Source organism: Tinamus guttatus, unplaced genomic scaffold (assembly GCF_059628265.1).
Source record: "Tinamus guttatus ecotype Peru unplaced genomic scaffold, ASM5962826v1 Tinamus_guttatus_pri_ptg000850l, whole genome shotgun sequence".
NCBI classification, from domain to species: domain Eukaryota; kingdom Metazoa; phylum Chordata; class Aves; order Tinamiformes; family Tinamidae; genus Tinamus; species Tinamus guttatus.
In genome coordinates, this window is record NW_028289384.1 from 6185 (window position 1) to 76065 (window position 69881).

The 69881-nt window shown below is 53.3% G+C and overlaps 4 protein-coding genes across 4 annotated transcripts; 1 reads left to right on the forward strand and 3 right to left on the reverse strand.

The window, feature by feature from the left end:
- Window positions 1–1530: 1530 nt before the first annotated feature.
- Window positions 1531–2451, reverse strand: LOC148591363 (olfactory receptor 14A16-like). Its single transcript, XM_088537697.1, has one exon. It carries the CDS (start codon window positions 2449–2451, stop codon window positions 1531–1533), a length of 921 nt encoding a protein of 306 aa, XP_088393823.1.
- A 17494-nt stretch (window positions 2452–19945) lies between these two features.
- LOC148591364 (olfactory receptor 14J1-like) lies at window positions 19946–20875 on the forward strand. Its single transcript, XM_088537699.1, has one exon. It carries the CDS (start codon window positions 19946–19948, stop codon window positions 20873–20875), a length of 930 nt encoding a protein of 309 aa, XP_088393825.1.
- Window positions 20876–28507: 7632 nt separating this feature from the next.
- On the reverse strand, window positions 28508–29467 carry LOC148591365 (olfactory receptor 14C36-like). Its single transcript, XM_088537700.1, has one exon. The coding sequence runs from the start codon at window positions 29465–29467 to the stop codon at window positions 28508–28510; it is 960 nt and encodes a 319-aa protein (XP_088393826.1).
- A 36902-nt stretch (window positions 29468–66369) lies between these two features.
- LOC148591366 (olfactory receptor 14A16-like) lies at window positions 66370–67302 on the reverse strand. The gene has a single exon (XM_088537702.1). It carries the CDS (start codon window positions 67300–67302, stop codon window positions 66370–66372), a length of 933 nt encoding a protein of 310 aa, XP_088393828.1.
- Window positions 67303–69881: the final 2579 nt, after the last annotated feature.

Sequence of the window (69881 nt, forward strand, 5' to 3'; positions counted from 1 at the left end):
CCCAGTGTTGCAAGGCTGCATTTAATGGAGTACGATATGTTAAGGTCCTGTGTGCTGCCGGAAGCTTTTTTAGACATAACAGATTGTCCTGGGCTTATCATGGCTCTCAGAAGCCTGAGGGCTTCTAAGTTCTGTGTGTGTGTGTGCGCGCACGTGTATTCTTCTCCATTTTGTGCTTTTTATGTTGCTGCTCTTTTAATCCCAGTAGCCAATACTGGTAGGGACATGTGTCCTCAGGGAGAGAAGTGTTACATGCTGACAGCATGCTGCAAAAGCAGAAATTTTAAAGAAATCTCCCTCCCAAGTGAATAAATAAAGCTATTGTCTACATGCCAAATCAGGGAGGTCATCTTCAACACAGCAATGAAACTGAGAACTGTTTTATGGGTTTGAATCCAATGAATTTGAACCCATTGTCATGTGTGAGCTTAGTTTTCGTGCTTAGAATCTTCTGTTATTCAGGGTGATAAAGTGTTTGGAGCTTGCTTGCTGCTCAAGAGTAGGGGCAGCAGGATCTTCTTGGGCTTCCAATGCACAGTGAGTTTCCAGTGCTTCTGCATCTGTGGCTAAGGAGTAAGAAACCATGGAGTTGCAGAGAAGTTGCTGTGGAAAGGGACCCCTGAAGTTTTCCTGTGCAATCTCCTACCCAAAGCAGGGATGGTTGGAGCCCTCCAGTGTTGTCTGACCGTTTCTGGACTTTGCCTGACCCCACTTCCAATGCACAAACCTGCTCTGCTCCTCTTGTCTGGGCACTGGAGAATGGCATCTTCTCTCAGTAGATCCCTGCACTGCTGGCCCTGCCTGCATCCTGGGCATTATAAGCTCACAACCATGTGGCTGATCTTGCTTCTTCTTGCCTGTAAGACTCTGCATGCAGCCTTCCTGGGCAGACTCCCTGAATCTGAAGCTCTCCTCACGCCTTTAAACTGTCTGTCAGGAAAATTTCTGCTCTGTGCGTATGGACACCTTTCTTACCTACAGCCCTCTCTGAGACTTGCTCAGTCCCAGCTTCCCTTGCCAAGACTTTCCAGACTATAGGGAGGGCCATGTCTGAGCTGGAGATGGGAAGTCATCTCCGCAGAATGGTGACAAGACCAGCTCAGGACCCAGCTCAACCATGTCCACAGCATCAGCCAGGGCAAGTGCAAGGGCAAGGGCAGAAGGTCCCTGACAAGGGGCAGGAGACCCTGCACTGAGGCCAATCACGCTATCTCCTTTGCTCTTGTGCCCAGCAGATACCCTCCCTGTCTGCCTGCAATCCCTCTGCCCACCCTGCTGCCCAGGGCAGCATGAGACCCCTGGGCCTGCAGTTCCTCCAGTAACTGCTGCTTGTCAGGGTGGGAAAGAGATTCAGTTGGAATTGAACATATCTAAGCCAGATTAAAATGAGAGATTCCTGAGAACAAGTGGCATGAACCAGAACATGTATTTTCCTTTATAGGAATGTAACAGAATGAAAGTAAGAAATAAATAAATGAACAACACATATCCTTGATGCCAGATACCCTGGGACAGATATTATTGTTGACATTACATGCATTGGATGAGTTTCCTCAGTGTCTTCTTGAGCTCCTTGTTCCTCATGCTGTAGATGAGAGGATTCAGTGCTGGAGGCAACACTGAATACAGAACAGCCACCACCAGATCCAGAAATGGGGAGGAGATGGAGGGGGGCTTCAGGTAGGCAAATGCACCTGTGCTGAGAAACAGGGAGACCACGGCCAGGTGCGGGATGCACATGGAAAAGGCTTTGTGCCGGCCCTGCTCAGAGGGGATCCTCAGCACAGCTCTGAAGATCTGCATGTAGGATACCACAATGAAAACGAAACACCCAAAGCATAAACAGGTACTAACAACAAGAAATCCAACTTCCCTGAGGTAGGAGTGTGAGCAGGAGAGCTTGAGGATCTGAGGGATCTCACAGAAGAACTGCTCCACCACATTGCCTTGGCAGAGTGGCAGGGAAAATGTGTTCCCAGTGTGCAGGAGAGCGTTGAGGAAACCACTGGCCCAGGCAGCTGCTGCCATTCTGACACAAGCTCTGCTGTCCAGGAGGGTCCTGTAGTGCAGGGGTCTGCAGATGGCAACGTAGCGGTCATAGGCCATGACTGTGAGGAGGGAAAACTCTGCTGAAACTAAAAAAAGGACAAAAAAGACCTGCCCAGCACATCCCAAGTAGGAAATGGCCCTGGTGTTCCACAGGGAATTGGCCATGGCTTTGGGGACAGTGGTGGAGATGGAGCCCAGGTCGAGGAGGGAGAGGTTGAGGAGGAAGAAGTACATGGGGGTGTGGAGGCGGTGGTCGCAGGCTACGGCTGTGATGATGAGGCCGTTGGCCAGGAGGGCAGCCAGGTAGATGGCCAGGAAGAGCGAGAAGTGCAAGAGCTGCAGCTCCCGCCTATCTGAGAACGGCAGGAGGAGGAACTCGTTGATGGAGCTGCTGTTGGACATCTGTACTATCGGGCTCAGGAAAACTGTGTAGGGAAGAAAAGACAATAATAGCTTCTCTGAAATAAACCTTCCATTTTTCACAGAAATGCTTATTGACCCCTGTCCCAACTCTCAGTAATTCCTTCTTCTCACTATCACCTTCAGTCAGCTCCTCAGTCTCTGCTCCAGCTGAATGTTCTGGGAGGAGCCGGAGCCTGAGTTACTTATTTTGAAAATTTTTAGATTCTGTCACCACATCTTGTCAGGTTCTTTGCATTTCTTTATTGACATGCAAATAAAGACAGATGCCTCTATTTCTGAATATGTGAACATTAAGCAGACTGGAGAAGGAAATGGGCTCTCTGCTGCTTAGGGAACAGCAAGGAGTGCTGTTGAGCCCATCTGCATTGTTCCTGCACACAACCCTGTGCTGATCTCTGCTGAGATCATAGAAGGCTGGTTTCAAAGCACTCGTTTAACTCTGCTCTCCCTCTAAGTTCGAGGTGGATATGTGATGCAGAGAACAGGACACTGCTACTGACATGGCAAAGACTCTGTGCACTGAATCCTCTTCTGGAGGGCACCTCACAACCCCAGGAGGACAACAGAGACAGTCACGTGTCCTGACAGTCACAGGGTCTCCTAAAGGGAGAGTCAACCCCTTTGCAGGCCTTCCAATGACGCTGCCCAGCACCCTGGGCACATAGTCCCTCTTCAGACACCTCCATGGCAGGACCTCAGGGTGAGTATCTGAATTTGTAGCTGAAGCCCCAGCTGACTGCCAGGACAAGAGCAGAAAGGAGAGGCAGGGAAACGAGGAGAAACACTGTGACTGCTGCCAAGGGAGGACAGAGAGACAGAGCAGTACCGTCCCCAGGTTGCACCTCCCAGACAGTGTGGACTCCCAGGACAGTGTTTCTCAGCCCCTGTGCCTTGCAATGGGAAATGGGCACATGGCAGGAGAGAGGCAGCTCTGCTGTTCTGGAAATCTGACTGCAGAGGAGGTCAGAAATGCCCTGGAGCCCTTCCCCTTGAGAGCAGAGTGAGACTAAGCACAATGAGAATGAGGAGAGCTGCAAAGGGGATATTGCTGCTGCCCACAGGTGAAAAGGCAGTTGAAGGAATATTCTGGGGTCCTCGCAGACCTATTGATCCCTCAGAGCAGCACTGCAGAACTCTCCTTCAGGCATCTAAACCTAAAATGTCCCATTCATTTGCTGCCTTGTCAAGGATACAAAACAAAATCCTAGCCTCTGGATATTCCCTTCCCTTTCATAGCAGCTTCCCAAGAGTGTCCTCTTGAAGAGCCCCTTCCAGATATGTTGTGTGGGTGAGGCTGAGCTGTGAGCAGCCCTGACCCCACACAGCAGCCTCTCAGCAGGAGAATGAACCTGCCCGGGGGGGATCTCTCCTCCCACCCAGAGCTTCTCCCTGCAGCGCCCTGGCAGGCTGAGTGCTGATCCTCACAGAATCACTGCCCCGGGCACACAGCATCCTGGGGCGCATGGACACTGCTCTGAAGAACAGTACTCTGAAGAACCTGTGTGCCCACATTGCCTTCACTGTCCTGCACCAGCTCCAGAAGAAGCAGCCATGATGCCCTGACCTTGTGATGCTGGGACAGGGAATTTCTGTTCTGAAGCATCTCCTCGTATGCAAAGTGGAAGCAGGGAGAACAATCCTCAAAAAAGAAAGTCATCAGCTGGAGGGGTGCTGCAGACCCCTCCAGAAACCTCAGTAGCATTACCCTGCAGCCGGCAACTTACCGTGTCACAGATTGCTCCCACCATGAGCTCTGCTCTGTCCTCCCGCTCCACGCTGCCTTTCACCTCTCTGTCCTCTCTCCTCCCCTGTCCGCAGCAGCAGGCAGCGCCCGCAGCCCTGCTGCTCTTGGCACAGGAGCTGCTCCTGCACTCGGCTGTCTCTGGGCAGTGCTGCCAGGTTGCCACGAGCTGCGGCCCAGCTGAATCCATGAATTACTCTGTCCCTTGGGATTCCTCCCTCTGGGATATGTTGCATCAAGTAGAGTAACCTGTTTTCCTTCTCTAAAGAGTACAGGGATACAGATTCCAATGTTGCAATTTATTTCATCAGATAATGATTATCTACCAAAGTTAGAAATGTCCCACAGGAAGTCCTGATTCACATCTCTTAACTAGGCAGGACACCCAGACAGGGATAAGAAGGGAGCTTGTTGATACATGGTGCATATATGATTCAGATGACTTATTCAGATGGCTTATTCGGGTTCCACATGTCTGTTCAGAAATGCCAGGTTTGGAGAAGGATTCAGCTAACTCAGGAACTCCACAAATACATGGCAGGTGGGATTCCCCTTACCAGGCTATGCATGCACATGGTCTGCTTGCAAGCTCCTGGCCTAAAGATCCTAATGGAATCACTGGAGATGATAGAGCTTCAGTGGGAGGCCAGGTCAGCCATTTCCTTGGTCATCTCTAATGACCCTGGATGCCTTCTATCCTACTAGACCAGCACTCACAATAAAGCTGAGGGACAGGCAGATCCCTACAGATCAAAAAGCTAATCTATTCCAGTGGAGAGCATTTATAGAATCACAGAATGGTTGAGGTTGGAAGGAGCTTTACAGATGATCTAGTTCAAACCCTTTAATCAAGCAGTGTCACCTACAGCACGATGCACAGGATCCTGTCCAGGCAGGTCTGGAATATCTGCAGAGAAGGAGACTCCACAACCTTTCTGGGCAACCCATGCCAGTGCTCTGTCACCTTCACAGTCAAGATGTTTTTCCTCAAATTTAGGCAGAACTGCCTGTGCTTCAGATAGCATCTGTTGTCGGTTGTGCTGTCACTGGTCACCACTGAAAAGAATCTGGGCCATCCTCTTCTCCTCTTGGCATCCTTTCTTCAGGTATTTGCACACCCTGATAAGATCCCCTCTCAGCCTTCTGTTCTCCAGGCTAAAACAGCCACAGCTCTCTCCCCTTCTTCTCATAGGAGGGATGCTGCAGCTCCCTGATCAACTTTGTGGACCTATACTGGGTTCTCTCCAGTAGCTTTATGTCCCTCTTGTACCGCGGAGCCCAGCACTGGACACAGCACTCAAGGGGTGGCCTCCCCAGGACATAGTAGAGAGGCAGGGTGACCTCCCTTGTCCTCCTGGAAACAGTCTTCCTACTACACCCCAAGACACCATTGGCCTTCTTGGTGGCAAGGGGACATTTCTGGCTCATAAGCAAGCTTCAAGGGGGCTTGAGTGAGAGAAGGCACCTTTCTCTGGTTGCAAGGGACGTTTGGAGATCATCTAGTCAGATGATGGTCAAGTCAGCGTTTACAAGCACCTGGGAGGCCAGCAGCAGGCACATGGCACTGCTCCTGCTTGGGAGGGGGGGTCACATTGTCTGTGCTCCTGACTGGACAGCACCAGGCATTAGCAGGTCCATCCATGTCTGTGAGGGTGACAGTGAGCTCTGCTCTTTGCTGAGTCCCGGGCAGACCAGCAAGAGGCGCCTGGCTGGGCAGTTCCTTGGGAGGTCCCTGCTGGCAGAGCAGCTGCGAGGCCAGCGCTGGCCCATGGCTGGGGACGGGCTCTGAGGCCGCTCCTGTCCCAGCAGCAGCGCGGCCGGCAGCGGGGTCTGGTGCAGACACGGGGGAGGTCCCTTGTGTGCGCGGAGCTGCCGGGGCAGCAGCAGGCGCTGCCTGTGAGGCCAGGGGTGTCTCAGCAGCGGGCAGGGACACGGGGGCCATTGCGGGGACGCTGCCGGGAGGCCCCTGCTCTCTGCAGGGCTGGCTCTGTGCTGACGCGTGGGCGTCGGCTGGTGACGTCACTGCTGCCGCAGCCCCTGATAGGCCAGGCCGTGCAGCTGGTTGTGACGTCAGCAGCCCCTTCCTGGCCGGGGCGGCTCTGCCGAGGAACCTGGTGTCCCTGCAGCCCGCGGCGGCAGCAGCCCACGCTGGGCTGTGCGCGAGCGAGGTCCCCCTGCCCGAGGAGCTGCTGGGCCAGCAGGAGGCTCACGGCGGGTGCTGGCGCTGAGGTCGCTGCAGCCAGAGCAGTGAGGGGCCAGCAGCAGCGGCGGGGACGAGAGGGTTTGCTGAGGGTGCCCCGTGGAGGGGCTGACACCTGCAGAGCTCTGCAGCCCTGGAGAAAGGCAGCTCCTTAATCAAGAGGAGGGAGATGGAGCACTTAGCACCAGGAATTTGTGCTGCTGTGAGCATGATCTTCTCTGGCGAACGTGGACAAGGAGCAGAGAATTGCAGCGAGCTACTATTGGACCAGGGAGTCCAGCAAGACCTTTTGGGCTGCTAAATGAACCCAGTGCCTAAGTGAGCGTGGTGTAACAAGAGGAGTGGCATTAGTAATTGATGATTGCCAGGCTGTTTGTGCTGCAGTAATTCCCATCCCTGTCTGCTGCGTGAGTTAATGTAAACTCGTCTGAATTGCACTCTGAAGATGTGGTAAGGGAAATGATGGGCACTGTCCCCAGCAGCAAGTTCACAGAATCACAGAGTGGTTAACATTGGAAGGGACCTCTAGAGCTCATCTAGTCCAACCCCCTGCTCAAGCAAGGACACCTAGAGCATATGGCACAGGGTGGCATCCATGTGAGTTTTGAAGATCTCCAGAGAAGGAGACTCCACAACCTCTCTGGGCAGCCTGTTCCAGGGCTCTGGCACCCTCACAGTAAAGTTCTTCCTCACATGGAGATGGAACTTCCTGTGTTTCAACTTGCCACCATTACCCCTTGTCCTGTCAGTGGCCACCACCAAGAAGAGTTTGGCCCCATCCTCCCTACATTCACCCCTAAGGTACTTATTTCTACATGATCAGGTCTCCTCTCGGTCTTCTCTTCTCCAGACTAAACAGGCCCAGCTCGCTTAGTCTTTCCTCATATGATAGATGCTGCAGCCCCTTAATCATCTTGGTTGCTTTATGCTGCACCCGCTCTAGAACCTCCACATCCCTCTTGCACTGCAGAGCCCAGAACTGCACACAATACCCCAGGTGAGGCCTCACCAGAGCTGAGGAGAGGGAGCAACATCTGCTGGCAACACTCCTCCTGATGCAGGCCAGGATGCCATTGGCCTTCTTGGCCATGAGGGCACATCGCTGACTCATGGTTAACTCCTTGTCAACCAGGATTCCCAAATCCCTCTCTGTGGAGCTGCTTTCCAGCAGGTCAACCTCTAATCTATACTGGTGGCTGGGGTTATTCCTCCCCAGGTGCAGGACCCTGCACTTGTCCTTGTAACGTGATGCTGGGCAATATTTCTAAATGCCTCTGCCTTTGCCTCTGCCTTTTTTCTCCTCTACATTGCCCTATTAGCCTGGAGCTAAGTAACGAGATCCCAGTCTACCCAAGGGGTATCTGCTGGTTTGAGTGCCCTGAGGTATCTGATAGTTTTAGTGAGTATCGGAATGACCCATCCTTATGCTTGGCAGGTCTGTCCTTAAAGACCTGCTGGCTTTCCTGAGCTCTGATGTCCTTGAGAGCTCCCTCCCCTGGGATCCCCCACCAGTCCCCTGAACAGGTCGGGAAGTCGACTCTTCTGAAGCCCAGTCTCTATTCTGCTACTGTCCTTCTGCACGCCCCTCAGCGTTGGGCACTCCAGATTCTCATGGTCACAGTAGGCAAGGCAGACACTGGCTATCCCATCCCTGATGGGTTTGTCCTTGTTTGAAATGTCCAGATACCAGAAAGCATCATCCTTATCAGCCCTTCTGGCAGCTGTGCAAAAAAGTTCTCCTTGATGTCCTCCAGAAGCCTCCCAGACTGATTGCACCCTGCAGTTTGCATTTGCAGGTCGTGATAGGGGGATTAAAGTCTGCCCAACAAGAACCAGGGCCAGTGATCCACAGAGCTTTTTTATTCTGCCAAGAAATAGGAGAGCTCCCTCCTGAGATGCTCACCCACAAGCTCCCACTTCAAACCTTGTCTCTTCCAAGGAAGAGCTCCACACATCCAATCTGCTCCTTCACACAAAAGGCATCCTCCCTCATCTTCCATTGATCACCATTCCAATGATATTTCTGGCCTGTGACAGCTTGCACATCTTCACGTGCTCCTGACTCTACTTCAGGCTGCCTACGCTTACATATATTTGGGCTATAGAGCTTCAGCTGTGGCACAGAGAACAGAATGGTCACAGAGAAACCTGTTACGAAGAGGCAAAGACACTGGGTGTGCACTGGCCCAGTTCAGAGCAGAGCCATGCCGTCATATATAGCAGGAACAATGCAGTGGTGGAAGCAGCTTCCTACTAAGAAAGTGAATCCAGCAGTGTCTGAGGCCAGGAGGACACAGAGCTGGGCCACTGAGAAACAGCAGGAAAGGGGGTTCTGCCTGAGGTGACTCTGTGGCTATACTGGACCTATGACAGACTTCTTGCACAAATCTCCAGGAAGGACAAGATGCCTCTGAAGATGTCCATGGACCTTGACAGCCTGTGATCCAGACACGCTGAGGTCCACGTTAGCCCTGTCCCTGTTCATATAATATGATGGAGTGAGCAGAAGTTGAGGGGAGGGGAGCAAGAAGGGCTTGAGGGTGCAAAGAATCTCAAGATACCTTGGTGTGATGTGCCTCTCATTTATGCAGCACACATGGATGTAGACAGGATGGACTTTCCCTACAGACAGTGCTGGATTTCATTTGTTTGCGCTCAGGGCAGAACCCTAGGATTCTCTGGAGCACTTGCCCAGCAAGCACTCCCTGTTGGCATGGATAGATTCCCTGTAGGTCCAACCTGCTAGAAACATATGGTTGACCTGGACAAGCCAGGCATCTGACAAGGCTCTTCCAGCACTTTTCAACGCCATCAAATCAAGTGTCTGCACTGAATTACAAGAGCTGCTGGTTAATACTGGATTCTTCCTATGCCTCAGCTGGAGTGAGTAGGGCTCTAGGTTTATTTGGCACCAGGAGGTCGTTTCAGATAGCCAAGACAATTCCCCACATGATCCTCACCTCATCCTCTAGGATGATGCAGGTCCCCCAGTTCCTGCATCAGAGCAAACAGACACTGACACCACATCTGTGTGTGGCACATCTGCCTTGGACCACATCTGTCTCTTCAGCCATCACCAGATATCTGTTTGGAAGCAAATGACTCTTCCATCTAAAATGATTACAGTGGGATACATGCACACCTCTGTGTTGTGCTCACTTTGTTTTTGGCAAGGGGAATCCCACCGATGGCATCTGTGGAATTTACAGGAATAATCTGAATATCACTTCAGACTCAGGGCTGGGAGTCTGAATTCTATAATGCCCAGATTGATTAATCCTAATCAAAAGTTGGCTTTTGTCCCATCTAGGCCCTCCTCTCTGATTGTGAGATGAAAATCATTCTTCCAGAGTGGGACATTCACAACTTTCATAGCTCCTCATTCTCTGATGAAATAAATTGCAATGTTGGAACCTCTCTCCACTCACGAGAAAAAGGAAAACATATGATTATTTTAGTTTGTTTGAGGGAACATTCCCCAGGAGGAGGGGGCACAAGGGACAGAGAAATTGGTGAGTTCAGCTGGGCCTCTGCTCCTGAGCGGGGCCAGGCTCCTGGGACGGAGGCAGCTCGTGGCAGCCTGGCAGCACTGCCCAGAGACAGCCGAGTGCAGGAGCAGCTCCTGTGCCAAGAGCAGCAGGGCTGCGGGCACTGCCTGCTGCTGCGGACAGGGGAGGAGAGAAGGCAGCGACAGGGGAACGGCAGTGTGGAGCGGGAGCAGAGCTCATTGTGGGGGAATCTTCACAGCCCTTGAAACAGTGAGTCTCTGTCTGTAGGGCAATGCTGCTGAGGTTCCTGGAGCGGGTGTCTGCATCCCAGCCAAACCATGGCTCATAGGATTTTTAATGGTCTCTTTCCTTGAGTAAGCAGGACATAGCAGGAGGAGGAGATGCTTCAGGGCAGGGATTCCCTGACACATGGTCAGAGGATCAGGGTATGCTTCTCTTGGCTATGCCCCTTGAACACAGGGCTGTAGGGCTGTGAAGGCAGGGAGTGCACCAAGGTCTGCCTGGGGCTGTGATTCAGAGCAGTGTCCCTGTACCTCATGGTGCTGTTTGCCCAGGGCAGTGACTCTGCCACCTGTGAGGGTCAGCACACAGCCTCTCCAGGGAGCTCCCTGTGCTGCTGTGGGGAGAAGCTTTGGGTGGGAAGAGAGATCCCTGGCAGGGCAGGTTCTTTCTGCCTTTGAGAGGTGCTGCAGGGGTCAGGTTCTGCTCACAGCTCCAGCACATGCGCAGGACATGTCTGAGGGGTCCTTTCAAGAGGAAAAGCAAGAGAAGAGCTGCTTGAAGGAGAAGGAGCTTTCCTTCAGGTCTCTGCACTTTCACCTTCCTCATTTTGACAGGGAGAATGAAGGAACAAGTTTTCTGTTTTGGCAATGAGCTGGGAGTTGTAAACCTTCACTCTGAGAGCTTAGTAGGTCTGTGATAAACATCAGTGAGCTGCTTCATCCCCACTTTAGCCTAAAGGCAGCATCAGCATCTTCCTTGCAACATCCCAGGACTTTATGTGACCTGCTCCATTCCAACCTGCAAACACAGAGCTGGCCCTGGACCTTGCCAGAGGTTTCTGTAGGGCAGAACTGAGCACCCAGAGGGTGACATGGGATCTTTGAGCAGTGACAGGGACAAGACACTGGGACAGAGAAAGAGCTGCCAGCAGGGACAGCTCCAGGCAGCAGAGATGGGCAGGGAAGGAGAAGGAACTGCAGGGCATGGGACGTTGGCTGAACTCTGCAGCCAGAGCTGTGGCAGAGGAGAGGGGCATCTCTTTGGTGCCTCTCCACCAAAGGGCTGAGAGGGGCAGTGCTGCAATGTCCCCCCTCTGCAAGGTGCCATACCCTGCAGGTAAAGCGAAGGTTTTCCAGAATGCCTCTCTGTCCCTCTCCTTGCCTCCCTTGGCAACAGGGTCATGGTGTTGCTCCTTAATCCTTCTCCTGTCCATGCTGCTCCTGTTCTTGCTCTCTGCTTCCTGTGGTTGGGAGGATTCAGCTGCAGTTCAGGCACCAAAGCTACAAGTAGTGGAAAAGAGGGATTTTCAAGGGAGTGAGGTCTCCACAGCCCCATTCTGTCCTCTGGAGCTCCGGGAAATGCAGTACAGGGAAATGAGTTGACTGTCCCTTAAGGAAAGTCCATCTAAAATCCTGACAATCATTTAGCTGTTACCCTGTGGTGTCCTGCAGGCTGCCACCTGCCCTCCAGAAAGCCTCTGCTGACTCATGACCTATCTGTGGTATCTCAGTGACCCATGGGGAACCTATGGAAATAGTGATAGTATGGAAGTGATGGTGGGAGGCAGTAAATGGGCAGCAGAAAAGGGTTGTATGTGTTGTTTGCTAGAAGGGGAGTGTGGAGACCTCCCTCAGGTGCATGTAGAAAGGGTGAGAAGGTCAGACATGGGCACTCTTAAACCCCACTCTGCTCTCAGCTGGGGCTGCTCTCTTTTTAGAGTAACATCATCCTCTCGCTAGAAGAGACAGGAGCCTCAGAGATCTGGGAATGAGACAAATAGATAGATAAAAAACTTCATTAATTTGTTTATTTTCCTTTTAAGAGTGTCGTCCTGACTTGTCCATGTCTTTTCTTCCTCAGATATAGCCCCTATGCTGCAAAGCAACAAATGTCCAACAGCAGCTCATTCAACGAGTTCCTCCTCCTGCCATTCTCAGACACGCGGGAGCTGCAGCTCTTGCACTTCTCGCTCTTCCTGGGCATCTACCTGGCTGCCCTCCTGGCCAACGGCCTCATCATCACAGCTGTAGTCTGTGACCACCGCCTCCACACCCCCATGTACTTCTTCCTCCTCAACCTCTCCCTGCTCGACCTGGGCTCCATCTCCACCACTGTTCCCAAAGCCATGGCCAATTCCCTGTGGAACACCAGGGCCATTTCCTATTTGGAATGTGCTGCCCAGATATTTTTCTTCCTCTTCTTGTTTGGAGGAGAGTTTTCTCTCCTCACAGTCATGGCCTATGACCGCTACGTTGCCATCTGCAGACCCCTGCACTACGGGACCCTCCTGGACAGCAGAGCTTGTGTCAGAATGGCAGCAGCTGCCTGGGCCAGTGGCTTTCTCTATGCTCTCCTGCACACTGGGAACACATTTTCCCTACCCCTCTGCCAAGGCAACATGGTGGAGCAGTTCTTCTGTGAGATCCCCCAGATCCTCAAGCTCTCCTGCTCAGTTTCCTACCTCAGGGAAGTTGGGCTCATTGGGGTTAGTGCCTGTTTAGTCTTTGCATGTTTCACTTTCATTGTGGTGTCCTACGTGGAGATCTTCAGAGCTGTGCTGAGGATCCCCTCTGAGCAGGGCCGGCACAAAGCCTTTTCCATGTGCCTCCCACACCTGGCAGTGGTGTCCTTGTTTGTCATTACATTATTGTTTGCCTACCTGAAGCCCCCCTTCATCTCCTCTCCACTTCTAGATATGGTTGTGTCCATTCTGTACTCCGCGGTGACTCCAGCCCTGAATCCCCTCATCTACAGCATGAGGAACAAGGAGCTCAAGGAGGCACTGAGGAAACTCATCCAGTGGGTACAAGGTCAATGACAACAACTGTTTCATTCACTCACCAGGATATCAGGCATAAAAGCTGTATTTTATGCATTTCCTTTTTAAATTCTCTCTTTTACATCCATCTTAAACTAATAAATACTAAAATAAAGATACCTAGTTTTTGTCACATCTGCACAGGAATCTCTCATTTAGCAATTAAACATAGACCATGATAAAGCAGGAAGCCAGGCTTCCCCCTTCACTAGCAGAGAGGGGGGATTCTCTGAGCCGCTTCTTTGAGCTCCCTTGGATGTGCCCAGTGCAGGGAGGAGAGTTTCCCTCTGCAGCGTCTTTTCCAGCACTGACACCAAGGGACCTCTGGGGTACAGAGTCCTGGCAGGACAAGGGCAGGAGGGGTGAGACCAGGGGTCCAGTGTTGCTTAGGAGATCTCAGCTCTCGTGCCTATTGTTAGAGTGTGATCTCAAATCTCTCTAATATGACAGAAATGGCAACCAAATGTCACCACAGGTTTCCATGGTTCCATGCAAAGCTCCAACACACAAAACTGAACATGAGTGAATTGACGGAAAGTCAATTGGGTGAGAGGCAATTGCCTGGTGACACCAGGTGACATCTGACGAGATAAGGTTGTCCCAGGCACGGGCTAGTGTCTATTGCTCTGATAGAGCAAATGTGATACTCACATCTTTCTAGAATGCCTGGTCAGGGCCCGGTGGGCATCTTCCTTGGCCATCTGAAATAGCACTAGATGCTCACTAGTGTTAGAGCCACACTCACTAGGAAGCTGAGACACGTGGAGATGTTAACAATGTAAACTGTGACTGTAATTCATTTCGGACACTTGATTCAGTGACACTGAAGTAGGCCTGCAAGGCCATGATACATGCCTGGGATTTCTAGCACATCTGCATGGGCAGGAGCTATGAGGAAACTCTGCCTTTCTTTAATAGTTGCTAGGAAAAGACCCCAGGTTCTCTCAGGTTTTCCTACTTGTGCCCAGACATTTGAACAGAGTCTATTGGGGGCCTGGAGCCAGCTGTGTCCCCAGGGAGTAGTATTGGGTCCAATCCTATTCAACTTCTCCATCAGTAAACTGGAAGAAGGAACAGAGTGCACTCTCAGCAAATTTTGTGATGATACAAATGCGGGAGGCTTGGCTGATACACCAGAGGGCTGTGCAGCCATGTTCCTGTGTTAGGGAAAGAGGACTGGATTCAGCTGCCACTTGTGGGTGCCCAGGCCCCTGGAGAGGGTGAGTGCTCAGGAGGGATCTGCTGAGGACAGTCCCACTCATTACAGAGCTGGGACAGATGCCCATCCTCCTGGAAGGGGCTATGGAGCCACCATGGAGCACAGAAGACATCCAGGGGCAGAACATGCCTGGAGTGGGGGTGAGTGCTGTGCTGGGAGAGGGGCTGCCCAGAGGGGCTGCAGAAATGATTAATGTATTCAAGACACAGAAAATACGAGGGAGATCACAGTCAAATGGAGAGAGCAGTGGACACTAAACGGCAAGGGCAGATAAATATTTTTTCACAGCAGATTCAGCAAGTTCCTGAAGATTTCTATTCTTTCATCGCTGGAAAACATTCAAAACAGTCCTTCATCTTTGCAGGGAGAGCTCAAGTGTCCGAGCACCAGTACCCAGTGGGACTTGGAGATGTCCCAGTGTCTCTGAGTGACCTGCGTGGGCTTGAGAGCTCTCGCAGGGACCTGCGGGAGAGCAGAGCCCCTCAGAGCTGCAGAGGGAGGCTGGGGACAGGGGACCACGGCACCTGGAATGGCACCAGCTGTGCAGGACTCTGGGACTGCAGTCCACCCACTTCTGAAAATCACTTCCCTTTTCAAGAACAAATGATCATGCCCAAGTCTAGTGTACTAAAACACAACAACGAAAAAAAGCGGAAAGTATAACACGTTTTTTGCTTTAATTCTTTCTCTTATTTTTTTTCTAGATTTGTTTTTAAACAAATTTTCTAAACGTTTTTGTTACCATCAGGCCTGTACCTGTAAGGTTTCTTTGTCCCACTCAGAGCCCAGTGCTCAGAAAAGCCCCCTGCCCTCAGCTGTCCCTGCCACCCCTCACTCTCTGCACAGAGCACGTCGCACTCGGAGGTGTCGTCCTCTCTTGACTGGTGCAGGAAGTTGGAGAGCAGCTTCAAGGAAATGCTCTGTTTTGGCATGGCCAACTTTGCACAAACAAAATCTACCCCAGTTACATCAATGCCCAGGGCCAGAAATAAATGACCCTTCCCCAGAAGAGCTCTGAACTCTTCCCTCATCCTGGCTCCCCTTTGACACCATCCTTGTGCTCCCCGTGTTGGTGCCCTCCCCGCTGCCTGCCTCTCCCTTCAGCCCCACTGCTCACCTCGCTCCCGCTCTCCTGCAAGCCTGAGAGCCCGTCTGCGGGCTGGGAACAGGCGTTCGCCTGCCGCTCCTTGTCCATGTTCAGGATACTCTCGTAGGGACCTGACAGTGACACCAAGGGGATCTGTTCCCTCCTGATGGAGCTGCTGTCCCCAGAGTGGGGAGCCTGGGGTCTTTGTCCCCAGCAAGAGCATGGTCACCATGGGGCCCGTCCCCTCACAGCGGCCTTATGGACATGATGCCACTGCCATCACAAAGCCCTGCTGGTTTCCATGGGGACGTTATTCTGATGCCCTGCTGGAGACCACCGAGACCCTATCACGATGCCTTTGTGAGGACTATGGAGATGCCATCATGATGCCTTGGTGGAGACCATGGAGAAAGACACCATCACAATGTTTTGGTGAAGACCATGGGGACCTCATCATTATTGCTTTTTCGAGATCTATAGCAGAGATCTTCACAAGGCCGTAGCTGTTGCTCTGCCCATTAATCCTCATACCAACAATCCTGACTGGCTCTCTGTCCATCCCTAAGCCTCGCTCCCTGCATCCCACTGCTCTCTCACCTGCACCTTTCCCTATCATTTCAGGCCATCACCTTCTCTCTCTTGCTGGAGTCTTCTTCTCCCCTGACTCACTCCCTATTTAAGGCTCTCCTCATCAGCTTGGCCAGCTGGTTGATAACCTTCGTGTTGGCAGATGGGAGGAGTCTCCTTCCAAATGAAATGTCACACCCGGTAGCTTTGCTGTCTTGCTGTGGGCTCAGCTCCAGATCTTCCTCCAAATCCTGCTAAAAAAGAAAAGGTAAAGTAAAAAAAAAAAAAAAGTCTTTGCTCGTTGTCCTCTCCATTTTCAGCTTGTAATAAGTGGGTATGAGTGTACAATAAAGCAATATGAATTATGATATTTGAAATGCAGAATTAAACCATGATTTCTTAGGGCGTTTCCCCTTCTTGCATGAGTGCATGCCCAGATCTGCAGGGATGCTGCTGCTGGAGGCAGGTTCTGTGCATCACTGTGCCAGAGCGAAGGCCACCCCAAGGACACCGGCTGAAGACTCCAAAGCCCATGGAGAGATCAGCAGGTTGTGAGGAAGCTCCAAAAGTGCCTTTGCCCACTTTGCCTGTTGACAGCACCAGCAGCACCTTTGCTGGGCCTATCTGGCCAATAACACAAGAAAGGAGATAGTCAAGGGGAGCCAGGCACCCAAAGACCATGCGAATGCCATAGGGACCATGGGTGTATGTGTGCAGGTGCTGTAGGTGGGCACATGGAGCACTTGTGACTGTCACACCTGCCTAGCCTGAGGGACAGGGCAGGATGGCAGATTTCTTGGAGCAATCTCTAGAAAAGTGAAGGTGCTATTGAAGAAGTCCCTGTTCATATAATCTAGCAGGGTGAGCAGGAATTCAGGGGAGGGGAGCTAGAAGGGTTTCAGAGTTCAGAGACCAGAGCACAGAGCTTGGAGTGATGTGCCTCCTCTTTTTGCAGCATTCTGCATGTAGTTGGGCCAGTTCTGCATGTAGGTGGGACAATTTTCCCTGCAGTCAGTGCTGGAATTCATTGATTAGGGTAGAAGTAGGAAACTCAGCATAGCCTGGGGCACTTGCCCAGCAAGCACTGCAATGAGGCATGGTTTTCCTGTGGGTGCCCTACTGTATCTGCTAGAGACACATGGTTGTGCTGGACACCCCAGGCATCTGGCAAGGCCCTGCCAGCATTTTTCTATGCCATCAGATTAAGTAGCTGCATTGAATTACCAGAACTGCTGCTTTATGCCAGAATCTTTCCATGCCTGGTCTTCATAGTTCCTGAGGCTGCTGTTGTATTTGGCATCTGGGGTCATTTCAGATGGGCAATGCAATTCTCCTGAGGCCCCCACCCTGATGCTCTGGGATGATGCAGGTCTCCGAGGAGCTGCAACAGAGCAAGTGGGTACTGGCACATGCCTTGGACCTCCTCAGTCTGTTCAACTGTCCCCAGGTGTTTGTGCAGGAGCCACTGACTCCCATCCTCCATCTCCACTGATTGCAATTGCAGCTTAGGCAAGGAGCTCTCTTGCAGATCTCTATGTTGTGCTCACTTCAGTTTTGAAAGGGGAATCACTTGACCTGCCTTTGGAGGTTGCAGGATTTTTTTGAATCCCACTTCATGCCAGGGAATTCTAGACCAGCCTGAGACGGGCAGAGTGACTCATCCCCTGAACCTACTGTGAGAGTGACAGAGCCCTGGAACAGGCTGCCCAGAGAGGTTGTGGAGTCTCCTTCTCTGGAGATCCTTAAAACCCGCCTGGATGCCACCCTGTGCCATGTGCTCTAGGTGTCCCTGCTGGAGCAGGGGGGTTGAACTTGATGATCTCTAGAGATCCCTTCCAATATTAACCATTCTGTGATTCTGTGAAGAGAGGACCATCAGAGGTTCCACAGGAGCACATTTCCATCTCTCCATCCATAGTCATGCTCTGATGAAAGGACTTGCAATGTTGGAAATAGTTGCTTTCCACTCAAAGGGAAGAGACAACAGGTGATTACTTCACTCTATTCCAGTGAACATTCCCCAGGAGGAGGGAGCACAAGGAACAGAGAAATTGGTGAGTGCAGCTGGGCCTCTGCTCCTGAGCGGGGCCAGGCTCCTGGGACGGAGGCAGCTCGTGGCAGCCTGGCAGCACTGCCCAGAGACAGCCGAGTGCAGGAGCAGCTCCTGTGCCAAGAGCAGCAGGGCTGCGGGCACTGCCTGCTGCTGCGGACAGCAGAGGAGAGAAGGCAGCGAGAGGGGAACGGCAGTGTGGAGTGGGAGCACACAGGAGACCTCCACAGCTCTTGACACGGTGAGTTTTTGCTTACAGGACAATGCTACGGAGCTTCTTGAAGGGGACATAAGAACCCATCACACCCCATGGCTGGCAGCATTTTTCTCTTCTGGCTTCTGCAGTGCGGAAGAAGAGGAGCTGCTTGAGAGCAGGGATTCTCTAACATACCACCTAAGGGCAGGGCATCCTGCTGCCTTCCCCAACAGAAACGGCAGTGATGTGAAGCCAGGTTGTGCAGACAGGGTGAGAGGTCTGCACTTCAGAGCAGGGTCCCTGCACCCAAAGGTGCTGTGTGCCCGCAGCAGTGACTGTGTCGCCTGTGAAGGTCAGCGCTCAGCCTGCCCAGGGAGCTCCCCACAGCACTGAGGGGAGAAGTTCTGGGTGGGAGGATTATCCTCTACCAGGACAGGCTCCTTCTCCTGCTGGGAGGTGCTGCGGGGGTCAGCTCTGCTCACAGGTCTAGCTGTGAGCACATTTCAGGGGGCACTTTGCAAAAGGAAAGGCAAGGTAGACATTGAGATGGTGCTTAGAATTTCCTTCCACTTGGTAAGAGGAAAATGGAAACAAAACTGGCAGATTTGGACAAGACACTGAGACTCATTAAGAGATTCAAGGAGCAGTCAAAGAGTCTGCCAGGGACATCTGAATGTCCCCTCACCCATCCCTTAGTTCATAGACAGCACCAGCTTCTCCTGGGCTGCTGCATCAGGGTCTATCTGAGCTGCTCCTTAGCACCTGCAAACATGGGGGTGCCCCTGGACAGTCCCCTGCTCCTGGGAGGTTTCTGCAGGGAGAACTGGGCTCACTTGTGAGTGTCGTTGTCCTTCATGTGAGTGAGGTGCAAGTATATGACAGTGAGGGGCAAAGCTCAGAGATGAAGCAGGTCCCATGACAAAGTCCTAACAAGTTTTTTTTGTTTTGTTTTGTTTTGTTTTGTTTTGTTTTTTCCTTTTGGAATGCACAAGGGTTTATGCTGAGAACGATTGAAGCGCCAAAGATTTCTGCTCTATCAAAGAATGTTCCCACAGTGAGTAGGCGCCTTTGTGTGTTTGTGTGTGCACCATCATATATATTATTTATATGCACACTTATATATCAACAGACTCCTCCACTTATCCTTTTGCAGAGAAGACTTGATTTCAAAATGTTGAAGAGCCCTGCCGTAGAAGGGGTGGACATCATCTCCTGCAGGTTCTGTGCATCAAAGCTGCTCCTTCTCTCTGCAGTGCCTGGAATAAGGGTGCAGGGTGCAGGGTTAAAGGAGGCATGAGGACAGGGTCTATCTCTAGACCTCTCGACATGTAGAAAGGGAAAGGTCTATCCTTGTTTCCTTTTGACTGTTGTTCCCCATTGCTGGAGTGAGATCTGGTGTGGCAGACTCAGATACAAATATCTCTGTTGAGGAGGGCAAGACTGATAGGGGTGAATCCCTCACAAAGCTCTTCTCCTTCAGATGCAACTGGTGTGAGGGCTGTATTCAGCTCTTATGGTGGTGAATGGAGAATATTCCCCCTTGGTCTCTGGACTAAGTCCATTCCAAGCAATGCAATATGCCATTCCAAGGCATCTCCACAAATACCACTCAAAGACTAGTGCATCTATTTCCAGTTGCAGCAAAGCAGAAACAACTCCTCCAGAGCTATGGGGAGGAGGCCCTGCTGAGCTTGGCACACTCAGCCAGTTCAAAGTGGAGCACCAGAAAGGGAGCTGAAATAAGGGAGAGAGGAAATGTAGGGAGTTCCTTGAGAAACTGAAATGGTTTGGCTCAGAAAAGCCTGCCTTAACTTTCGGCTTTCTTTCCTTCCTTGGACAGGACTCCTGTGCCCCTAAGGAACTAATGTCCAACAGCAGCTCCCTCAATGAGTTCCTCCTCCTGCCATTCTCAGACAGGCGGGAGCTGCAGCTCTTGCACTTCTCGCTCTTCCTGGCCATCTACCTGGCTGCCCTCCTGGCCAACGGCCTCATCATCACAGCCGTAGCCTGCGACCACCGCCTCCACACCCCCATGTACTTCTTCCTCCTCAACCTGTCTGTCCTTGACCTAGGCTCCATCTCCACGACTGTTCCCAAAGCCATGGCCAATTCCCTGTGGAACACCAGGGACATTTCCTACTCGGAATGTGCTGCCCAGGTATTTTTCTTCATCTTCTTGTTTGGAGGAGAGTTTTCTCTCCTCACAGTCATGGCCTATGACCGCTATGTTGCCATCTGCAGACCCCTGCAATACAGGACCCTCATGGACAGCAGAGCTTGTGTCAAAATGGCAGCAGCTGCCTGGGCCAGTGGTTTCCTCAATGCTCTCCTGCACACTGGGAACACATTTTCCATGCCACTCTGCAAAGGCAACGTGGTGGAGCAGTTCTTCTGTGAGATCCCCCAGATCCTCAAGCTCTCCTGCTCACACTCCTACCTCAGGGAAGTTGGGCTCATTGGGGTTACTTTCTCTTTGGGCTTTGGGTGTTTCACTTTCATTGTGGTGTCCTACGTGCAGATCTTCAGAGCTGTGCTGAGGATCCCCTCTGAGCAGGGCCGGCACAAAGCCTTTTCCATGTGCCTCCCACACCTGGCCATGGTGTCCCTGTTTGTCATTACTGTATTGTTTGCCTACCTGAAGCCCCCCTCCATCTCCTCCCCACTTCTAGATATGGTTGTGTCCATTCTGTACTCGGTGGTGCCTCCAGCCCTGAACCCCCTCATCTACAGCATGAGGAACAAGGAGCTCAAGGGGGCACTGAAGAAATTCATCCAGTGGGAACAAGATAAATGATAACAACTGTTTCATTCACTCACCAGGGTATCTGGCATCAAGGCTGTATTTTATCCATTTCTTTTTTACTTCTCTCTTTTACATCCATCATAAAATAATAAATAATAAAATAAAGATACCTGGTTTTTGTCACGACTGCACAGGAATCTCTCATTTAGCACTTAAACATAGACCATGATAAAGCAGGAAGCCAGGCTTCCCCCTTCACTAGCAGAGAGGGGGGATTCTCTGAGCCGCTTCTTTGAGCTCTCTTGGATGTACCCAGTGCAGGGAGGAGAGTTTCTCTCTGCAGCGTCTTTCCCAGCACTGACACCAAGGGACCTCTGGGGTACAGAGTCACGGCGGGACAAGGGCAGGTGGGCTGAGACCAGGGGTCCAGTGTTGTTTAGGAGATCTCAGCTCTCGTGGCTATGGTTAGAGTGTGATCTCAAATCTCTCTAATATGACAGAAATGGCAAACAAGTGTCACCACAGGTTTCCATGATTCCATGCAAAGCTCCAACACAGAAAACTAAACATGAGTGAATTGAAGGAAAGTCTAGAGGCAGCCTTCCCATGGCAGTCCATCTTTCCTGAAGTCACATTCCAGGAGGGCAGCAAGACTTTCTCTATTTAGAGTTGTCCTCCTCATTTCCGTGCTGTCCTTCCATGCTTTATTCTGCAGATATGGCCCAGGAACTCTCATGACCTGGTAGCAATAGACTTGTTTTTCCTCGTACCCTGGAAGAACAGGCAGGACCAGTCCTTGGGCTCCCTTAAGCCACAGCTGCATTCCAGAATAACATTTCCAAAATAAAAGGGGATCTGCCCTATGATGGTCCTGAATCTGGCCTCTCTTCAGAAACGGGAATCAAAAAATATGGCAAAGCATGTCCAACCACAAATGGGCCTGCTCTTCTCCTTGTGAACTCCATGAGATCCAGGGGATTACCTCAGCTTTCAAGGGTGATCTGTTAGCCACAGTCTAGGGTTCATCTCTCAGTAACCACTGCAGACAGGCAATGGTCTCTGCATTGCCTGTGCCAGGCTGCCCCACACATGACTGTGCTGATGAGAGAACCCCCAGGGGATCTCCAGGCACAGGGTTTGCCTGGGAGTGGGCACTGAGTGCAGCTTTAACGAAACAGGGATGACTCACAGTGCAGGGACCAGAAGGTAGAGCACTAAACCCAGGTGCACATGGGGAAAGGAGGGCTCTGCAATTGCCAGAGAGGCAGTGGGGACCCAGGAGGCCCAGGGAAGGGGCAGTGGAGGGTGATTCCTGCACCCACAGTGAAACACCACAGCCTGGAGCTAGTGGCCACCCAAAGACATCTCCTGCCATTGCAATATTGTGAGGGCACTCTGAGTACCGTCAGACCTCAGCCACCAGTATCAGTGGCCACAAGGGCACACTGATGGCACATGGTCAATTTGTTGCCAACCACGATTTCCAGGTCCCTTTTTGTGGAGCTGCTCTCCAACAGGTCAACCCCCGGCCTGTCCTGGTGCATGGGGTTATTACTCCCTAGCTCTAAGACCCTGCACTTGCCCATGTTGAAGTTCATCAGATTCCTCTACCCCCAACTCTCCAGGCTTTCCAGGTCCCTCTTAAAGCCTGCATAGACCTCTGGGCTATCAGCCATTCCTCCCAGTTCTCTATCCTCAGAAAACTTGCTGAGGGTGCGCTCTGTCCCTTCAGGTCACTGATTAATAAACTGAACAGGTTTTGACTGACTCCTGATACCAACAGTTGCAGATCTCCAACTAGGCTCTGCACCACTGATCACAACCCTAAAGCCTAAACCCCAAACCCAGCTGCTCACATGGAGGTGACCTCACAGGTGCAAACCCACCACAACCCTGCTGCTGCCTGTGGCCTTCAGAGACAGCAGCTTCCTCAACCCCCTTCCCCACACAGGAACCACTGCTGCCCTCTCAGCTCCTCTCACCACAGAGACCCCCCACCCACCGCCCACGCCTGCCTGCCTGCTGCCGGCCAATCAGGCACTCACAAAGACATGACGTCACAGCGCCGTCCCGCCCAGCTCTCTGGCCCTGCCCTGCAGGGCAGCAATGGCCTCCCCAGCCCTTCCCCGCCAGGAGCCCAGCCCGGGCTCAGCAGCTGCTCCGCGGAGATGATCTCAGCAGCGCAGAGCCCCGCAGGGCCCGGCTGCTGCCCAATGAGGCGCTGCGGGAGCGGTGACCTCACAGTCACCAGGCAGAGCCAGCCCTGCTGCTGCCCAATCAGCTCTGCCCGCAGCGGGGCCCTCCCAAGCAGCAGCCACGCCCTCTCCCTGCAGCTGGCCTATCAGGGGCTGCGGCAGCAGTGACCTCCTCGTGCCCAGCGCAGCCATTGGCTGTGAGGCCCCGCGGGGCTCCTGGCTGTGCTGGGGGCTGTGCGGGACTGGGGCAGGGAGGGGAGCCCAGCTCGGGGCTGCGGGTGCTGGTGTGGGGGCCTGGGGGGCTGTGTGAGCTGCTGTGTTGGGCTCAGCCAGCACTGCCCACCCCGGCGTGGGGGAGAAGAGGGGCAGCCAGTGCCAGGGAAACCTGCCCTGGATTCTCTCCTTCTGCCCCCAGCACCCACACAAGGGTTGGAGCTGCCCCACGGGAGCCTTGGGGCTCAGGGAAGGCCCAGCCCCAGGAGTCCTGGCTGCCACATTGTCCCCTGAGCAAGGTGGGACCCTCAGGCAGGACTCCTGCGGCAGCCTCCAGCCCTGAGCAGCTACTGCCACAGCCCGGGATCCACAGGGGTCTTTGCAGTGACAGTTTCTGTGTGACACCTCGGGAAGTTGCTCCCGAAGCTGGGAGCCTTGGTGGAGAGCAGCAGGATCACTAGGAACAAGAAGTGAGGTCCAGGCTGTGGGTGTTGATCCAGCAGTCCCCATCGCACTCATCAGTCCCCATCTCATTTGATTCTATCAGCAGTTTGTGAGATGACCAGCTCCCTGCTCTGCAGCTGATGAAGCTGGCAAATATCCCTGCAACCTCCCTTCATGCTCTTCCTCATCTCTGCATAGTCCTGGAGACCATCTTAGCGAAGTGAAAACCCCATCTCCCTTGAATCCTGCCAGAGATTTGGCTTTCCAAGTCACTGCCAAAGGAAGGACTTCTTTGGGTTGCTCATTCAGTCTGTGGCAGCTCATAAGTGATGCTGTGAGCCCAGCTCTGCATGCCGGGGCTCTTGGCCCATTCTCTTCCCTGTCTCCTGTGCATCTACCTAAGTCTCCCATTCCCACATGTCCTGTTTAAAGTGACAATTTCTAACATCCCCTTTAGGGCACTATCTGGACACATTGCGACTCCTCCCGATACTCTGTTCACTCAGAGACCCAGCGGCTGGTTTGCCCTTTATGGAGGTTAAAGCTTGCTCTGTCTTTCTGCAGTCTGCCCCATTAGCCAAGTCCTTACTATATGTACGGATTGTATGGACTTAGCATACATTCAAAGAGTGTCATTATTTTCCATGAAACTATACCTTGCTCTTTTTTGTTTCCTTGTAACTTAAAGAAAATCCTCCTGTGCCTGTTGGCAGCCAGTTGTCTAAGTAAAGCAGGTGAGAATTGGGCAGGTGAGCTATAACATTGAGTGCAGACTTAGGTAGATTAGGCTGGCTTTCAGCAAGAGTGATTTAAATTCCCAAGAGGCTGATGAGAGAAATGGTCGGGCTGGGGAGGTGGGGAGAAAGATTGTGCATACAGTGCCTGATCTCTGGGACACGGCTTTTCCTACATGAGCTGCCTGCATTAGGAGTCACTCTGGATGCCTATGAAGTGGACGGTGTGCTGTCACCTATTCTTTAGAATAATAATAGAAAACTTTGAAAAGATGAAATACTTGTATATGATTGTTGTCTTCAGCTTTCAGCTACACTCCCCAAACCTCTCCAATTAGCCATGGACACTTGAAGGAAATTGCAGGGAGAGTCCTGGTTTATCAGGACTTTTTGCTTTTCAGTGAGCTCCATGCAGTACTTGGAGCTGAGTCCATGAGTTGCAGCTGTTGAAAGGAGATTGAAGAAATCAGTGAAAAAGTCAAAGTGAGAAGGAAACTCTGAAGTTTTGTAGAGCATTAATGGATCCCACTGAGGCCATTAACTACAACTCAGCAGGGGCTGATTAAAGCTAAAATATATAATCATTGGTAATAGTTAGGTAAATACTCAGGTGGCTCTGATGCCGAATACACCCTTGATGTGTTTTATCAAGGAAAATGGCAGAGCACAGGCAGAGAAACTCTGGGAAGGGAGATCCTTTCCTCCACGTGTTGCCCACGTCCTCCCTGGCATCATTGTTTGGGTAAGGGTGGGCAATGCTGAGTGCAGGACAAACACACGACACCTCCCAGGGTCCCCAGAAGGATAAAGGGGGCAAAGAAGTCCTGATGATTCGGGGTAGGCCTCGGTGAGAGACAGAACAGCCATAGTCAAGAGGATAAAGACCTCCATTCTGTTGGGGCCTTGGCAGCGCCCTTGGCCATCTCTACCACAGGTCATCCTAGACCTGCTCCTATGTTCCTGGAGACTATGGACACCCAATCTGCTTCCCCAGCAAGTTCTCACAAGAGGTTCTCCTTCACTTCATTGAGGGTTTTTCCATCCTCAGTGGCTGTTTCTTGAAACACAAAGTCATTGGTGGTGACAGACTCGCTCTGGGTGCCCTGTAGCACCACTGCTCTACCCTTCAAGTGATATTTCTTCATCCTATTGCCCAATCTGAGCTTCCCAAGCTGTATTTTGGTCCCGTTTCACTTTTCATGCGGCTTCCCACTACCAAGGAAATCTCTTGGCAGCCCCACAATGTGGGGACCAATATAACCTTGTGTGTTACGACAGAGTGGAACATGAGGAACTGAAGTGCCCGGGCCTGAACGACAGGCCCGAGTCGGGGTTGACTTAGAGATGAATACGGTGCTGCCTTTGCAGTACAAAACACTCACCTGTAGAATTGTTCATGCCAGCTTGCATGGAGGCTTATTAAACTGTAGCTTTTTTAAGCTCTCGTGCAGCTGTATTTGACCTTGAAGGGAACCCTCCCATCCGAGGCCTGGGCTCTGACCAGATCCCCATCCCACACGATACGGAAAGTATGCCACATCAGATGTCACCGCTCACAAACAAAATGCAAGTTATCATGATTTGCTGATTTGGCTCTATAAAAGATGGACACACTTGCTGCGATTTTGGAGACCTCACGGGTGGATGCACCACGTAAGACCTCCCAGTTGCCGGGAAGGTTCTCCAAATCCTCACCACAAGAGGGACTCCCCAGTGACTGCGGATCTGTATGACAGTAACATATTTAGGCAATTGGTGATGTATCTTTTAATCACTATTCTCTTTCTCGTATACTCATGGTTAGGTGCATTACCTTGCTTATTTTGTCTGATGCTAAAATCAGTGTGCAATAAGCTCCTTTGGTTAAATATATCATTCTGTACTGCCTTAATTTTAATTGTGAAATCAGACCATTGTTTCCAGTGGGGTCTGGTTCTTTCTGTCGCGCCGTCTGCCGACTGCTCCAGAGCTGTGCCGGTGCTCTTCTTTCTCATCGTGCACCTTTGCCTGCGCCAAGCCCTGGGCCCTTATGGCCCTGAGTAGCAAGTGTGCATTACAAGCAGGATGCAAATTATTGCCTGATGATTTTTAAAAGAAGGGAAAGATGCCTCTTCTCTTGCTGCTCTCCAAGAAAAAGCAGCCCAGCCTGATGCAGGCAATGCCTGTAACAAGACCAAGCAAGGTAGAGCAAGGTCCTTCCTTGCGCTCCGCTTCTTCTATTCCCAGTTGTCACTTTGACCATGCAGGTGGCAGGTGAAGTTGTCTGAGGTGTGAAACACAGGAATAACACCAGAGGAGAAACTGCCACTTGTGCACTTTGAGATGTGATCGTGACACATGCAATGGTGCAGCGTGACAAACAGAGAAGGGGTAAAGGGAAGCAAGCTAACCATCAGGAGGCATGAAAGCAGTGCGAGATGCAGTGTCATAAATGCAGCATTCCAATGTGAGCCCCTTTTTGCATCTATCAGGCGGTGCTCAGAGAGTCTCTGATGTGTGAAGGTCACTTGCCAAGGGCCAGAGGTACAAGCAGTGTAACTGGAGGGACTCGATTTCTCCAGTTCATGGAGCTCTGTCGGACGTGGGCACTGAACAGTGCAAGAGAGTCCCCCCAGAGCCCATGGTTTTGTGGGTGTCCAGTTTGCTGAAGTGAGTGCTACTCAGATCCTCCTCCAGCAAGGGAAAGTCTTCCTTTCTCCATTTCTCCATGGTCTCCAGGGCCTAGGATTCCTGAGGGTCACTCTTAGAGCTAAAGCCTGCAGCAAAGGTGGCCTTTTCTGTGTCCTCTCTCACCAGGGCTCTTGACCCATTTAGCAGCAGGCCCGTATTTTCCATAATCAGCCTTTTGTTCCTGCTGTAGTGCTCTATTGTATTTTAAATAATTATTTATTATTATTTTATTCTGGAAGTTAAGAGTAAACATTCATAAAGAAATAAATGAGAGCACATGTTTCATGCCAAGTACATGGGAATGACAAGTGACTGCACACAGGACAGTTTTTGGCACTGATATTGTAACCATTGGGGATGTTTCCTCAGCGCTTCCTTGAGCTCCTTGTTCCTCATGCTGTAGTCAAGGGGGTTCAGTGCTGGAGGAACCACTGAGTACAGAATGGTCAGTACACAGAGATCCAGAGCTGGGAAGGATATGGAGGGGGGAGAGGGGGGAATAAAGTGGCTAAGGGTGACATTTCAGTGCTCCTGTGACCAGGGGTAGGAGTCAGACTCAACCAAATGGGTATCACAACCTCTAATCCCTCCAGGGGACTGCAGGTGACTGCACAGTCCAGGGCATCCGGACTGCAGAGCATTTCCAAGGGTGCTCGTTGTGTCCAGTTGTGCCTATACATCCTGCCCCTGGTATTTGATAGATGGTGACCCAGAGGGCTCTCCGTTCTCCCTTCTTCCTGGCAGTTGAGTCCTCACTGCCTCTCCTGAGACTGCAAAGTCCTCTTTTGTCTGCAAATACCCAGTGCTTTACCTCTAAGAAACTCCATCTTTGATGAGCTCTCCCTTTATGAGGCTCTACTCACAGTCCATCCCAGGCTTATGCTGTCCCAGGAGGATCTCTGTGCTCTCCTGACACCTCCAGCTTCCCCTCCATGAGAACAGCCATCTGACACTGTGCCTTAATACGTAGGAGAGCTGTGCATGTGTAAATCCATGACCATTCAGTGTCTCCACTATCCTTGGACTCTGATAGGTGAATTCTCAAACCAGCCCTTGGTCTCTGAAAGATCATTACAGGATTCTGAGCTCTGCGTTGCTGAACCCATGGAGAATCCTGTGCAGCAGACCCTTGAGGGGTGCAAGTCCTTGTGCCTATTCTTGACACCAGCTTTGGAGGAAAAGCCCAGCTTTCATGTACTATACTGATAGAAATTACTTTATTACAGAGATACTGTTAGGGAGCCAGTCCTTGTCCAGCATTCGACAAAATTTAGGGTATCAGGTGAGACAGAGCAGACACCATAAAAAAGGGAATGAATACAAGCAGTTGTGTAGCAACACGATAACAATTATTATCACTAGTAAAAGTCATAATAAAAATAACGTGAAGAAACAATGCTCAATCCAGATACAGCATACAGAAAGAGTCATTTGTGGAGAGATGTGGAAAAATTACCACTGCTTGAAAAGGTCCATGAAATCACTTTCCTAATGGCACCCTTGAGCTCCTTGTTCCTCATGCTGTAGATGAGGGGGTTCACTGCTGGAGGCACCACCGAGTACAGAACGGCCAGCACCAGATCCAGAGCTGGGGAGGAGATGGAGGGGGGCTTCAGGTAGGCAAACACTACAGTGATGAGAAACAGGGAGACCACAGCCAGGTGCGGGAGGCACATGGAAAATGCTTTGTGCTGGCCCTGCTCGGAGGGGATCCTCAGCACAGCAGTGAAGATCTGCACGTAGGACACCACAATGAAAGTGAAACAGCCAAAGCCTAAACACACACTAACCACCAGAAGCCCAACTCCCCTGAGGTGGGAGCGTGAGCAGCAGAGCTTGAAGATCTGGGGGATCTCACAGAAGAACTGCTCCACCACATTGCCTTGGCAGAGGGGTAGGGAAAATGTGTTCCCAGTGTGCAGGAGAGCACTGAGAAAGCCACTGGCCCAGGCAGCTGCTGCCATTCTGACACAGGCTCTGCTGTCCAGGAGGGTCCCGTAGTGCAGGGGTCTGCAGATGGCAACGTAGCGGTCGTAGGCCATGACTGTGAGGAGAAAATACTCCGCTGATACGAAGAAAAGGAAGAAAAAGACTTGCCCAGCACATTCCAAGTATGAAATGACCCTGATGTTCCACAAAGAATTGTTCATGGATTTGGGAACAGTGGTGGAGATGCAGCCAAAGTCTAGGAGGGAGAGGTTGAGGAGGAAGAAGTACATGGGGGTCTGGAGGTGGTGGTCACAGGCTACGGCTGTGATGATGAGGCCGTTAGCCAGGAGGGCAGCCAGGTAGATGGCCAGGAAGAGCGAGAAGTGCAAGAGCTGCAGCTCCCACGTGTCTGCGAAAGGCAGGAGGAGGAACTCGTTGAGGGAGCTGCTGTTGGACATCTGTTCTATTGGGCTCAGGAAAACTGTGTAGGGAAGAAAAGACAATAATAGCTTAGAAGAATTTTCTCTGTAATAAACCTTCCATTTTTCATAGAAATGGTTCTCAACCCTGTCCCAACTCTCAGTAATTCCTTCTTCTCACTATCACTTCAGTCAGCTCCTCAGTCTCTGCTGCACCTGAGTGTTCTGCGAGGAGCCGGAGCCTGAGCTACTCTACACCAATGTGTATAAAGGACTGGTTCTTGATATTTGTTCTTTACGGAGTTGATATCACAGGACATCCACCTTTAATATAAAGGGTCTTTTTGTATTCCCCCACACACTTCCAAGGAGTTTGGGGTGCAGTAGGGGGTTTTAGCATTTTGTTTTAGAATTACTTATTTTGGAAGTGTTTATATTCTGTCACCATAACTGGTCAGGTTCTTTGCATGTCTTTATTGGCATGCAAATAAAGACAGATGTCTTTATTGCTGCAAGCATGAACATAAAGCAGACTGGAGATGGAAATGGGGTCTCTGCTGCTCAGGGAACTGAGGAGTGCTGTTGAGTCCATCTGTCTTGTTCCAGCAGACAACTCTGGACTCTGTTGAGATCATAGAAGACTGGTTTCAAAGCACTCATTTAACTTTGCTCTCCCTGTAAGTGCAAGGTGGATATATGATGGAGAGAACAGGACACTGCTACTGACATGGCAGGAAGTCTGTGCACTGAGTCCACTTATGCAAGCAGCTCACAAAGCCACCAGAACAACAGAGACAGTCACAGAGTCTCCTAAAGGGAGAGTCAACCCCTTTGCAGCCCCTCCAATGACGCTGCCCAGCACCCTGGGCACATTGCCCCTCTTCAGACACCTCCATGGCAGGACCTCAGGGTGAGTATCTGAATTTGTAGCTGAAGCCCCAGCTGACTGCCAGGACAAGAGCAGAAAGGAGAGGCAGGGAAACGAGGAGAAACTACTGTGACTGCTGCCAAGGGAGGACAGAGAGACAGAGCAGCACCGTCCCCAGGTTGCACTTCCTAGACAGTGTGGACTCCCAGGGCAGTGGTTCTCAGACCCTGTTCCTTGCAATGGGAAATGGGTACAGGGCAGGAGAGAGGCAGCTCTGCTGTTCTGGAAATCTGACTGCAGAGGAGGTCAGAAATGCCCTGGAGCCCTTCCCCTTGAGAGCAGAGTGAGACTAAGCACAATGAGAATGAGGAGAGCTGCAAAGGGGATATTGCTGCTGCCCACAGGTGAAAAGGCAGTTGGAGGAATATTCTGGGGTCCTCACAGACCTATTGATCCCTCAGAGCAGCACTGCAGAACTCTCCTTCAGGGATCTAAACCTAGAATGTCCCATTCATTTGCTGCCTTGTCAAGGATACAAAACAAAATCCTAGCCTCTGGATATTCCCTTCCCTTTCATAGAAGCTTCCCAAGAGTGTCCTCTTGAAAAGCCCCTTCCAGATATGTTGTGTGGGTGAGGCTGAGCTGTGAGCAGCCCTGACCCCACACAGCGGCCTCTCAGCAGGAGAATGAACCTGCCCAGGGGGGATCTCTCCTCCCACCCAGAGCTTCTCCCTGCAGCGCCCTGGCAGGCTGAGTGCTGATCCTCACAGAATCACTGCCCCGGGCACACAGCACCCTGGGGCGCATGGACACTGCTCTGAAGAACAGTGCTCTGAAGAACCCATGTGCCCACATTGCCTTCACTGTCTTGCACCAGCTCCAGAAGAAGTAGCCATGATGCCCTGACCTTGTGATGCTGCGACAGGGAATTTCTGTATTGAAGCATCTCCTCGTATGCAAAGTAGAAGCAGGGAGAACAGTCCTCAAAAAAAGAAAAGTCATCAGCTGGGAGGGTGGTGCAGACCCCTCCAGAAACCTCAGTAGCATTACCCTGCAGCCGGTGACTTACCGTGTCACAGATTCCTCCCACCATGAGCTCTCCTCTGTCCTCCCACTCCACGCTGCCTTTCACCTCTCTGTCCTCTCTCCTCTCCTGTCCGCAGCAGCAGGCAGTGCCCGCAGCCCTGCTGCTCTTGGCACAGGAGCTGCTCCTGCACTCGGCTGTCTCTGGGCAGTGCTGACAGGTTGCCACGAGCTGCGGCCCAGCTCAATTCATGAATTACTCTGTCCCTTGGGATTCCTCCCTCTGGGATATGTTCCAACAAGTAGAGTAACCTGTTTTCTTTCTCTAAAGAGTACAGGAATACAGATTCCAACATTGCAGTTTATTTCATCATATAATGATTATCTACCAAAGTTAGAAATGTCCCATGGGAAGTCCTGATTCACATCTCTTAACTAGGCAGGACACCCAGACAGGGATAAGAAGGGAGCTTGTTGATACATGGTGCATATATGATTCAGATGACTTATTCAGATGGCTTATTGGGGCTCCACATGTCTGTTCAGAAGCGCCAGGTTTGGAGAAGGATTCAGCTAACTCATGAACTCCACAAATACATGGCAGGTGGGATTCCCCTTACCAGGCTAAGCATGCACATGGTCTGCTTGCAAGCTCCTGGCCTAAAGGTCCTAATGGAATCACTGGAGATAGAGCTTCAGTGGGAGGCCAGGTCAGGAATTTCCTTGTTCATCTCTAATGACCCTGGATGCCTTCTATCCTGCTAGAGCAGCACTCAAAATAAAGCTGAGAGACAGGCAGATCCTTACAGCTCAAAAAGCTGATCTATTCCAGTGGAGACCATTTATAGAATCACAGAATGGTTGAGGTTGGAAGGAGCCTTCGCAGATGATCTAGTTCAAACCCCTTGATCAAGCAGTGTCACCTACAGCACATTGCACAGGATCCTGTCCAGGCAGGTCTGGAATATCTGCAGAGAAGGTCACTCCACAACCTCTCTGGGCAACCCATGGCAGTGCTCTATCACCTTCACAGTCAAGATGCTTTTCCTCAAATTCAGGCAGAACTTCCTGTGCTTCAATTTGTGTCTGTTGCCTCTTGTGCCATCACTGGTCACCACTAAAAAGAGTCTGGGCCATTCTCTTCTGCTCTTGGCATCCTCCCTTCAGGTATTTGCACACCCTGACAAGATCCCCTCTCAGCCTTCTCTTCTCCAGGCTAAAATAGGCCCAGTTCTCTCACCTTCTCATCATAGGAGATACTCCAGCTCCCTGATCAACTTTGTAGACCTATTCTGGGCTCTCTCCAGTAGCTTCATGTCTCGCTTGTACTGTGGAGCCCAGCACTGGACACAGGACTCAAGGGGTGGCCTCCCCAGGACCTAGTAGAGAGGCAGGATGACCTCCCTTGTCCTCCTGGTAACAGTCTTCCTACTACAGCCCAGAAGACCACTGGCCTTCTTGGCAGCAAGGGGACTTTGCTGGCTCATAAGCAAGCTTCAAGGGGGCTTGAGTGAGAGAAGGCACCTTTCTCTGGTTGCAAGGGACGTTTGGAGATCATCTAGTCAGATGTTGGTCAAGTCAATGTTTGTAAGCACCTGGGAGGCCAGCAGCAGGCACATGGCACTGCTCCTGCTTGGGAGGGGGGTCACATTGTCTGTGCTCCTGACTGGACAGCACCAGGCATTAGCAGGTCCATCCATGTCTGTGAGGGTGACCGTGAGCTCTGCTCTTTGCTGAGTCCCGGGCAGGCCAGCAAGAGGCACCTGGCTGGGCAGTTCCTTGGGAGGTCCCTGCTGGCAGAGCAGCTGCGAGGCCAGCGCTGGCCCATGGCTGGGGACGGGCTCTGAGGCCGCTCCTGTCCAGTAGCAGCGCGGCTGGCAGCGGGGTCTGGTGCAGACACGCGGGGAGGTCCCTTGTGTGCGCGGAGCTGCCGGGGCAGCAGCAGGCGCTGCCTGTGAGGCCAGGGGTGTCTCAGCAGCGGGCAGGGACACGGAGGCCATTGCGGGGACGCTGCCAGGAGGCCCCTGCTCTCTGCAGGGCTGGCTCTGTGCTGACGCGTGGGCGTCGGCTGGTGACGTCACTGCTGCTGCAGCCCCTGATAGGCCAGGCCGCGCAGCTGGTTGTGACGTCGGCAGCCCCTTCCTGGCCGGGGCGGCTCTGCCGAGGAACCTGGTGTCCCTGCAGCCCACGGCGGCAGCAGCCCACGCTGGGCTGTGCGCGAGCGAGGTCCCCCTGCCCGAGGAGCTGCTGGGCCAGCAGGAGGCTCACGGCGGGTGCTGGCGCTGAGGTCGCTGCTGCCAGAGCAGTGAGGGGCCAGCAGCAGCGGCGGGGACGAGAGGGTTTGCTGAGGGTGCCCCGTGGAGGGGCTGATACCTGCGGAGCTCTGCAGCCCTGGAGAAAGGCAGCTCCTTAATCAAGAGGAGGGAGAGGAGCACTTATCATCAGGAATTTGTGCTGCATTTGTGCTGTGAGCATGATCTTCTCTGGCGAACGTGGACAAGGAGCAGAGATGTGCAGTGAGCTACTATTGGACCAGGGAGTCCAGCAAGATCTTTTAGGCTGCTAAATGAACCCAGTGCCTAAGTGAGCATGGTGTAACAAGAGCAGTGGCATTAGTAATTGATGATTGCCAGGCTGTTTGTGCTGCAGTAATTCCCCTCCCTGTCTGAAGGGTGAGTGAAGAGTTAATGTAGACTCGGCTGAATTGCACTCTGAAGATGTGGTAAAGGAAATGATGGGCACTGTCCCCAGCAGCAAGTTCACAGAATCACAGAGTGGTTAACATTGGAAGGGACCTCTAGAGATCATCTAGCCCAACCCCTTGCTCGAGCAGGGACACCTAGAGCATGTGGTACAGGGTGGCAACCAGGCGGGTTTTGAAGATCTCCAGAGAAGGAGACTCCACAACCGCTCTGGGCAGCCTGTTCCTGGGCTCTGTCACCCTCACATTAAGGTTCTTCCTCACATGTTTCAACTTGCACCCATAATCCCTCGTCCTGTCACTGGCCACCACCAAGAAGAGTTTGGCCCCATCCTCCCTAAAGTCACCCCTAAGGCACTTACTTCTCCATGTTGATCAGATCTCCTCTCGGTCTTTTCTTCTCCAGACTAAACAGGCCCAGCTCGCTTAGTCTTTCCTCATACGATAGATGCTCCAGTCCCTTAATCATCTTTATCGCTTTATGCTGCACCTTCTCTAGAAGCTCAATGTCCCTCTTGAACTGCGGAGCACAGAACTGCACACAATACTCCAGGTGAAGCCTCACCAGAGCTGAGGAGAGAGGGAGGATCACCTCCCTTGACCTGCTGGCAACACTGCTCCTGATGCAGGCCAGGATCCCATTGGCCTTCTTGAGGCCAATGGGCACATTGCTGACTCATGGTTAACTCCTTGTCAACCAGGATTCCCAAATCCTTCTCTGCGGAGCTGCTTTCCAGTAGGTCAACCTCTGATCTATACTGGTGTCTGGGGTTATTCCTCCCCAGGTGCAGGACCCTGCACTTGTCCTTGTAATGTGATGCTGGGCAATATTTCTAAATGCCTCTGCCTTTCTTCTCCTCTACATTGCCCTATTAGCCTGGAGATAAGTAACAAGATCCCAGTCTACCCAAGGGATATCTGCTGGTTCGAGCGCCCTGAGCTAGCTGATAGTTTTAGTGAGTATCGGAATGGCCCATCCTTGTGCTTGTCAGGTCTGTCCTTAAAGACCTGCTGGCTTTCCTGAGCTCTGATGTCCTTGAGAGCTGCCTCTCCTGCGATCCCCTACCAGTCCCCTGAATAGACCAGGAAGTCGGCTCTTCTGAAGCCCAGTCTCCATTCTGCCACTGTCCTTCTGCACTCCCCTCAGCATTAGGCACTCCAGATTCTCATGGTCACAGCAGGCAAGGCAGACACTGACTATCCCATCCCTGATGGGTTTGTCCTTGTTTGAAATGTCCAGATGCCAGAAAGCATCGTCCTTATCAGCCCATCTGGCAGCTGTGCAAAAAAGTTCTCCTTAATGCCCTCCAGAAGTCTCCCAGACTGCTTGCACCCTGCAGTTTGCCTTTCCAAGTCGTGATAGGGGGATTAAAGTCTGCCCAACAAGAACCAGGGCCAGTGATCCACAGACTTTTTTTATACTGCCGAGAAATAGGAGAGCTCCCTCTTGAGATGCTCATCCACAAGCTCTCTCTTCAAATCTTGCCTCTTCCAGGGAAGAGCTCCACACACCCAATCTGCTCCTTCACACAAAAGAGTCCAGCAGCAAGTGCCCTGACCTGAGAGAAGGTCCTGCTGGGCTGGTTTGCCCCAACTCCTCTTCCCCACCATCCTCATGCTCTCTCATGCGGCTCCCATCCCTGCTGCCCACCTCTCCAGTTAGAGCCACCACTCACCTCACTGCCACCTTCCTGTGCATCAGAAAGGCCTTCCACAGGCTGCCAGCAAGCGTTCGCGTGCCGCTCCTTCTCCATCTCCTGGTTCTACACCTGGAGACGGGCTACTCTGGACTCAGAGAAGTGCTGCTCCCTCGGGAAGGAGCTGCTCTGCTCAGAGTACGCATCCAAAGTGGGCCAGGGCGAGGACTCTGCCCAGGCATAAATACAGTCACCGTGGGCACCATCCCATCACAATGGCCTTGGGGCCATGATGTTATCTCCATCACAAAGGCCTGCCAGTTGCCATGGGGAGGGCCAGGACCATGTCCTTGTGGAGAACAAGGTTTTACCAGGCGCTGATCTGAGTGGATAATTATAATCACAGATTACAGTTAGATTGAGGAAATGGCGTTGGTTCTTTACAGGGACAGGACTTGCTTTAACTCCCCATGTTCCCATCACCACATATCACAGCCTGTACCTGTCCCTTTGCTTTGCAGCCCTGCCCTCCAGCCTCCTCCTGATTTGGAGGACTGCCTGAGTGTACACTTTGTCCCATCATCTAGATAATTCATAATGACAAACTATAGTGATTCCTGTATTGACTCTGGACAACCTCAGGGGTAACCACTGGCCACTTGAATTTCCAGCACTGCTCCCTCTTTGGGTGAGGAGGCCTGCAGCTCATTGCTCACATGCTGACGACTCCAGCCCACATCCCCCCAGTTTGGCTACAAAGATTTTATGGAAAAGCATGTTAAGGCATTCATAAATTCTAGGTATGCAGCGTGCACTGCTCTCCCCTTGTCCCCACAGCCAGTCATCCCACAGAGAAGGCAATCTGGTTGGTGAGGCACAATTTGCCCTCGATGACTTCATGAGGGGTCTTCCCACCGCCTTCCTGTGTTCAGGAACTAGAACAGACCATTTCCCTGTTGCTTGTGCCACCCTCCCAGTGGACCGGGACATGCCAGGACTCCTTAGCTTGAAATGTACTCCTTAGCTTGAAAATTTTCCCAGTTTGAAGATTAAAAAAAAATCCTATGAACTCCCCCTCTAAATGGAAAGTAGAATACATCTCTGGCTGTCTTTCAACAGCATTAAGAAGCAGAAAAAATAGCATAAATTTTGCCTTTATTTATTTTGGCACATTGCCTGTTGGCTGACATTATATGCATGCTGCTGTAGAGTGGATTTATTTCAGCTTAGATTTTAGGGGTGGAGAAGCAAATTCTTTATGTTGGTTACCCCAAATAACAAGAGTGGATCATGCCCATGCAGGCTGCCTCTGAGCCCAAGGAGAAGGAGAAGACACCATCTTCCCTCAAGAACACGCCAGAGGCAGAGACAGGTATATACTAACTGCAGAGCCACTGTGGGCACGGCGAGCCCGTCCCGACACAGCGGTCGTGTCTTTTATAGATGGGTGTTTTGAAAATGTACAAGAAAGTGTAATGACTCTGTCTCATCCATTAGTGAATAATGAAATATCTTACAAGTCAGTACCAAAAGAAGCAGTTTTCCAGAATCTAAATAATATGCAAAATGGAGAAGCAAGCTGGAAAATGGAATGTGTGATTCAGGAAGATTTTCACAAAAATCCTGACTCCTGCTTTGCAGACGCTGAAATGACAGAGCACCAAAAAGAGACAGTTTTGACTCTCTCAGAGAGGTCTGGTCTTGGAGAGAAAGAATCAAGCTTCGGTGATGTCTTTGAGAGTAGTACTAATTCTTGTTCAGAAGCAGAAAACCCAAGAAGACTTGGAAGTAAAAGGGAGAATTCTGTGGTTCTGGAATGTGTGGATGCTAAAGAGGAGCAATGTGAAGCAGCAGCTAATAAAGTCTGTGAAGCCCTGGAAGGAGCAAGTGAAAGCTTTAGCTTAGATCGCTGTGAAGAAAAACTAAGATCAGCATTTCCCTCCGCACGAGAGAGCATGAGGATGGTGGGGAAGAGGAGTCGGGGCAAACCAGCCCGGCAGGACCTTCTCTCAGGTCAGGGTACTCGCTGCTGGACTCTCCACACAAAGCACAGCGAGCAGGAGCATCCAAGGTGCTAAAGGAGCCTGCGAGCCTTGCCCTGATGTTCAGAGAGCATCTGTGGGGCCAGCACAGCTGGCCTGGCTCAGCTCTGAACGTCCCTTTGACGTGGGGATGAGGCTTTCTGTGCCTCAGGGGCCACTTCTGTCAGCACAACCACCTCCATCGTGTTTCTCCTTGCCTGCGTAGGGAGCTGAGCAGGATCCACGTGCTGCACTGCATCACGGCGAGACCCTGGCTCCACCCCACACAAGGGACAGCTTGCATTTGCTCCCTGCCCCACCGAGCTCACAAGACTTGGAAAACATCATCGCACAGGTACAGGACTGCACCGCGACAGTGGCCAAGCCTGTGCGTGACTGTGCAGCTGCTGAGGAGCAGGCAGGAAGCACAGGGGGAAACAGGAGGGCTCTGACCCCACAGCCCAACTGCCTGCTCTGCGCGGTGACTGTAAGGAGCTGCCTCAGGGTCCTCTGGGAACTGCCTTTGCCCATCTCTTGCCCCATGCTCACAACCCCCTCCCCACCCTGCCTGTAGGAGCAGGGCAGCATCTTCCTAGGTGGGAGAGCGCTGCTGTTGTTCAGGCCCCAGAAGGGCAGGGAATTCATGGGAGGGGAGGGCATAGAGTGGGAGGAAAGGACTGCACTCACTTTCCTCATTACGATCCTTGGAAAAGGCACAGGGTTTGGACAGGAAGGTGCCCAGCCAGGACTCCGTGGGAGTCAAGACTTCAGTGTCCCCAGAGCCTGTGATGTGGCCTCCACGAGGCCAAGCGTCTGCTGCTGAGACTTCCCAAAGGGAACCAGCCTGTGCTGTGACAGAGGATGCCCTGCACGGGGAGGACATGGAGAAGAGCCTTTCAGTGGAGGCTTGCCTCAGCAGCCGCTACTTCGCAGAGGTGCCACCAAGCTCGGCACAAGCCAGCACTGCCGGCACCCAGGGTGCAATGGTGCCGTGGGAGACCCCATTCAGCATCATCTGTAACCTCCAAGGCCAAGCGCTGCGTGTGCGCCCTGACAGCACTGCGCAGTATCTGTCTGTGCTCTCTTCCCCGGGCAGTGCCTATGGGCCGGTGAGTCTACACTGGCAGCCTTCCTGGCAGGCCTTACAACAGCAGCCTCCCGGAATCATCTGCTGCCTTCGAGGCACGCCGCAGCGTCTGCACAGCGACAACGCCGCGCAGTATCTGGCCGTGCTCTCCATCAAAACGGAGCCACTGGAAGAGCTCGCGAGGACTTTCCTGGCATGCACCGGACAGAGCTTGGGGCAGCTGCGAGAAAGCTTCCTCGAAAGGACGGAGCAAGGGCCACAGGAGAGCGAGGGCCAGGAACTGGAGGTCAAGGGGAAACGTTTCACCCTCACGGCATCAGGATGCCTCAGTGTTCGACCCAAGGAGGTGAGTGCAAGGCATGGACTGGGGCAGGTGGAAACTCTTCTTGTGTTCAGGTCTGCTACCGTGCCCCACAGCAACAAAACGGTTGGACAGGGGTTCGATGGCTGTGTGGGGCATTTTCTGGTGGAAAAATCAACTCCTTTCACCAATCCCCCTGTCTCCCTTCAGCTCCGTGCTAGAAACTCCTTCTATAACCTGTGGCAACCGGAGGTGACGCGAGTGGAGCTCCTCAAGGATGCCAGGTCCAAGTGGGAGGTGCTGGAGGGGCTCTACACCCATGCACCCAAGACGGAGACTGAGATGGCAGCCAGGAAGAGAGTGCAGAGAGCATGGCACAAGGAGCAGGAGGAGTGCAGTGAGGAGGACGAGGAGGATGATGAAGAGAGTTTCCAATGGGAAGAAATGGAGAGGAACACCACGGTGTGCACGAGTTGGGTCACTCCAAGCCTCAGGAGCGTGTTGGGTGGCAGAGCAACGTGCCTCAGGCAGCTGCCTGCCTGCAAAAGCTTTAATGAAGGAGACGATGTGCGGGAGGCAGACACCAACATGCAGAGATCGCCTTCCTCCCCAGCACTGCTGCAGGAAGTCGAGGCAGGAGCACCTCGTTTGGCTGCAGACCTGGTGCATGTGGGGGACAGCGTGCCTCTTTTCCCATCACACAGCACTGCAGCAAAGGCACGCACAGAAAACAGTGATCTCTCTCCATCCATTGCGACAGACCAGGAGCCAGAGGATTCTCCGCTGGCTAAAGGCCCCTGTGCTCACAGAAACACCTCGCCTCTTGAAACAGCCGACATTGCGTCAGGGAGCTCTGCCTTGCCTGCAGGACCTCCTCCACAGGTGAGCAAGAAACTTGGCATCAGCAACACCCACCACCAAAGGGAGCTGCCCTGTGAGCAATGCTGAGGTGTTGCAGGGCGGCTCTGGAGAGGTCCCCCTGCCCGTGGTCGGCACCTGGCACCCCCAACCCTTCAGCCCCTGGCCTGTGTGCCATGGGAAGGACGCCTGCTGCTTTGTGTTTGCAGGCATGGCTGCCATGCCCTGCACGCCCTGCGCTAAGTGCAGCCCTGGGGCACCCGCCTCTGGGGCTTTGCTTTGCCCATGCAGGTTGCCTCTGAACCCAGGGAGCAGGAGAAGACAACATCTTCCCTCGAGAACACGCCAGAGGCAGAGACAAGTATGTGCTAACTGCAGAGCCACTGTGGGCACGGCGAGCCCGTCCCGACACAGCGGTCGGTGCTGAGGCTGGCAGCAGGATGCCCTCGGGGACCGGCTGAGCCCAGGCCAGGAGCCCTTGGGAAGCCCTTGGTGGTGGGGGACAGGCACCTGGCGCTGGCCCAGACCCTGACCCACGGCTCTGCTTCCCCCACAGGCACCAGCGCCCTCCCACGTGCTGCAGCTCCCGCGAGACGGCCCTCGCGCCTCCGGGCAGCGCTGCGAGCTCTGCGCAGAGCTTTCTGCTGCTGCCGCGTGTCGGTGCAGCGAGAGGAGGAGCGCAGCGACGCCACTGCCAGGCAGCTCCGCTGACATGGGGGATGGAGGCCACCAAGGAGCCACCGCCACAGATGCTCCATCCTGGCTGCTCCAGCAACGTTGGTGCATCGTGTTCCGCACCACACATCCTCCATCAATAAAACACTTGCGTGCCCTTAAGACTGTGTTTGTGGGAGGAGAACAACCTGTTTTTAATTGCAGTCCCGCTGCTCTCATTTCAATGGTCATCCTGGGCCATGTCCTTGGGGCGGGCCCTGCACCTCCTGCCCGTGCAGTGCCAGAAGGGAAGAGCCAGAGCAGCAGCCCTGAGCACTGGTCACTGCAGAGCTGACACCGCAAGGCCCAGCCCCGGCTGCAGCCAGGACACAGCCACGGCCAGCGGGAGCCGCTCCTAGTGCAGCAGCGACAGGGGCAGCGGGGCAGATAACCCTCCCCGAGCGCCCCTCCAGAGACCCCTGCAGCAACAAGCAGCCCATGGGGCACCAGGACGCCAGGCCGGGAAGTCGCGGGATGGCTTATCAGGGATTAGGCCATGGGGGCGGGAGTGCCATGCATCCGATTGTGACCTCAGATCAGACGTAGCGACCCACTGAATTTAAGCATATTAGTCAGCAGAGGAAAAGAAACTAACCAGGATTCCCTCAGTAATGTCGAGTGAAGAGGGAAGAGCCCAGCGCCGAATTCCTGCCCCGCGGTGGGGCACAGGAAATGTGGCGTACAGAAGCCCCCATCCTCGGCACCGCTCTCGGCGGGGCCCAAGTCCTTCTGATCGAGACCCAGCCCGCGGATGGTGTCGGGCGCATTACTCCCGTGGCGGTGCACTGTGACCTGCTCCGGGTCGGCTGGGAAGGCCCGGGTGGCAGGTGGCCGGTGAGTGTTGGAGCCCCCGGCAGCAGCTCTCGCCAAATCCCGGGACCGAGGGAGAGGATCGCTGCCGCTCCTTCCCCTGCGGCGGCTCCCCGGACTCCGTCACCGGCAGCACCACCGCTTTTCCCTCCCCACCCGACCGCTCGCAGAAGCTGGGGGGCTGAGGGGGCACATGGCGCCCTGCGGCAGCGGCGAGGAGGGCCCCCAGGTCTGGGGGACGGGCCCCACGGCCCCCCACGCGACTGTCAACTGGGGCAGACTGTGCTCAGTGCGATGACGATGTGCTCGTGGCGATGTCGGCTACCCACCTGACCCATACTTGAAACACGGACCAAGGAGTCTGGCACGTGCGTGAGTCAGCGGCTCGCTCGAAAGCCCATGGTGCAACGAAGGTGAGGGCCAGCACGCACCAGGTGAGGTGGGATCCTGAGGTGGAGGCAGAGCCATGGGCACACCACCAGCCTGTCTCGCCTGCTTCGTCAGGGAGGTGGAGCATGAGCGTCCGTGCTAGGACCTGAAAGATGGCGGACTGTGCCTGGGCAGGGCAAAGCCAGAGGACACTCTGGTGTAGGTCCGTAGGGGTCCTGAACTGCAAATCGGTCGTCCGACCCGGGTATAGGGGCGAAAGACTAATCGAACCATCTAGTAGCTGGTTCCCTCTGAAGTTTTCCTCAGGATAGCTGACACTTGGTGGGGGGCAGTTTTACCCAGTAAAGCGAATGATTAGAGGTCTTGGGGCCAAAACGATCTCAACCTATTCTCAAACTTTCAATGGATAAGACGCCCGGCTCGCTGGCGTGGAGCCGGGCCGTGGAATGCAAGTGCTTAGCGTGCCACTTGTGTCAGACAATGCCACAAGTATACCCCTTTCCCCGGGTTATCAGCTCATGTGGCTTAGACCATCGGCTGCCGACTAAGTCACGAACCTGCACTGGTACCCGCTGTGGCACCTTTTCCATTGTAGTCAAAGAGGAAAAATGCGAAAAAAAACGGGTGAAAGAGTAGAGTTATTAGGGAAGGAAATAAAGTTAAGCACATATATGGCTTTGTCTAGTCTTGCCTGTGGGGATTCCCCCTGCATTTCCCCCTTTATTTTTCGCATGAGGCTCTTCAGAGTGCCATGCAAGCGTTCAACGATGGCTTGGCTGTAGGGGAACGGGGAATCCCGGTTATGTGCTGAACACCCCATTAATTTAGAAAACTCTGCGCCTTTTTGGAAACATGGGCAGTACCATTGTCAGTTTTCACTGTCCAAGGAACGCTGAGAGTTGCAAAGGCATGCTGAAAATGGCAAATTACATATGTATCAACAAAAAAAAATGTATCAACAGAAACAAATGTATCAACAGAAACATGGACAAACTGAAGCCACCCAAATTCAGCAATATGAGTGACATCCATTTGCCACAACTGTAACGCTTGCAGGCTCTCAGATTAACGCCATGGAAAACAGGCGTCTGCTGTCCTTGACAATCAGGGCAGGCAGCAACTATAGATCATGCCACGGACTGTGTCAAGCCACATTGTGTCAATCCACATTGTTCTGTGTGTCACACACAAACTGTCACTGCAAAGACCCCTGTGGATCCCGGGCTGTGGCAGTGGCTGCTCAGGGCTGGAGGCTGCTGCAAGAGTCCTGCCTGAGGGTCCCACGTTGCTTGCGGACAATGTCGCAGCCAGGACTCCTGGGGCTGGGGCTTCCCCAAGCCCCAGGGCTCCCGTGGGGCAGCTCCAACCCTTGAGTGGGTGCTGGGGGCAGGAGGAGAGAATCCAGGGCAGGTTTCCCTAGCACTGGCTGCCCCTCTTCTCCTCTTCCAACACAGCAGCTCACTCAGCCCTCCAGTCCCCCACACCAGCACCCCCAGCACCGGCAGCCCCGAGCTGGGCTCCCCTGCCTTCCCCGTCCCTGCACAGCCTCCAGCACAGCCGGGAGCCCCGCGGGGCCCCTGCGGCAGAGCCCAGCCCCGCCGAGGCAGCCAACGCACCCCAGGGCCCCAACCTGCCCCGCACACGGGGCCCAGATGCGCCCAGCCCCATGATGCCCCGTGCGGCCCCCACGAGATGGCGCCGCCCGCAGCAGTGAAGGGTGGAGCTGCCGGCAGAGCCGGGGACCGCAGCGTTGCCATGGCAGCTGACAGCCAATGGCTGCGCTGGGCATGATGATGTCACTGCTGCCGCAGCCCCTGATAGGCCAGCTGCAGGGAGAGGGCGTGGCTGCTGCTTGGGAGGTCCCCGCTGCGGGCAGAGCTGATTGGGCAGCAGCAGGGCTGGCTCTGCCTGGTGACTGTGAGGTCACCGCTCCCGCAGCGCCTCATTGGGCAGCAGCCGGGCCCTGCGGGGCTCTGCGCTGCTGAGATCATCTCCGCGGAGCAGCTGCTGAGCCCGGGCTGGGCTCCTGGCGGGGAAGGGCTGGGGAGGCCATTGCTGCCCTGGAGGGCAGGGCCAGAGAGCTGGGCGGGACGGCGCTGTGACGTCATGTCTTTGTGAGTGCCTGATTGGCCGGCAGCAGGCAGGCAGGCGTGGGCGGTGGGTGGGGGGTCTCTGTGGTGAGAGGAGCTGAGAGGGCAGCAGTGGTTCCTGTGTGGGGAAGGGGGTTGAGGAAGCTGCTGTCTCTGAAGGCCACAGGCAGCAGCAGGGATGTGGTGGGTTTGCACCTGTGAGGTCACCGCCATGTGAGCAGCTGATGGGTCAGGAGAAGTCCTGTGTGCCCGTTGCAAGGCCTTGGAGGACTGGAAGGGAATGGAAGGGATGGAGCATTGGGCTTGCTGTGTTTTGGGGCACTTTGGGGTGTCTGCTGCCATGTGTGGTGCTTAGCCCAGTGTGTCCTTGATGTAGAGGCAGGTGTAGGCTGAGGACCCTCTGTTTAGGTGTGCAGGTAGTGGCGTGCTGCAGTGCGGAGTGTCCCCAGTGTCTTGATGCTCAGAAGGGAGGAGGTGTCTGTAGAGAGCAGTGCTCTGCTGCCTGCCACCCCAGGGTCCTGCTGGGAGAGCTGGGAGAGGACTGTTGGTTACCCTGTTCTCTCCTTGGAGCATCCTGGGGCAACCCAGGGATTCTCGCAGTTGAGTGGTTTCTGTCAGCTGATGTTCAGGCTTGCAGTTTCTGAAGGTCCTGTTGATTACCTGAGTCTTTGGGATTTGAGTCACACTGGTGGGGTAGGTTACCTACTCCTTTAAAGGCTTTCTGTTGAAGCTGGGCCCTCATTGCATCTTCCCATCGCAGCACAAATCCCTTGTGATCCCTCCTAGGAATGGATAGTTAATCAAAGCAGTCAGAGGCACTTTGTGCCTACGCAGACACTTGCAGATAGGGAGGTGCCCCCTCAGAAGATTCAGGCCTCTCTGTGTGGTGGGTGGCCGTGAGATACCTGTCCTTGGTCAGTGGTGGAGACAGAAGGAGGCCCACTCTATACCCTGACGTCTCTCCCCTTTCTCTCTCCTGTCTCCTCTGTGTCTGCTCAGTCACTGACCCTGCACTAGGGTCATGAGAAGTATTGGTTTAGGGAGCTCCCCTGAAGTTATGACTAGTTGTGGAGCTGATGGAGGAAGTCTGGGACGTGGCTGTTTCCCCTGACCCTGCTCCCAGCCCAAAGGTTGAGGAAGGTCCAGTGCTTTTGGTGTTGGTGGTTTGGATTTCCTTTGACATCCCCAAGTCCTACATGGGCCAAACTCTGGGCAGCCAGGAAAATCCCTCCTCTCTAAGGTCTTGCATCAAAGGTTTTTCCCTACTTTTTGTAGAGAAGCGCAGGCAGGTCTGAGATCTCCAAAAACAGTATGGCCCACATCATGACCCAGGGCCCACAGGAGCTTTATGGCTCTCCCATTTACACATGTCCTGCTTAAGCTGACAATTTCTGACACCATCTTTACAGGACATGAGCTGACCATTGTAAAACCACAGTATTGTTGACTCCTCCTGTTACTCTCTGTTCCTTCAGAGACTCAGTTGCTGGTTTGCGCTTCAGGGAGTTTAAAGCTTGTTCTGCCTTTCAGGAAGACTGTCCCTTGTGTTGACATGTTGGACATAGCCTACACTCGAAGAGCATAATTAGCATTTATAATATTATGTCATGCTCTGTTTATGTTTCTTTGCAGCTGAGAAAAATCCTGTGTTTATTTGCAGCTTTCTCTAAGGAAAGCGGGTGGGAGTTGGGACAGATGAGCTGCTACCTTCAGTTGCAAACTTTAGAGGAACAGGGAAGCTTCTAATGAGAGTGATGGAAGTCCCAGGTGACTGACGAGAAGAATAGCTGGGATTGATGAGAAGAATGGGGAGAGGGGAGGAAGAGTGTCCCACTGTCACCTGAGGTCTGGGACACTGGTTTTCCTACATGTCCAGACTTCATTAGGAGTCATTCTGGATTGATACGAATTGGAGAATGCTGCTGTCTCTTACTCTGGAAACTGAATAGCAATAAAAACATTAAATGCTTTAAAAGCAGAAATGTTTGTATATTATTGATGTCTCCAGCTTTCATCTACACTCCCAAAACCTCTCCAATTATCCATGCAAGACTTGATGAAAATTACAGGGAGAAACATAGTTTGTGGGAGCTTTCTGTATTTTGATGTGTATTTGGTGCTGAGCCCATGTTACCCAGTTAAGCCCAGTAACCTCAGTTACTGAGCGGGGACTGAACAAAACATTCAAGAATTCAAAGTGAAAATCAACCCCAACATTTTGTTGAGTTTTAATGGATCCCACTGATAGTTGTTAGTTAGTTGATAGTTGTTAACAGAGCGTGGCGCGCCAGGGAGGGCGTGGCGCGGCAGTTAGCGCGGCAGTTTGCGCGGCAGTTAGCGCAGGCAGGGGTCAGGGAGTAAGGGTCAGGTAAAGACATGGTCTCCACTCGGCAGAGAGCTTCCGCCAGGAAGACTGTGGCGACCCAGACTGAACCGCCACAGAAACATGCAGCGGTCCAGGCTGCTGGCTGCGGGGAATGCCTGGGCCTCTCCATGTTACCGGGGAGTGGCGAAAGCACAGCCTGCCTTAGGTGTGAGCAGGTGGATGACCTGCTCAGCCTGGTGGCGGAGCTAAAGGAGGAGGTAGAAAGGCTGAGGGCCATCAGGGAATGCGAAAGGGAAATCGACTGGTGGAGCTGCATCCTGCAGTCTTCCCAGGAAAGCTACCCTCAGAACTCCCCAATTCAGTCAGAAAGTCCAGTGCCCTCTTGCCCTAGGGTAGAGGGGGTGGACTTAACAGTATTCAGGGACGACCAACAATGGAAACGGGTCCCCACTCGAGGTGGCAGAAGACCCCCTCCACAGCCCACCTCACCTCCACCGGTGACCACGTTCAACAGGTACGAGGCCCTGGAACATGTGAATCAGATAGAGGAGGCCTTGAACCAAGGCCTGTCTAAGGGGATCTCTACAGAGGGGCAGTCTAATCCAAGCAGCAAGGCTGCTCCCCCTAAAGTGAGAAGGAGCACCCGGAAGAAGCGGCGGGTGATCGTCGTGGGTGACTCCACGCTGCAGGGCACAGAGGCACCGATATGTAGACCGGACCCCTCATCCAGAGAGGTGTGCTGCTTGCCTGGGGCCAAAATAAAGGATATCACAGAAAGGCTCCCAAGAATAGTTCAGGAGTCGGACTATTATCCTCTACTTTTGATTCATGTGGGTGCTAATGATGCCATGGGGAAAATGAGGGACGTCAAGCAAGACTTCAGAGCCCTAGGGATGGCCATCAAAGGTACAGGTGCCCAGGTGGTGTTCTCCTCCATTCTGCCAACGAGGGGAATGGACTCAAGGAGGAGAAGGCGAATATGGCAGCTAAACAACTGGCTGCGCCGCTGGACCTGGCAACATGGTTTCGGCTTCTACGACCATGGGTCTCTGTTTGATGACCAACAGCTAGTGGGGAACGATGGTACTCATCTTAGCAAGAGGGGCACACGTCTCTTTGCAAAAAGGCTGGCCAACCTGGTTAGGAGGGCTTTAAACTAGGCAAGAAGGGGGAAGGGGAGTGGCACACTGACGCGGCAAGCAGTACCGCACAGCCCAGGTCAGATGGCGGCCAGCGGGAGTATGGTAGTGGGGAAGTGAGGATAGGAAATGATCACGGAGGGTCCTCTTTCGCCCCTCCTGGGAAACCTGTGGCCTCTGTTGCTTCCCTGAAATGCCTGTATACCAATGCGCGAAGCATGGGGAATAAGCAGGATGAACTGGAGATCTGTGTGCGGTCCCAGCGTCATGATCTCATCGGAATCACAGAGACGTGGTGGGATAGCTCGCACGACTGGAGCGCTGCCATGGAAGGCTATGTGCTCTTTAGGAAGGACAGGCTGGGAAGGCGAGGTGGTGGAGTTGCTCTTTATGTGAGAGAGCAACTGGAATGCATGGAGCTCAACCTGGGAGTCGAGGATGAGCGAGTTGAGAGCTTGTGGGTAAGGATTAGAGGGCAGGCTAATGTGGGAGACACTGTGGTGGGTGTCTGCTACCGGCCACCTGACCAGGACGAGGAGGTTGATGAGGCCTTCTATAGGCAGCTGGATGTTGCCTCACGGTCACAGGCCCTGGTTCTCATGGGGGACTTCAACTATCCCGACATCAACTGGGAGGACAACACAGCCAGGCATAAGCAGTCCTGGAGGTTCCTGCAGAGCGTCGACGATAACTTTTTGACGCAGGTTGTGGAGGAGCCGACGAGGAGAGGTGGGCTACTGGACCTCGTGCTATCAAATAGGGAGGGCCTAGTAGGAGATGTTAAGGTGGGGGGTAGCCTCGGCTGCAGTGACCATGAGTTGGTGGAGTTCAGGATTCAACGAGGAGGAGGAAGGGCTGTAAGTAGCCTTGCGACGATGGACTTCAGGAGGGCCAACTTTAGCCTCTTCAGAGACCTCCTCGGTAGAATCCCATGGGCTAGAGCTCTAGAAGGCAGGGGGGCCCAAGAGAGCTGGTTAGTTTTCAAGCGGCACTTCCTCCACGCCCAGCAGCAGTGCATCCCTGTGTGTAGGAAGGGAGGCAGAGGGGGCAGGCGACCTGCGTGGATGAGCCGGGAGCTTGTGGCAATGCTCAAGCAGAAGGCAGCGGTATACAGAATGTGGAAAAAAGGACAGGCCCCCTGGGAGAAATACAGGAACGTAGTCAGGGAGTGCAGAGATGCGACAAGGATAGCTAAGGCACGTCTGGAAGGCAAGCTGGCAAGGGACGTTAAAAATAACAAAAAAAAATTCTTCAAATACATTAACAGCAAAAGGAAGGTCAGGGAGAACGTGGGTCCGCTGGAGGACGGGATGGGCACCTTGGTTACAAATAACACAGAAAAAGCAGAGTTGCTCAATGCCTTCTTTGCTTCGGTGTTTACCAAGGGCAGCCCTTTAGAGCCCCAGGCCCTAGAGGCAAGAGAAGAAGCGGGTGGAGAGGAAGACTTGCCCTGGGTAGAGGAAGATTGGGTCAGAGAGCACCTAAGGAACCTCGATACCCACAAATCCATGGGCCCTGATGGGATGCACCCCAGAGTGCTGCGGGAGCTGGCAGATGCCATAGCTAAGCCGCTCTCCATCATCTTTGAAAGATCCTGGAGAACGGGGGAGGTGCCGGAAGACTGGAAGAAGGCCAATGTCACGCCAGTCTTCAAAAAAGGCAAGAAGGAGGACCCAGGCAACTACAGGCCAGTCAGCCTCACCTCCGTCCCCGGAAAAGTGATGGAACAGCTCATACTGGCTGTTGTCTCCAGGCACATGGAGGACAAGAAGGTGCTCAAGAGTAGTCAGCATGGATTCACCAAGGGAAAATCTTGCCTGACTAACCTGATAGCCTTCTATGATGAAATGACCGGCTGGATAGACGAGGGGAGAGCGGTGGATGTCGTCTATCTCGACTTCACCAAGGCTTTTGACACCGTCCCTCACAACATCCTCCTGGGCAAGCTCCGGAAGTGTGGGATAGATGAGTGGACAGTGAGATGGATTAGGAACTGGCTGGATGGCAGGGCCCAGAGAGTGGTGATCAGCGGTGCAGAGTCTAGTTGGAGGCCTGTGGCTAGTGGGGTCCCCCAGGGGTCAGTCCTTGGTCCAGTCCTGTTCAATTTATTCATCAATGACCTGGATGAAGGCACAGAGTGCTCCCTCAGCAAGTTTGCTGATGATACCAAACTGGGAGGAGTAGCCGATACCCCAGAGGGCTGTGCTGCCATCCAGAGGGACCTGGACAGACTGGACAACTGGGCGGTGAAAAACCTCATGCAGTTCAACAAGGCCAAGTGCAAGGTCCTGCACCTGGGGAGGAATAACCCCAGACACCAGTACAGGCTGGGGACCGAGCTTGTGGAGAGCAGCTCTGCGGAGAAAGACCTGGGTGTCATGGTGGACGACAAGTTGACCATGAGGCAGCAGTGTGCCCTCGTGGCCAAGAAGGCCAATGGGATCCTGGGCTGCATTAAGAAGAGCGTCTCCAGCAGGTCGAGGGAGGTGATCCTGCCCCTCTACTCAGCCCTGGTGAGGCCGCATCTGGAGTACTGTGTCCAGTTCTGGGCTCCACAGTACAAGAGGGATGTGGAGCTGCTGGAGAGAGTCCAGCGCAGGGCTACAAGGATGATCAGGGGCCTGGAACATCTGCCCTATGAGGAGAGGCTGAGGGAGCTGGGCCTGTTCAGCCTGGAGAAGAGAAGGCTGAGAGGGGATCTAATCAGTGTATATAAATACCTCAAGGGAGGGAGTGCAGAGGACGGTCATGGTATCTTTTCAGTGGTGGCCACTGATAGGACTAGAGGAAATGGCCGGAAACTGAAACATCAAAAATTCCATAGGAACTTAAGGAAAAATTTCTTAACAGTGAGGGTGACAGAGCACTGGAACAGGCTGCCCAGAGAGGTTGTGGAGTCTCCTTCTCTGGAGATCTTCAAAACCCGCTTGGATGCAGTCCTGTGCCACGTGCTTTAGGTGTCCCTGCGTATGCAGGGGGGTTGGACTAGATGATCTCTAGAGGTCCCTTCCAACCCTAAGCATTCTATGATTCTATGATTCTATGATTGTTAGCAGTAAAGACTACCCAGGGACTGATTAGAACAGAAAATTGTCATCACTGATAACAGGTAGGCAGAGAATCGTGCAGATGGCTCTGATGCCACATTAACCCTTGGTGTGTTTTATCAGTCAAAATGTCCAAGCTCAGCCCCTGCGCTTCTGGGAAGGGAGATCCTTTCACCCACATGTTTTCCAAGTCCTCCTGAGGACAGTGTGTGGGTGGGGGTGTGCAGTGCTCAGTGCCGGACAATGATACGACACCTTTCAAGGTGTCAGCAAGAGGGACACTGAGGCCCAGTGTCTCCTGACAGGCCTTGGTGGCAGAGACAACAGCCATAGCCAAGAGGATGAAGACCTCCTCTGGTGTCTGTGAGCCCAGAGCCTTTGTCCGTCTCTACCTGTGCCTGACCCATGCTGGTTCATACCTGCAGCTGTGTCCATGCATCCTGCAGACACCCAGCCTGCTTCCCCAGTCGCAGCCCTGAAGCCCCAGAAATGTCCGAAGGCTGCAGAGGACACAGAAATCATTCTGTCTTAAGCTTGGTCTTAGCTTCCGTCTAAGCTCCTGAGCTGAGCCTGGCTCCTGGGACAGCGGGATCCCATGGCAACTTGGCTGCAGAGAGACAGCTCTGCCCAGGAGCAGAGCTCTTAAAGGAGCATCAAGACTCGGGGCACTGCCCGCAGGCACCAGGCTGGGATGAGTCACTCATAGGTGAGGGACAGGTGAGAGGCAGTTGGGAATGGGAGGGCAACTGAGAACTCACTCCAGGGAGAAATCTGACCAGCCCGAGATACAGAAAGTGTCTGTCTGCAGGACAACAATGCTGCGGTTACTGGAAGGATCTTTTGAATGTAACACCTTACCCAGCTGGGTTGGCTCTCCCAGCTTCTCCTGCTTGGAGCTGGTGCTGCTTTGGAGCAGGGATTCCCAGCCAGACCATCAAAGGGACCGGGCATCACGTCTGCCTTCTCCCTGGGATAGTGCAGGGGTGTGAAGCCAATGAGTGCACCCAGGTCTGCATGGGCTGCCATTCAGAGCAGTGTCCGTGTGCCGCATGGTGCTGTGTCCCCAGGGCAGTGACTGCCACCTGTGAGGGTCAGCACTCACCCTGCCTGGGATATCCCTATGGTGCTGCATGGAGAAGCTCTGAGTGTGAGGAGAGACTCCCACAAGGAGAGGTTCATTTCTGAAAGAGCCTTTTCAAGAGGACAGTGAAGGCAGTGTTAATGTCTAAGATCAGGAGATATCTTGTGTCCTCTTTGCGAAGAGCTGGGGGTATATGGAAAGGAAATGCCAGGTTAGAGCAGGAACCTGACGCTCTAGTCCTTTAAATGGAGAGATCTGTGAGGAACCTCAGAAAACACCTGCCCCCCTCCCCTGACTGCAGACAGCACCAGCATCACCTTCTCTGGCCTCACCAGGGTTTGTCTGACCTTCTCCTTACTACCTGCAGAGAGATGTCCCTGGACAGCGCCCTGCTGCTGAGATACTGCTGTAGGGCAGAGTGAGTGTCCAGGGGGTGGGATGGGTTGTGCGGCACTGACAGGGAGAAGACATGGGCAAGAGGAACTGCTGCCATCAGGAAAAGCTCCAGCAGTGGAGATAAAATCAGCAAATGGGAGGGAACTAGAAACATAATCACTATGGGAGGGGGGATTTGGATCACTCCCCCCCAGTCAGTCCCTGCAATGCGGACGTCTTCCTCTAAGCAAAGCCCCGTGTCTCCTCTCCCACCCCTCAAGGCCATGGGGTCCCAGCCGTGGGTCCCCTCCTTGATAGAAGAGGGGCTGTGTCTCTATTGCAGCCTGGTCCTTTCCCACTGCAGGAGCAGGGGACCGAGAGGGACTGTCTGGAGATGTTGCTGTCTGGGAGGTGGCGTGCACAGCTTGGTGAGGGGAAGACTTTCCCCAGTGCTCCTCTGTCCGTTACTCCTTCCTGTCCCTTGGCATAAGGTTCATAGTGTTGCTCTACATTTCTTCACCTCTCGTTCTGGTCTGGTTCTTGCTCCCTTGAGCTAAGGACAGGGAGTCAGCTGCAGTTAAGGCAGAAACTTCCCTCTCCCACTGCATTGTGCCAAGCAAGAGTGAAGATACTAAGATGCTCGGAGGACAGGGTCCATTTCAGGCACTTCTGTTCAAAAGGGTAAGCTGGAGATGAATCCTTCCCAACAATTTTTTCTTTTAGAAAGAGCTGTCATGAGTGATGCCATTGCGCAAGAGTAATTAGAGAATATTACTACTGAGTCACTGGATCAAATCCCCTTTGCTCAGTTCGTGGTGCCCATCCCCTGGTCTCCACACTGAATACATGAGGCAGTTGGACACCTCCATTTACACCACCACGCACAAGAGCAGGACTGACTGACACAAGCACAGATGAAGAGCACACTCAGCCAGCACAAACCAGAGGTCAGACAAGGGAGCTGAGCAAGGTGAAGGAGAGAGGCAATGTGGGATTACTAAGAGGAGTAGAAGGAGTTTTGCTCGGAGAAGGACTTTTGCCCAGAGAAGCCTATTCTAACGTGTTGATGCTTTTTCCTCATTGGACAGTGCTCCGAAACAATAGCAGCTCCTTCAACGAGTTCCTCCTCCTGCCATTCGCGGGCACGCGGGAGCTGCAGCTCTTGCACTTCTCGCTCTTCCTGGCCATCTACCTGGCTGCCCTTGTGGGTAACGGCCTCATCATCACAGCCGTAGCCTGCGACCACCATCTCCACACCCCCATGTACTTCTTCCTCCTCAGCCTCTCCCTCCTCGACCTTGGCTGCATCTCTGCCACTGTCCCCAAATCCATGGCCAATTCTCTGTGGGACACCAGGGCCATTTCCTACTTAGGATGTGCTGCACAGATGTTTATGTTTGCCTTTTTCATGTCAGCAGAGTATTCTCTCCTCACAGTCATGGCCTATGACCGCTACGTTGCCATCTGCAGACCCTTGCACTATGGCATACTCATGGACAACAGAGCTTGTGTCAAAATGGCCGCAGCTGCCTGGGCATCTAATTCTCTCTATGCTCTCCTGCACACTGGGAACACATTTTCCATACCACTGTGCCAAGGCAATGTGGTGGAGCAGTTCTTCTGTGATATCCCCCAGATCGTCAAGCTCTCCTGCTCACAATCCCACCTCAGGGAAGCTGGGCTTCTTGTGGTTAGTGTTTCTTTAGGCTTTGGGTGTTTCACTTTCATTATGGTGTCCTACGTGCAGATCTTCAGAGCTGTGCTGAGGATCCCCTCAGAGCAGGGCCGGCACAAAGCCTTTTCCATGTGCCTCCCACACCTGACTGTGGTCTGTATGGTTGTCAGCACAGCAATGTTTGCCTACCTGAAGCCCCCCTCCATTTCCACCCCAGCTCTGGATCTGGTTGTAGCTGTTCTGTACGCGGTTCTACCTCCAGCACTGAACCCTCTCATCTACAGCATGAGGAACAAGGAACTCAGGGATGCGCTGAAAAAAATGATTCAATTGGTAATATTTCAGCAGCAATAAGCTGAAATCCCATCCTTCTACTCAAGTGATATCTAATTTCTCTCAGACAACTCCTGTGATTTCGGCATTCTTGCTTTAATAATGAGGTTTGTGCACAAGTTTCTGAATTCATCCCACTTCTCCAGAGGTGGTAACCATGTCTTTCTGACCCAGAGGTCTTCTTTAAATGTGTCTATCATTGTGTCAGAGCTGTCATTCCCGTAATTAAAGGGGGGAATTAAAGGGTATGTTTCCAGTGCATCTTTTGGATTGGTCTCTTCTTCCAAAGCTGGTGCCACAAATTTGCTCCAAGACTTTCAACCTGAAAGATGCTTGTTGCTTTTCTGGGGCTTTTCATGGGCCCAAGGCAATGAGCTCCTGGGGGGATATGTTAGGGAATAAGGACTGGATTGAGTTCTCACTTGTGAGTGCTCAGTGCTCCTGATAGTGTTGAATGGCCAAGTAGTATCTGCCTGGGACTGTCCCCCGTATGGTGGCCTATGAGCGCACTGGGGACCTTGCAGGTACAGGGAAAGGAGCTTCAAGAGCCGCCCATGATAGCTTATACCTGAAGTCATGGTCTGGATCTAGGGACACATGAACACAACCTGAGCCATTTTATATGGCCTGTGGTTGCTCAGAGCATCATTCACAGATAGAAGCCCCTTGACATGGTGTTCTCAGGTACAATGATGCCTGTCCAGCTGGGTCTGTGTCCAACCATGACCACAACAACTGCAGAGTCACCCTGTGACCCCAGAGCACCACAGCCCACTCACTCTGCAGAGCAGCACCAGCATCTTGGGGTCCTGCAGGGAGCACCGGGGAGGCTCCAGGACCTTCCAGGCATACCATAACTAAGAAATTAACCTGGGGAAGGGTTTTCCAGGGAGCAGGGATATCCCTGGGGAAGGGGAAAAGGAGCAATTGTGCTCTTAGAAGGAGGAATAAATGGGTAAAAGAAATATGTTTCTGTGCATGTCGGCTAGGGGCTGGCTGCTGTGTCCCTGGCAGCAGGAGGTGCCAGCAGAGCCCCAGGGCAGGGAGCCTTGTGCTGTGCTGGAGAGAGGGGCTGGCATGGGGGCTGCAGGCAGCCGGGGGTGGGGAAGCTCTGGGATACAGGAACAAGAGGCACAGAGTGTCCCTGTCCTCTGTGTCCGTATGCCACTGGGGCCAGTTCCAGCTTGGAGCCTGATGGGGCACCTGACACACACGGCCCTGTCCCCTGGAGCTGTTGTGCCCACAGTGGGGCTGGGGCTGTGGGGTGAGTGCCCTGCGGGGGGCACTGCTGTGGGGCCACCCCCAGCCTGGTCTGCTCTGCTGGGTGGGCTGGGAGAGGGCAGGGCAGGCGGGGAGAGCTGGAGAGGGTCTGGGCTGGGCTGGAGAGGGTCCGGAGAGGAAAAGGACGTTTGCTGAGCTGGGTGTCCTTGGTTGCATGGACTGACCATGAAGGGGCCACGGGGCCTTTGTCACAGACTGGTCTCTCCTTTGGCCATTCCCAGCACTAGTCCAACATCGGACATTTGCAGGATTCAGCAGGGGCAGGTTGCTGGGGGTGGCTGCCCAAGCAGGAGGGCTGTGGTGGGCTGAGACACCAAGGGTTGTTGCTGGGTCCATACTGGGAAGATCTTTCCCCATCCTGGAGCGCACCCTGCCCCATGCAGTGCCTGCACATCAGGACCGTGGGACACTTGTGGTTCCTTCAGGATCTGAGGCTGCCCTCTTGGCCTGTCTCCCGAAGCAAGAGCCATGCAGAGATGCGGCAGACGTAGGGCCTCTTCTTTGGGGGAAGCTGAAGAGAGGGCTAAAGCAGCGAAGCAGAACTGGGGCGAGCGTGTGCGTGAGGGCTGGTCCCTGCAGGTGGTCATTGGCCGCAATGAGCCAGGCTGTTGGGCGCACTCAGCTGCTCCCCGTGTGCCGCGTGACTCCCTCTGGGCCGGGCAGTGCTGCCTTCCAGCTCATCTTCCAACAACCTCCTTGCCTAATTCCTTGCTTGTCCAGCTTTGCCAGATACCATCCACTCATTGCCAACTCCGTAAGGGAGCAAGAAATCCCACAGCCTGCCACTGGAATGAATACACATTGCTGGAAAAGAACCATTGTCGCTTTGTAGACCTGGCCTTGGAGGCTCCCTTCCTTTCCAGAGAGCAATGCCTGCTCTCCTGAGGATGAGCTTGTCCTCTCCTGGCACTGCTGGAGTGCAGGCATTTAGAAGGGGAGCACCTGAGTGTGGAGCAGAGCTGTGGTCCCTGCTGCCTGTGGGAATGCTCTTTGGCTCTGTGATGTCCTACCTGCTTTTTCTCTGCCACAGTTTTCTCCCACAGATGCAGTTTGAACGAAATAAATGAAAAATAAAGAGGGGAAAACAAGGTATGAGAATAAATAAAAGGAAAAGGAAAGGAAAAGAAAGGAAAAAGGAAAAAAAAATTAAAAAAACAGTGACAGGAAAAGGAATAAAAGAAAAGGAAAATAAGATAAAAAGAAGGCAAAAGGAGAAGAGAAACAAAGAGATTAAAAAAGAAACAGAAACACACAGGAAAAGAAAAGGAAAAAGAAAAAGAATTAGAAAAAGTAAGCGAAGAAGAGGGAGAAGAAAAAGACCAAAAAGGAATAAAAATGGCGAAGAGGAAAAAAAGAGAAAAAGAAGAAAAAAGAAAAAGAACAGGAAAAAGCAAAAAGATAGGAAAGGGATTGTACCATTCCCAGGGCCGCGTGTGAAGGGAAGTCCTAGAGGGAAAATTTGCTGGCCCTCCCTTGCCCCTAGGGGCTGGAATCTTAGGGCTACACACACACATCTGCAATGGGGATGATTTTTGTGCTTGAGCTCTTTGGAAACATGACATAAAACTTAAGCAATGATACAGGAATATATATTTAAACAATAACAATAACAATATAATAAACACTAACAACAACAACAATAAAAACAATATCAATAACACTAACAACAATAATATCAACAATATCAACAATAACAAATATTACTATAAAAGTCTCCAAAGAAAAATCCACATAAGAAGTCAGTGCTGCCCTCCCTGGGCCCAGCGCTTCCCGGCAGCAGCCAGAGTGAAGGGGAGCTTGTCCTGCAAGGGAAAAGGAGGCATCAGCAGGGCCGAGGAGCGGCTCGGGGGCTCCCGTGGAGCAGAGGCTCTTTGGCGGCTGCACGGGCTCTTTGGCAGCAGCGCTGCCGTCATTGGTGCCCTGGCAGAGGCTTGGCGTGGCCAGCGCAGCCCAGAGGCCGGCAGAGGGGCTGAGGCAGCAGGTGCCCAGGCCTTGGGCGCTCCTGCGCCCTGTGCAGCTCTGCCCCGGCGCCGCGGCCCGCCAGAGCGCCCGCACACCTGGGCCAGGCTCCCGCGCGGCTGCTCCCCAAAGGCAGCGCGGAGCAGCGCCAAGGGGCCGGGCACAGCCCCAGCTCTGCCCGTGCAGCCGGCAGCAGGGGCCATACCTGGGGGCTGCAGCCGGAGCTCTCCCACTCCATGGGCTCCTCCTGGCTGCAGCCGACCAGGCCACTGCTCCCCATCATCTGGAAGAGAGCAAGAGACCTTGGTGGGGACAGTGCGTGGGGAGGAGGAAGGATAAGGGAATCCTCTGGCTGCAAGGGCTGTACCTGGCTGCTGCCAGAACTGAGCCACTCCATTGGCTCTGGCTGGTCCCCTGCAGAGCTCCCATTTGTGCATGGAGCCTGCAAGAGAGCAAGAGGCGCTTGCAGGGCAGGTCCCAGAGATGGTGGTCTCTGGTCCAAGGACCTCTCTTCCTGATTTGGGAAACAGGAAAGTGGGAAGGGGCCAGGCCCAGCCCCAGCTCTCATCATGCTGCCAGAAGCAGAGGCAATACCTGGATGCCGCAGCTGGAGCTCTCCCACTCCATAGGCTCTTCCGCGCAACTGCAGCTGCCCAGACCTTGGGTTCCCAGAGTCTGGAAGAGAGCAGGAGAGCTTGTGGGGTCGGTCATGGTGTCAGCGCTGGCTCTGTGCACGGGGCCTCGTGTCCCCTGTGTGCGCAGGGCAGGCGGTGCATAGAGCCAGGGCGCCAGACTCAGGCAGCAGCCCCCGAGGCCTTGGCCGCTCCTGGCCCTGGCGCAGCATTTCCCCAGCACCCAGGCCTGCCAGAGCTCCCTGCCACCTCTCACAGAGCCAAGCGCCAGCCGTCCCCATGTAGCCTCTGCCTGCGTGCACAGTACCTGCACCGAACTCTCCCAATCCATGGCTTCGACTTCACCTTTTTCCATTTTTTTCACTCTCCTGTGTCTGCAACGGAATGGAATTGTTTACATTTGCAGCCATGAGTGCCAAGTGTCGCGCGGTGGCTTTGGGGCCTCCCCTGGGAGGCATCGCGCAGGCTGCCCTGGAGCCCCGCAGCTCCCCTGCATCTTGTGGGCACCACGGGTGGCCCCTGGTGCTGCGCGGCCCTGCTGCTCACCTGGCCTTGCTGCTGCGTGGCCAGCACTGGGGCCACTGTGAGGCGCAGCCCTGGGAAGCATCCGTGTTCCCGTGGCGATAACTGCCCCTCTGGGATGTTCCACTGCTCCGTGGGGGGAGGAGGGCAGCGGCAGGGGCCAGGGGGGTCGCCGTGAGGAAGGGTCTGTGTGTGCTGGACTCCCCCTGGCACTGCTGAGCCTGGCGGCAGAGAGCAGTGCATGGCCTTGGGCTTGCTGGGTGCCAAGGAGGGCTCCTCACGCAGCCCCATGGCGCTGCTGGCGGCTGCCTGCCCAGAGGCCGGGCTCCCCTTGGGGCTCTGCTTCCAACCCTGCAAGCAGCCTTGAATGGCTGGATCTTTCTTCCCTGCTCCCCTCCTGCCCTTACAGCCCGATAGACTCAAGAAAGTTTTGTCTTCCATAATTGATACGTGTTCCTTGATAGCGCAATGAGCGCAAAGGGCAGTTGCGCCCTGGGGCCAGGTGTGCATGTCCTCAGCAGAGCCCTTGTGAGTTGGTGGTGGCCTGGGACCTCTTTTTGCAGCTTCATCCACTTTCTGATTTCCTCTGGTTACATTGCTCCTTTTCTTCTAAATGGCCACAAGTGCATGTATTACCCCAAAGGTATATTTCAAGTCACATAGATATTGGCCCACTTTCTGCATGAAAGCAAGCAAATCAGCTTTCTGAGGTGACGTATTTACAGTTCATGGTCCTTGGTTCTTTGTTCTTTGTTCACAACATGGAGCTTTTTGTAGATTTTACATTCATTTTGGTGCATTTGCGCCCTGTTGTGGGCCTTCCCCATTCAAAAGCGAGCAGCTTATGACTTTGTTCTTCCCATAGGATACAAAAGAAAGTGTCTTTTAAATCCAAAAGTGTAAGAGAGAGGCTTAACACAATTTTGATTTTAAGAGTATACAGCTTAGGTACAACGAGATATATGACAAACACTCTTTGAATGATAGCACTTAGATCTCATCCTCTGATCGCCTTGCCTTTAATTCCACTCTTCCTGGTGAAATACCACTGGCCACAGGCCTGCAACTAGATTCAGCACCATTGATAACAACTCTTGAAGCTTGGCCATCCAGCTAGTTCTTGATCCACATGCTCTGCACTTAACTACACCAAACTGCCTGAGCTTCCCAGCATCCCTAGAAGGATGTTACAGGAGATGATGGGAACGAGAAGCTTGTTTCATGGGCCAGCTTTTACAAACAAGTATTCCTGGCTGTTTTTAAGAATTTCAGTTCATCACTGCAGTCAATAGCAGCTTCTCCAGCACTGGGAAAGTCACCTTCTCTGTATATCCTTGACTGTGCCTAAGGCAAAACGAGGAAGCAGGCAAGACTCTTCCTCTCCACGGCTAAGCATGATTCCAGGCAGCTCGTCTCTCCTGCACCTCCAAACACCGCTTTCCAGAGAGGGGCCGAGTGGAGACCCACATGTGTAAAGCTGCTGACGGACAAGCCAGAGCAAGGCGGGTGCTGAGTGAGGGCAGTGCCTGATCAGAGAATAAACATGTTGCTCACAAGGCCCCTTGCACCCATGTCACGAGGCAGAGGAGCCGCAGCTTCTCTGCAAGCAGCCTGCGTGGGGCAAGGGCTTCCCAGCACCTTTCCTGCCGCCGTGGGCACTGCGCACGCCTGGGCTCTGCAGGCGTCATGCGCGCAGGCAAGGGGGCTCCCAGCACTGGCCCTCACAGCCACGGGGCTGAGCTCGCTGCCCAGCCCTCTGCTCGCGCCTCCCTGCAGGGAACACTGCTCTGCTTCACACTTCCCCTCCAGCATTCCCAGGGCAGCAGACAAATGCCTGCCGACAATTCCCCGTGCCACCAGCCCTCGGCTTTCATGTCCTACCCTGAAAGTCGGGAATTCTTTCCCTTAGCAAGTGAGCATTGTAGCCCAGTGCTGGGCAGAGCTGCAGCAGCTGCAGGTCCCTGCTGCTGCTGAGGGCACATTTGTGCCTGCTCTGCCCTCTGCAGCCCCAGGAAGCCGTGGCAGGGGCAGCAGTGCAGGAGCCGCACCAAGGCTGCTCTCAGCCACAGCACATGGCGCCTGCAAGGTGCGCGGCAGGACAAGAGAAGGAGCCCAGCAGCACCAGGGGCTCCCAGGCCACCACCAACTCACAAGGGCTCTGCTGAGGACACGCACACCTGGCCCCAGGGCACAACCGCCCTTCCCGCTCATTGCACTAGCAAGGAACACGTCTCCACCATGGAAAACAGAACTTCCTCCAGTCCACTGGGCTGTATGGGCAAGACTGGAGCAGGGAAGAAAGATCAAGGTGTTCAAGGCTGCTTGCAGGGGTGGAAGCAGAGCCCCAAGTGCAGCCCAGCCTCTGGGCAGGCAGCCGCCAGCAGTGCCATGGGGCTGCGTGAGGAGCCCTCCTTGGCACCCAGCAAGCCCAAGGCCACTCACTGCTCTCTGCAGCCAGGCTCAGCAGTGCCAGGGGGAGTCCAGCACACGCAGACCCTTCCTCACGGTGGCCCCCCCTGGCCCCTGCCGCTGCCCTCCTCCCCCCACGGAGCAGTGGAACATCCCAGAGGGGCAGTTATCCCCACGGGAACACGGATGCTTCCCCGGGCTGCGCCTCACAGTGGCCCCAGTGCTGGCCACGCAGCAGCAAGGCCAGGTGAGCAGCAGGGCCGCGCAGCACCAGGGGCCACCCGTGGTGCCCATGAGATGCAGGGGAGCTGCGGGGCTGCAGGGCAGCCTGCGCGATGCCTCCCAGGGGAGGCCCCAAAGCCACCGCGCGACACTTGGTGCTCATGGCTGCAAATGTAAACAATTCCATTCCGTTGCAGACTCAGGACATTGAAAAAAATGAATAAATGTGAAGTCGAAGAAATGGAATGGGAGAGCTCAGTGCAGGTACTGTGCGTGCAGGCAGAGGCTACATGGGGACGGCTGGCGTTTGGCTCTGCGAGAGCAGCCGCAGGGCTGGTGGCAGAGGTGCCAGGGAGCTCTGGCAGGCCTGGGTGCTGGGGCAGAGCTGCGCCAGGGCCAGGAGCGGCCAAGGCCTCGGGGGCTGCTGCCTGAGCCTGGCGCCCTGGCTCTGTGCACTGCCTGCCCCGCGCACGCAGGGGACACGAGGCCCCAGGCACAGAGCCAGCGCTGCCACCATGACCGTCCCCTCAAGCTCTCCTGCTGTTTTCCAGACTCCTGGCACCTGGAGCCTGGATGGCTGCAGCGTCGAGGAGCCCATGGAATGGGAGAGTTGGACCTGCAGCATCCAGGTAGTGCCCCTGCTCCATGGGGAGACCTGGGGCAGGTCCTTGCCCGTTCCTGTTTTCCTGCTTCCTGCTGCAGGAAGAGGGACCCTGGGGCCAGCCTTACCTTGCTCTGGCACCTGTCCTGGAAACACTTCCTTCTCTCTCGCAGGCTCTGCACACAGATCAGGGCCCTGCATTGAATGATCCGGAGCCCATGGAGTGGCTCAGTTCTGGCAGCAGCCAGGTACAGCATCCACAGCCACTGGATGCGCTTGTGCTTCCTCCTCTCCACGCAGTGCCCCTACCAAAGTCTCCTGTTCTCTTCCAGGCTGGGGACACCAATGGCCTGGTTGGCTGCAGCCAGGAGGAGCCCATGGAGTGGGAGAGGTCCGGCTGCAGCCCCCAGGTATGGTCCCTGCTGCCGGCTGCACGGGCAGAGCTGGGGCTGTGCCCGGCCCCTTGGCGCTGCTCCGCGCTGCCTTTGGGGAGCAGCCGCGCGGGAGCCTGGCCCAGGTGTGCGGGCGCTCTGGCGGGCCGCGGCGCCGGGGCAGAGCTGCACAGGGCGCAGGAGCGCCCAAGGCCTGGGCACCTGCTGCCTCAGCCCCTCTGCCGGCCTCTGGGCTGCGCTGGCCACGCCAAGCCTCTGCCAGGGCACCAATGACGGCAGCGCTGCTGCCAAAGAGCCCGCGCAGCCGCCAAAGAGCCTCTGCTCCACGGGAGCCCCCGAGCCGCTCCTCGGCCCTGCTCACGCCTCCTTTTCCCTTGCAGGCCAAGCTCCCCTTCACTCTGGCTGCTGCCAGGATGTGCTGGGCATGAGGACTCGGGTCATAACATCTTATTTGGATTTTTCTTTGGAGACTTTTATAGTAATATTTCTTATTGTTGATATTGTTGTTAGTGTTATTGATATTGTTTTTATTCTTGTTGTTAGTGTTTATTATAATGTTTTTTGATATTGTTTAAATATATATTCCTGTATCATTGTTTAAGTTTTGTGTCGTGTTTCCATGCGAGGTCAAGCACAGAAATCATCCCCATTGCAGAGGTGTGTGTGTAGCCCTAAGATTCCAGCCCCTAGGGGCAAGGGAGGGTGTTGCAGATAGGGTCTGGCAGCCGGAAGATATCGCGCTGTACGGAAAGATAGGGCCCGAGCGGCCTGGGGGTGGTCGCCGTGCCGTTCCTGAACCAGGTCGTCACGCCGCTTGAACGGCAACAAGTGGTGCCAAAACCCGGGAATCATCGCCTGGACAGGTGAACGGCGGCCGGAGCGGCTGGACCAGCCCGGTGGGGAGGACGCTCCCGGACGAACAAGGAGGATGGAAGCCCTTGTGAAGGTCGTATCGCAATTACATAAATATTGGGGGATTGATTGTAAGCCAAAAGATTTTACTCTCGTTATTGCGAGGCTTTTAAAAATTAAGGTTATAGACCAGCCGGTGGATATTCTGAAGTCCCTGAAGTGTGTCCCTGACGTGTGGGACAAATGTACTAAGGCGTTAGCCGAGTAGATGATGTCTTCGGGTTGTGGGAAAAACCCTAAGGGTTGGGGAAAAGCTGTACAAGCCCTGCAGAAAGCTATAAAAGAGCAGGAGACCTGGGTAGCGGTAAGGGACTGTTTGTTGGCCACCCAGAAAATGGGAGTTGGGGCAACCGCACAGACTTTGCACCCCCCAGATGATGGTGATTCTGCTGACCCTAAAGATCTGCAAGAGAGCGACACATCCCCTCCATCCCCGAACCCCGTCCCGCTTACAGAGGAGCAGAAACAGCCGAAATCTGTTTGGAGCGAGCTAGCCGAGGAAGCTAGGAACATTGAAAAGAAGTCAGAGCTTGGGGACGTCTGGGCCAGGCCACCACCCTATGTCCCTCAAAATGGCACCGAGCCGCAAGGGGAAGGGCCGGGCGAGGGTGCCCCCGGCGCGAGTGAGGGGCCGAGAACCAATGGGGGTGACCGGACAGGGGAGGGAGGCCCGAGTGAGGGGCCGAGAACCAATGGGGGTGACCGGACAGGGGAGGGAGGCCCGAGTGAGGGGCCGAGAACCAATGGGGGTGATCGGACAGGTGAGGGAGGCCCGAGCGAGGGGCCGAGAACCAATGGGGGTGACCGGACAGGTGAGGGAGGCCCGAGCGAGGGGCCGAGAACCAATGGGGGTGACCGGACAGGTGAGGGAGGCCCGAGCGAGGGGCCGAGAACCAATGGGGGTGACCGGACAGGTGAGGGAGGCCCGAGCGAGGCGCTGAGGACCGATCAGAGCGGCCATTTCACAAAAGGCGCCTCCGCGGGTGGAAGGCGGGGCGAGCCAAGAGGGGGGGAACAGCCCGCCCGGAACGGAAGTAGGCGGGACGGAAGTAGGCGGAGCCGGAGCCCAACGAAAAGGTACCGGAGCCCGGAAGTGACCAGTCAGTCGAGTTCCGGTTCCGGATCAGACACTAGTCAGGACGAGTGGCTCACAACTGATTCAAACTTAAAGAAGGAGAAAAAGAAGGTAAACATCCGAATTAAAGAAAAACCGGCCGGGGCAGACATGATTAAACATGTTGCAAAGGAAGAGCATCTGACCCCAATTCAGGTGGCTGTTACCTTCAAAATAAAACTAATGAAAATTGTGAGTTTCTGTTCACAGGACCGGATCATCGGACACCCCTGTAACCCGTACGCCCCGGTGACAAGAGTCCCGCCCGAGCCCGTGAGTTCCACGCTGACCGAATCCAGAAAACAACAAAACAGCCTCCGCAAGAGGGGGCCGCGATGCCTTTGCGTTATCTTAATTTTGCAGCTTGTCACTATAGGACAGGTAGAGTCACACCAGCCCTTTAAATGGGTACTTGAACAGATCGAACAATCTCGAGCAATTAGTACAAAAATAACTACAGGGTCACCAATTTTCAGTGCCATGCCTTGCCAACCAGCACCCATTGAACCCTGTTCCAAACGCAGCTGGTACGAAAACTTGTTCACCGGTTCGCTGTGGTTAACCACCCTAATATCCACCTTGATAGGGCCGATCACAATGATCATGATGACGCTAATCTTTGGACCCTGTATATTGAATAAGCTCATGCCGTTTGTCAAGAGTCGGCTAGAGAAGGTTAACATCATGTTAGTGGAACGCCGACAACGGCTTTAAGAATGTATCCACTCAGTATTATCCCCAAGTTATCCCAAGATACACCCTATTTCTATACCTCGGTATTACCTGTCATCCCCTACCTTCTACACTTTGTGCCTTATGTTAAGTTTATGATATATAATTTTAAGATTGTTATAAGCTATAAGAATAGAGTAATATAACAATAAGAGTAAGTAATAAGGATAAGGTAATAATGACAATAAGTAAGAGTAAGATAATAATAAGAATAAGTGATCACAATAAGATAATAATAAGATAGTAATAAGAATAAGATAATAATGAGAATAAGTAAGGAAAAAGGAAAAGGAAAGGAAACTTAAGGAAAAATTTCTTAACAGTGAGGGTGACAGAGCACTGGAACAGGCTGCCCAGAGAGGTTGTAGAGTCTCCTTCTCTGGAGATCTTCAAAACCCATTTGGACACAGTCCTGTGCCACGTGCTCTAGGTGTCCCTGCGTATGCAGGGGGGTTGGACTAGATGATCTCTAGAGGTCCCTTCCAACCCTAAGCATTCTATGATTCTATGATTCTAAGTAATTAGAAGAAGATAAGAATAAGTAAGAATAAGATAATCATATTTTAGCTAGTTTTGTTATGCATAGGGAGGGGGGAAATGTTGCAGATAGTTAGGGTCTGGCGGCCGGAAGATATCGCGCTGTACAGAAAGGTAGGGCCCCTAATAGCCAGTAGTGTTAGTTTATGATGTAAGCAGACGGATGTGACGTTGTAAACCTTATCTATATAACACCTTGTTACCCATCAATAAACGCCATTTGCCGTCCACCACATTGGTGTCAGTGAGCTGATGGCCCGAGCGGCCTGGGGGTGGTCGCCGTGCCGTTCCTGAACCAGGTCGCCGCGCCGCTTGAACGGCAACAGCAGATTCAGGACCATCATAGGGCAGATCCCTTTTTATTATGGAAATGTTATTCTGGAATCCAGCTGTGGCTTATGGGAGCCCAAGGACTGGTCCTGCCTGTTCTTCCAGGGTACGAGGCAAAACAAGCCTCTCTCTACCAGGTTATGAGAGTTCCTGGGCCATATCTGCAGAATAAAGCATGGAAGGACAGCACGGAAATGAGGAGGCCAACTCTAAATAGAGAAAGTCCTGCTGCCCTCCTGGAATGTGTCTTCAGGAAAGATGAACTGCCATGGGAAGGCTGCCTCTAGACTTTCCTTCAATTCACTCATGTTTAGTTTTGTGTGTTGGAGCTTTGCATGGAACCATGGAAACCTGTGGTGACACTTGTTTGCCATTTCTGTCATATTAGAGAGATTTGAGATCACACTCTAACCATAGGCACGAGAGCTGAGATCTCCTAAACAACACTGGACCCCTGGTCTCACCCCACCTGCTCTTGTCCCGCCGTGACTCTGTATCCCAGAGGTCCCTTGGTGTCAGTGCTGGAAAAGACGCTGCAGAGGGAAACTCTCCTCCCTGCACCGGGCACATCCAAGGGAGCTCAAAGAAGCGGCTCAGAGAACCCCCCTCTCTGCTAGTGAAGGGGGAAGCCTGGCTTCCTGCTTTATCATGGTCTATGTTTAAGTGCTAAATGAGAGATTCCTGTGCAGACATGACAAAAACTAGGTATCCTTATTTTATTATTTATTATTTTAAGATGAATGTAAAAGAGAGAATTAAAAAAGGAAATGGATAAAATACGGCCTTGATGCCAGATATCCTGGTGAGTGAATGGAACAGTTGTTACCACTGACCTTGTACCCACTGGATGAGTTTCCTCAGTGCCTCCTTGAGCTCCTTGTTCCTCATGCTGTAGATGAGGGGGTTCAGGGCTGGAGGCACCACAGAGTACAGAATGGACACAACCATATCTAGAAGCGGGGAGGAGATGGAGGGAGGCTTCAGGTAGGCAAACAATGCAGTAATGACAAACAAGGAGACCACGGCCAGGTGTGGGAGGCACATGGAAAAGGCTTTGTGCTGGCCCTGCTCAGAGGGGATCCTCAGCACAGCTCTGAAGATCCACACGTAGGACACCACAATGAAAATGAAACATCCAAAGAATAAACAAATACTAAACACAAGAAGCCCAACTTCTCTGAGGTAGGAGTGTGAGCAGGAGAGCTTGAGGATCTGGGGGATCTCACAGAAGAACTGCTCCACCACATTGCCTTGGCAGAGCGGAATGGAAAATGTGTTCCCAGTGTGCATGAGAGCATGGAGAAAACCACTGACCCAGGCAGCTGCAGCCATTCTGACACAGGCTCTGCTGTCCATGATGGTCCCATAGTGCAAGGGTTTGGAAATGGCAACGTAGCGGTCATAGGCCATGACAGTGAGGAGATAATACTCTGCTGAGATAAAGAAGACAAAGAAAAATATCTGGGTAGCACAACCCAAGTAGGAAATGTCCCTGCTGTCCCAGAGGGAATTGGCCATGGATTTGGGGATGGTGATAGAAATGGATCCAAGGTCGAGGAGGGAGAGGTTGAGGAGGAAGAAGTACATGGGGGTGTGGAGGCGGTGGTCGCAGGCTACGGCTGTGATGATGAGGCCGTTGGCCAGGAGGGCAGCCAGGTAGATGGCCAGGAAGAGCAAGAAGTGCAAGAGCTGCAGCTCCCGCGTGTCTGAGAATGGCAGGAGTAGGAACTCGTTGAGGGAGCTGCTGTTGGACATCTGTTTTATTGGGCTCAGGAAAACTGTAGGCAAGAAAAGGCAATAATAGCTTAGAAGAATTTTCTCTGAAATAACTTTCCATTTTTCATAGAAATGCTTCTCGACCCCATCCCAGCTCTCAGTAATTCCTTCTTCTCCCTATCACCTTCAGTCAGCTCCTCAGTCTCTGCTCCACCTGAGTGTTCTGGGAGGAGCCGGAGCCTGAGTTACTCTACACCAATGTGTATAAAGGACTGGTTCTTGATATCTCTCCTTTTTGGAGTTTATGTCACAGGACATCCACCTTTAATATAAAGGGTCGTTTCATATTCCCACACACACTTCCAAGGTGTTCAGGATGCAGCAGGGGGTTTTAGCATTTTGTTTAAGAATTACTTATTTTAGAGCTTTTTACATTCTGTCACCATATCTCATCAGGTTCTTTGCATTTCTTTATTGGCATGCAAATAAAGACAGATGTCTCTATTTCTGAAAATGTGAACATTAAGCAGACTGGAGAGGGAAATGGGCTCTCTGCTGCTTAGGGAACAGTGTGGAGTGCTGTTGAGTCCATCTGCCTTGTTCCTGAACACAACCCTGGACTCTGTTGAGATCATAGAAGGCTGGTTTCAAAGCAGTCATTTAACTCTGCTCTCCCTCTAAGCTCAAGGTGGATATGTGATGGAGAGAACAGGACACTGCTACTGACATGGCAAAGACTCTGTGCACTGAATCCTGCCCTGGAGGGCAGCTCACAACCCCAGCAGGACAACAGAGACAGTCTCGTGTCCTGACAGTCACAGGGTCTCCTAAAGGGAGAGTCAACCCCTTTGCAGCCCCTCCAGTGACGCTGCCCAGCACCCTGGGCACATTGCCCCTCTTCAGACAATTCCATGGCAGGACCTCAGGGTGAGTATCTGAATTTGTAGCTGAAGCCCCAGCTCACTGCCAGGACAAGAGCAGAAAGGAGAGGCAGGGAAACGAGGAGAAACACTGTGACTGCTGCCAAGGGAGGACACAGAGACAGAGCAGCACCATCCCCAGGTTGCACCTCCCAGACAGTGTGGAATTCCAGGGCAGTGGTTCTCAGACCCTGTGCCTTGCAATGGGACATGGGTACATCGCAGGAGAGAGGCAGCTCTGCTGTTCTGGAAATCTGACTGCAGAGGAGGTCAGAAATGCCCTGGAGCCCTTCCCCTTGAGAGCAGAGTGAGACTAAGCACAACGAGAATGAGGAGAACTGCAAAGGGGATATTGCTGCTGCCCACAGGTGAAAAGGCAGTTGGAGGAATATTCTGGGGTCCTCGCAGACCTATTGATCCCTCAGAGCAGCACTGCACAACTCTCCTTCAAGCATCTAAACCTAAAATGCCCCATTCATTTGCTGCCTTGTCAAAGATACAAAACAAAATCCTACCCTCTGGATATTGCCTTCCCTTTCATAGAAGCTTCCCAAGAGCGTCCTCTTGAAAAGCCCCTTCCAGATATGTGGTGTGGGTGAGGCTGAGCTGTGAGCAGCCCTGACCCCACACAGCAGCCTCTCAGCAGGAGAATGAACCTGCCCAGGGGGGATCTCTCCTCCCACCCAGAGCTTCTCCCTGCAGCGCCGTGGGAGGCTGAGTGCTGATCCTCACAGAATCACTGCCCTGGGCACACAGCACCCTGGGGCGCATGGACACTGCTCTGAAGAACAGTGCTCTGAAGAACCTGTGTGCCCACATTGCCTTCACTGTCCTGCACCAGCTCCAGAAGAATCAGCCATGATGCCCTGACCTTGTGATGCTGGAACAGGGAATTTCTGTTCTGAAGCATCTCCTCGTATGCAACGTAGAAACAGGGAGAACAATCCTCAAAAAAAAAAAAAAAAAAAAAAAAAAGTCATCAGCTGGAGGGATGCTGCAGACCCCTCCAGAAACCTCAGCAGCATTACCCTGCAGCCGGCGACTTACCGTGTCACAGATTGCTCCCACCATGAGCTCTCCTCTGTCCTCCCACTCCACACTGCCTTTCACCTCTCTGTCCTCTCTCCTCTCCTGTCCACAGCAGCAGGCAGTGCCCGCAGCCCTGCTGCTCTTGGCACAGGAGCTGCTCCTGCACTCGGCTGTCTCTGGGCAGTGCTGACAGGTTGCCACGAGCTGCGGCCCAGCTCAATTCAGGAATTACTCTGTCCCTTGGGATTCCTCCCTTTGGGATATGTTCCATCACGTAGAGTAACCTGTTTTCCTTCTCTAAAGAGTACAGGGATACAGATTCCAATGTTGCAATTTATTTCATCAGATAATGATTATCTACCAAAGTTAGAAATGTCCCATGGGAAGTCCTGATTCACATCTCTTAACTAAGCAGGACACCCAGACAAGGATAAGAAGGGAGCTTGTTGATACATAGTGCATATATGACTCAGATGACTTATTCAGATGGCTTATTGAGGCTCCACACGTCTGTTCAGAAGCGCCAGGTTTGGAGAAGGATTCAGCTAACTCACAAACTCCACAAATACATGGCAGGTGGGATTCCCCCTTACCAGGCTAAGCATGCACATGGTCTACTTGCAAGCTCCTGGCCTAAAGGTCCTAATGGAATTACTGGAGATAGAGCTT

Coding starts and splice junctions, on each gene's coding strand:
- LOC148591363 (XM_088537697.1), bottom strand. CDS start 2,451: ATGTCCAACAGCAGCTCCATCAACGAGTTCCTCCTCCTGCCGTTCTCA.
- LOC148591364 (XM_088537699.1), top strand. CDS start 19,946: ATGTCCAACAGCAGCTCCCTCAATGAGTTCCTCCTCCTGCCATTCTCA.
- LOC148591365 (XM_088537700.1), bottom strand. CDS start 29,467: ATGTCCAACAGCAGCTCCCTCAACGAGTTCCTCCTCCTGCCTTTCGCA.
- LOC148591366 (XM_088537702.1), bottom strand. CDS start 67,302: ATGTCCAACAGCAGCTCCCTCAACGAGTTCCTACTCCTGCCATTCTCA.